Below are 72,089 nucleotides of genomic sequence, written 5' to 3' on the forward strand. Positions count from 1 at the left end.
TACTATGGAAAGTGAGACTAGGGCTGGAAAAAGACATGATGACAAAGCGACATGAATTTTTATGCTGTGGATGTTGTACTTTGGCCATCCAACCCCCTCCCTTACATAAGATGCACGCTTGGCTGCGGGCGTAGAAAACAAGGCCTGTCCCCATGCATTGAGCCTTCCCCTTCACTGGCTCTTAACCATGCAGTACACAACAGCAGCAGACAGTGAGCAATATTGAATTATTCAGGCACAGAGAACATTGCAGCAGCGGAGGGAAGAAGCTCGTGTTGCCTTTAGTCTGGGAAACAGAGCAAAGAGATTTTAAAAAGACAAAGTTGGTTATTTATGCAAATTCTAATCTAGTGCACTGTTTGTTGTGAAATTGTTTATTCTGCACGTGTGGACACCTGTGACACAAGGTAAATGAATGTTAAATGTTAGAAAGCACTTAGGCATAGAAAAAAGCGCATGTATGAAAGTGAGTGTTTATTGGTGAATGAGGTTAGTATAAAGCATTTTGAGTCCTCAAGCAGAGTAGAAAAGCTCTATATAGGAATCAGTTCAGTCCTTTTGTCCTGTAGCAGGCTATGTCTTCAAGGGTCTTTCATGTCATGAAATAGAGTATATACCAGTTTGACTGTAAGGATAAAATGTTAGCTTCCAGGCAAAACAAATGTTTAAATCTAATATTTCCCAATCTCATCTTGTTCCCTAGAAAGTATGTGGAAAGTAAGTCCACTGGGCAGTGCAGCAGTCAGTGGAAATATTAGATTTAAACTGGAGTTTCTCTCAGCAAAACATGTTATCCTTGTAGGAAAAGAGCAGACATCTGTGTGATCACAGAAAATATATTTAATTGTAGAATCTGCTGCAGGATAAAAGATTGAAAAGTGAACTTTCAAATGTTGAAAGAAAAACAGAGAATGCAGAAGTCACAAAATATTATAGTAAACACTGAAACTGGACTAATGGATTGACAAAATTATATGAATATTTTGTATTGTTTCTGCCCACATTGGTCTGAAAAAGTATCTTTTAATAATGCAAATGTTAATGCACCATTTTTTTATAATGACTTTTTTATGTGATTTTAACTGTAGTAACATGTCAAATGCAGATGTTTTAGCTTGTTTATGTACATAAAACATGACTTCACAAAAATAGCAAATCCACATAAGACAGGCAATCATTTTATTGAATCAAATTCTAACATTTTATAACAACGTCAGATACTGGATAAGTAAATATTGGATTTTTTTTGCTTGACCCACATACAGTTTTCATAGAGCTGTTAACTCTTTTTTCCCACTTTATTCATTTTTCTTTTCTTACCAGCCTCTAAATACTGTAGGGCCATGCTTATGTCCGTTTGCAGCTTCGGTGTCATCGCTTATTTTTGTGATTTGCACTTCATGTCAAACAAACAAATGATGGATGCGTAACATGAAGGGAGATTTTTTTGTGCACAGAAAAGTTAGATCCTTGTTTATTTATTTATTTATTTATTTATTTCAAAACAACAGCTAAACATTTTACCTTTCTTGGAAAAGTTAATACTTCTGAGTAATCATAAAAATATAGCTATTGGCAAAATCTGATGCAGGATAAAAAATATGTATTTTGCACATTATCATAAAAACTGTGTAAGGACCATGAGGTGTATGTGAGCAAACCATGGAGCTACATACAGCCTGCAAAGGTTACACAATACAACATATCAAAGCTGAGCAAATTCAGTAAATAGTGACCCTATTGTAGAAATAATATTTGCTAATAAGGTTGTCATAAAAGAAAACATACAGTTTCTGCTGCAGTCAAAGGTAAAAAAAAACAACAAACCCCCCACACTTTTTAAGATCTTTTAAGGCTGTTTACCTGCCAGTGCGTTGTTGTGTAATGATAATCTACTTTTATTGTTAACTTTAGCAAGATTCTGAATACAGACCATGATGTTTCCAAAGATAAGTTAACTTACATCACTGGCATGCTCACAGACACATTTCCTGCCTCCAGACTAACACGTAACCACATATCCCAGTCTAATGCACTTTATTACCAACCACGAGATTCTCATCCCCCTCAGATCTCATGCTTGACTTAAAAATATTTCACCAAACAAGATAATATGACTTTCTTCCACCTCTACTCACAGATCAAAATAGGCAGCAGACAATCCGACTTAGCTGCTGGCACAGACCACAAATTATGATGTATTTTTCAAGAACAGTGAGCAGTTTAGACCTGATATTCTGTCATAAAAGAATTCCAGTGTTTCACTTTGTCGGCTATTTTTATGGTGGCTAAACTAATCGGGTATAAACTTGAGGTTGTTCTCCTTTGAAAAGAAAAGCAAGCTTTGGAGTTCTGGAAGGAGGAAGTTAGTGAAGCTGTTTAGGCAAAATCAGATTTACTGTTTGATCAGCTGTGTGACTGCCTGTCTCAAAGGAGTGTGACACAATCTTTGAAAGAGAGGAGGCCATGTTCAACTCATGGCATACAATGAAGAATCAGTTGGTATGGATGTGTCTTTTTTATGGTTTATGTTAAATAACATTAGCTGTCTAGCTTGCTCTGTTTATGATGCATCTGTTAATCCTCCAAAGAATTTAAGCATCAGCTTTGTTTTAGGTATTGTAATCAAAGTTATGATTAAACAACAGTTTGTCTGATTTAAATAATATGGTAAGCTTCAGAGCAACCATAACATTTCATACTATGTTTTAATTTCCTGTGATTAATTATGTTGTGTGAAATATAAGTAAACAATATTTTTACTTTTATGGCACTGAGAATCTACGTGATCAGAACTGATAGCATTTTTTTTTTTTTTTAAAAAGTCTTCCCAGGAATTAACATCCAAGCAAATGCACTCCAAAGTCAGACTGTGCAGAGAAACTGCAAAAACTCAAGAGCAATAGACACCACAGGCGTTAGTTAGAGTGTTAAATTTAAAAGTTCACTACAGTACAGTTAGAAAAAGACTGAACAAGCATGTCTTGTTTGGAAGAGGTGCCAGGAGAAAGCCTCTTCTCAATAAAAAGAACATGGCAGCACAGCTTGCATTTGCAAAGTTGCATCTGAATAAACTGAAAAACATCCAGAACAATGTCCTTGGGACAGACAGGACCAAAGTGGAGATATCTGGAAAAACCACACACTGTCATGGTTTCTTCTCCCTTTTCCCTGCGTCTCTTTCTCTCTCACTCATTTTTTCTCCATGGCTTCTCTCTCTAGCCCCCTTTCTTTCGCTGCTTCTCTTTTTCTTACACTGAGGTGGAATGGTGGACTGGCTCTCCTCAATGGACAGCCTACGGGGAGAAGATCCTTCCTTCCTGGGCTCTCACCTTCACACCAGTTCTATAGTCATTCATCATGGGACCGGCTTATGCAGGTACTCCCCACCAGATCGTTAGCACCTTTGTGGATGGTAATTGTGTTTCACTGTGTCTTCATCTAGCCCTTGTGTTATGGACTTTTCAACCCTGTTTTCTTGTCTGTTCCATAGTAACCTGTCTGAAGTCCAAATTACTGCAGAGGTTCCATGAATTCCATGAAAACCCACTCATCAGCATTAAAATAATAAAATAAAAACTTAATAAACAATAAAATATAATACAATTGGAGCACCAGATAGAAATTTGAAAAAGAAAGAAAGTACAGAGATGAGCCACAATTTATGGACTGATTAGATGAAAATTAATTTAAATCCACTCATCTGAGCTTTCCAGTTTGCCTCTTCACCTGTAAGGAAAAATACTTACCTGTAACTCATCTGCATGCCTACCCTCGAATCCCTCTTCATCTTCATGGATTCCGGTCTGCCTGCCAGCTGCTCTTCTGAGTCACCTACTTTCCAACTTAGTCTTTATAGAACTGTAGTCTTTTAAGCCAATATATTCTATAAAATCATAAAAACCAAAAGTTGTTTCTGCATATAAAGAAATGTAATGTGAGCATTCTATAGTGAGTGTTGGTAGGCTGGGTTTATTACATTTGGGCAGAGCTAGGCCATTGTCTTTGCTCCCAGTCTCTTTGCAAACTTGAGCTGGCAGCTAGCTCCTAAGCCACCCCTCCTTTCTTTTTATTTTGCTCCCAAGAAGCCAGACTTTCTTCTAATACAATGAAGTGGCCTTGAGCAATAGTTCTCCTGTTTCTCCAGTTTTCTGAAGTTCTTTCAAAGTTTTTATTTGGATATTGGCTGCTTTTTCACTCATTTTCAGTCCAGTCTTTGTGTCTATAAATTTTCATAAATGAGAGTAGCTACAATAATGGGTACAAAGCATTTGTTCCAATTTCTTCTCGACTTTTGTGCCAACAAAGTGATTCCCAAATAGATAATTAGCTTAGCTTAGCTTAACTTATATCATATATCAGGATGCCATGCCTAACTTTCATGTATTTTACAGAAAAAGAGACGCTACTTTTATGTAGACTCGCTACTTACAGTGTAATTGTTTCTTCTTTCCTCTAAAATATATTAAGTTATACAGTACTAAAAATTATTTACAGAATAAATTTACTTACAGTATAAGTATTTATTTGCTTCCTGTAAAAACCAATGTAATTATATTTAATTAAAGGGAAATAATCTCTTGAACATAGTTGAAGGCACCTCAGCATGTCAAAATTAACATATTAGTTTAGCCCACGCCAATTGTTAAAAATGGAGCAAAGACTTAAGGCAGTCTGAGAGTGCTTTACTCTGGTCTGATATCACAGTTTTATCTATCCAGCACTGTGTTTCTGGATGAGTAATGACAGTCACAGTAGCACCAGAGGAAAAAAACAAAAAACAGGCACACAAGACAGATAACAACAATCAAACTGATACAATAAGAGATTTCCATTGTTCTCCTTCAGAGATGAGTCAGCCCATTATTGTTAACGCCACACAGAGGATGTTTGGTGGGTGCAAGGATATGTGTGCTTGTTGTCCAGGAAGTCACAAAGCTAAGCAATTAGAGGAGGATGTCTTTTTTAAATGAGGATATCCTGTACACACAATCCTGCTGTGATTGCAGTAACCACAACATCTTTCAGTTTGCTATTCTGTAAAGATGTAATGGATTTGACAGATACTGCCTTTAATGCTTGTTATTATATTAAGAATTAAAAATGGCACTTATTTAAAAAGAGTGAAAGAGCATAAGAACTGGGGAACTTGTTAAAAGTTTGTTTATGAGGTTTGTGCTCTGTCATTTAGGATTTTGTTTTGAGTCTTTCAAGATTGTCTTTGTGTGGTCTGTATACTTTTACCTTTACATTTTTTGTATCCATGTTGGCATTTGTGGGTTTGTTTTCTACTTGATTACATGTTACTACTACTGATTGATGTAGAATGTAGGCCATACTATGCAATCTATTAGTCAATCAGTGTATTTCCGGTGTGGTGGTTTAATAAAATATGTTTATCTGTTATGCCTCTATTTTACATCAAGCATATAATGTCTAAATGAAAACCTTTTTGATGGTCTTGAATGAGGATTTATTTGCTGAACCAGTTTTAGCATCCAGGCCTGCAGAGGGCCCTAACAATACAAAATGTGACATCATAAAGCATCACCGTGTGAAATCACACGTAGAAGACCAGTGAATTAAACATGTTGGATGAGTAACTTCTCACTAGTAGTAAGACTTTCAGTAGGAGATGTATTAGCAGTAGCTGTAGTGGTAGGAGTAGAGTGGTAGCAGTGGTGAGGAAGTATCTATCTATGCACTCCACTACCACCAATTAGCAGACGTTGGAGTAATTCAGATGTACAGTATGAGCCAAGCAAGTACCAACCAGAGCTGCTTACCTATAATTAAGGCACTGTGTGACTGCTGTTATTAAATATTCATCGATCCAGGTGGATGGGCACACTGTGTTGAGTCGCAAACACTGAGCAGCAAAACAAGTGCAGTTGCCATGGTTTCTGGTGTGTTCTCCAGCTGTTTTGTCCTAACAGTGCACCTGCTTCCTAATAGAGCTCTCTGGGAATTGCAGTTAATGTTGATAGAGCGCAAAACTTTTTTTTTTTCACAATCTTTTCATGTCTCGTCATATAACTCCAGTGAGCTTGAAAATAACCACCTTTTTAGGCAAGCCTTCTTTTAATTTATTTAAGTAGTATTCGGGATTATTTTTCCCACTTACTGATGTACATTGTTAAGTTTGTTATTTTCTTCTCTTTGGGTTTTAGTTGTGATGATTTTCATTTCCTGTTTTACTTTGATAGTCATTTGTCTCTAGTCTCATGTTTAGTTTTGCTTCCTCCCTCCTGTCTTGATTGTCATCACCAGCTGTTTCCAGCTGTTTCCAGCTGTTTCCGCTTCCCTTGTTAGTGGGCACTGTCTTCCTGTGTATATATTATCCTCTACTTCTCCCTTGTTGTGTTGTACTTTTCCTCTGTGTTTTCCCTGGGCTCCTTGTACTTTGGCTGTTATACCTCAGTTTTGTTTTTGTTTTTGTCTTTTGGGTTTTTGTTTGTTTGTTTGTTTGTTTGTTTGTTTGTTTGACTTTTCCAGACAAATAAATGTCTCACTTGTTGTTTTTGAACCTTGTTTTGCTGCATCTTGCATTCGGGTCCAAGCCTTCTGCACTCCACAAACATGACACTTACCCTTATAATTTCTATTTTCATTGATTTTCAGTCTTAAGAATGGCTTCTTCACAGATACCCTTCCACTGATGCCATTTATGATGAGGCTTTGGTAAACTGGCAACTGGCTTTGGTACCTTGTTGGAGCAAAAATACTATTTTAAGTCAGTCAAACTATGCTATCTTTGGCATTTCTCATAGATTTAAATAACAAAATGGGCAAATTTGTTTCTTGGGACAGGCTGCTAGTAATACTAGTTGTTTTTTTCTAATAAGTCGTCTGTTAACACTGTGCATCCCTTGAGTTATACCATTTTATGCTTAAATTATAAATTTATTATAAATATTTTAGAATGGAAATGCTTGAATATAAAGAACAGGGATTTTCAGACATCATGTCAATTCTTTTGGAGGTAGCTTGTCCCAGTGCAGCTGAAAGATGAGTCTTTATCTTGAAGTGTAAGGATGAAGACACACGTGCATATCCTACAAACAGACTCACGGAGATTAATAAGTAATGTTTTTCTTCTGAGTTGCATGTGATCAATGAACAGAAAGAACTCCTGAGAGTTGTCCTAGTGGGTTTTTCAGTCAAATGCTGCCCTCTGCTGGTCGGAAATCAAGCAGCAAAAAGGTCTTAACAAAAAACCTGCTTCTTAGTGAAAATTCAAGCACCAATTCAGGACGATAACTCCAACTATCAATATATAAAATAAAAACAAAATGTGTAAGATCAAATGTAATCATACACTCAAGCTTTTGAGGATGGCTATCAATCTGTTGTACATAAAACATGATTTTACTGCCACCTTTGATCTCAATTTCGACATTTTTTACCTCCTGATGTGAAGACTGCCCCACATATTTTCATACATATTGTCTCCAGATGGAATCACAGACTCATCATTCCTAATTTGAAGTTCATGGATTTCAAATGATGAAAACATAACTGGGCATAAAATCTGTGAAACCAAATTGTTGTTCGCTGCTTTTTTTGTAGCTAATTATATGAACTAACTAATTAGAAAAAGTGACATGTCGCATTTATGTGCATGCCAGATGGGCAGAATGTTGCATTTTTGTGGCTTTGGGAGTCAGGCTTATTTGTTTGAGTGATAACTTCCTTGGGTCTCGTTTCCTGCTAACAACCACTGCTCTGCTTCTTATCATTCTTATTATGAGAGATAACGGAGTCCCTACGCAACCCTGCAATAGCTTCTCGCACGAATTCTGCTTCTGATATGCATCTGTCAGCAGGAACACATTTGAGGTTTGCTCTGTTGCACCTTTTTCAACAGCTTTTTCGCCTGTTTTATAATTATACGGTTCTGAGTAGTTCTGCATGACCAAAGACTAAATTTTGGCTTGAAGTGAAGGTCTACAAGGAAATATTAATGACATACAAAAAACAAATATAAAACTCATATAAATTGTTATGCAGGAGATAATCTTACATTTCCCATGTGCACCAGTGGAGTAGACTAACTGGAGAGGTGGGAGGCCATGCAGGAGTGACGCATGGGTCTCCCTAGGCAGTGTGGGAAAGAAACTTATGGGTATCCATTTAACCTAGCAGGTCAAGAGTCAGATGTCTGTGAGATTGCCAAAGTGCACTGTCAAAACCTGCTTGTAAGGCCTAATTGTATTAAAGAATAAACAGGCACGGGCCTCCTCAGTAACATGTGTCTTAAAAATGTAAAAACTGATAAGGTAATACTTGTCCATATCCTCCTCTTTATTCATTTTTATTTTTTTAAAACAAGCCTCTGGTAAAACTGGCAAATGGATAATAGTTTGCTAATACTTTCACCACAGCAGCTTTATTAGACAATAATAATGTGTTTATGGCTTTTTGCACATCCGCCAAGAAGCCAAAAAAATCAATCATTAAAGCTTTGAACCTGCAATAACTTATTTTATTGGCCACTTGAAACAGTTGTAAACACAACAAAGATGCATATAAGCCTGACACACTCCCCTTTCTCTTGCTTCTATTTGCTCTGTTTTCTCTGATTTTGATCTCTATAGCAGCTGAATGCTGCTTTGTGTGGAATTGCTGGTGTCTAAATGTATCTGCATTTGCAGTAAGAGTGAACCAAAGCAGTAATGCTCGGCCGGATATCTAAACGATGGGCTTAAACTCCCCATAAAGCCCCGTTAAGCTGAGGAGAGCTGCAGATTCAGCTGAAAAGTCTTTTTATGTTTTTATTATTGTAAATCATCCCTTTGTCACTTGTCATCACTATAAAAAAAAGCATTTATTTAGAAAGTACGCTGGTAATAGTGGCTGTAGAATCTTCCAGTGTTTATTAAGCGAACATAGTGCAATATAACTCTGCTGTAAATCATCTCTGCCTCTATAATCTGTATGAAAACATGGCATCATTCCCTGGAAGATCTGTCCACAGGGAGTATCTCAGCCGCTGACCTCTGGCCTCTGTTACGGTTGTCTGAGCTTGCGCCTGACATGGACCTCCACATATCTCCTGGCTTGACTTGGTGGTCAGTACAGTACCAACTCACCACACAGCTGTGACAGGCAAGATACCGTGGGAATCTTCCCTGTGGTAAAACCCAGTAAGCACTACCACAAATTACTAGGTGTTTAGTCTTGTTGAGTCTAAGCAGAGCAGCAAAGGGTACAATAAGAAAACACAGTACGCTGCCAATCGCTTGGACTGTGTAATGGACTCAGCATGGGCTCTGTCTCCTGCCAGCACTCTCTAAGACCTTGAATTGAACTTACAGATATGCATTGTCCTTACCTTCTCTGAATTTGCATCAGAAGAAGACCGCAGACGTGTAAAACCTGACTGTTTCACATAGAAGAAATTCAAAGGTGTGTTAAATGCAGACATATTAAAAACCACAACAAGACCTTTTATTAAAAACTGAAGTCATACTGGGTTTTAATCGGAACATTTGGTTAATAAAAATTAATCCTGTTTTTTTTATCATTATTATTATCATTGTTTTTGTTATTTTCAAGAACAAAACCCAATCTAATGTTATTAGACACAGCTGTCTTCCAAAGGGTCATACATCACTTGCCAGAAAATTGCAGAGAACTTTTTTTAATATTATTTTTTTAGCATTTGCATTTATTAGATAGTGACAGTAGAGATAAAAAGAAAAGCAGAGAGAGGGGAAGACATGCAGCAAAAGACTACGGGTCAGACTCAAACCCAGGCCACTACTTTTGGGCCACGTGGCATATCAGTACCTGCTCACTCACTGAGTTACACAGGTGCTCAGTTTCTCAATTTTGTCTTGATTATCATGTGTTTTGACAAAGACATCACCCATGACCTATGTAAATAGTTGGTTCAATAAATGTGAACATTTTTCAAAAATGCACTTCTTTAATCCAAAGTCAAAGGGAAACATTTGTAGGTGTTTATGTGGGTTATTATGGATTAGATTTTTTGGTCTGGCCTGCTTCAGATCACACTGGGCCGGCTACCCATGAACTAAAACTAATTTCACACCCCTGATCTAATAAAATGAAATCATCAGCAGATTAGAGAAATAATGTAAAAGTGCACAGCGAGATATGGATTTAACGTGACTTGTATTTGACTTTAGTAAACAAGCTAATCTGTCCTGACAACTCAAAGCATCATTTGGTTGCTTCGAATTTTCTCACAGCCCTTCACACAGGGTCTCCAGGTTACCTACGTCACCAATCTGCAGACCTATTCACCCCTGCTTTCTGTCATCAGTGTTTTTTAAGGGGTCAGAGTTCACATCTTTCACTGGGACCTGTTTATCACAGAGGAGGTTGTGTGATCAAGGCAGAGGGGTAGAGTGCAAGGTGGGGGGAGGGAAGAAGGGCTTGTTTTCCAGTGGTCACGTCCAGGAAAGCTCCCAACCAGAGCCAGGCCCATGGGTGAGAGCACTTAAAAGAGGGCATGGTATAAAAAGAGTTGAGGTGCACGACATCGGAGAGAGCGAGAGAGAAGAAGAGACAGCTTTCACAAAACCAGGAAAACCAACTTTTATATACAGAACCGACATCAGTGGCCTGGATTTTCTTCCTGCCATCCGAGAAGTCGCCATGGCACTACTGATAAATCAGTGGATATATTTGGTTGCTCTATCACTGACAGTGACCACTAGCCATGCTTTGAGAAGGTAAAAAAAAAAGAAGAATCATTTACATGCCTACCTGATTTGCTTAAAGGATCTAACTCGCTGGATTTCTGCACTAGCATTATAGATAACATTCTGGAGAACTGTAATGACAGTAAACCATAAATTATATAAGGACATGAAAACAAATGTGTTTTATTGATTCATTACAAAAGCTAATGATTTCAGCATTTGGGTTCACATGTGTTTTTGTTCATCTATTTGGCTAGGTGCTGAGAGCAAAGCGGTCTGTACTTTGTTAAAGGTTCATACTGAGATGATCACCAGACATATTTAATAGATACATAGCACAGAAAATAAACTCCATGTACCTCTTTAACATGTCCTTAGCTATCGAGTTTCCTCTTTGCATTCATTCAGAATGTTTCCTCTTTCCCGCTTTGGTTTCAGAATTGCCCTGAAAAAGATGCCATCTATCAGAGAGACTCTGCAGGAGCTGGGGGTTTCTGTAGAGCAGGTGATGACTGAGCTGGCCCAGAAGAGCATAGCTGACACCAACAACGGAACTGTTCCCACGCCACTAACCAACTATTTGGATGTGAGAAACCTTAATGTGATCCATTGATTAGAGCTACAGATGATACAGGTGATAGAAAATGAAGCACTGAAACCACCTGTGTTTGCTATTTCAGTTCTGAAGATAGAAACAGACTTTAGCCTCTATGATTAAAGGTTTCATCTCTGCTCTTGGATGAGCATTGAGATGTCTTCACGACAACAGCAGATGGACTTGCCTTTGAATTAGCCTCTTGAAATATTCTCTTTTTATGAGTCAGACTTTCCACGTTTCTCTGTCATTGGCCTTAAAAGTGACATTTAACACGTGGGAAAACCTTTGAAAAACTATTCAAACAACAATGACGTGGGACATTTTTCCACTTCCAATAGACGCAGTACTTTGGAGAAATCAGTATTGGCTCTCCGGCCCAGATGTTCAATGTGGTGTTTGACACAGGCTCAGCCAACCTGTGGGTGCCCTCGCAAAGCTGCTCACCGTTCTCCACTGCCTGTTGTAAGTGCACATATTCAAACATTTTTTTCTGAACTTAGTGAACTTAATGAACTTAGAAGATGACAATATGCCAACATTAGTTTATGCTCACTGGCCAAATAAAAAAAATAGATGCAATATTTTAGGGAACATTGTTCATTAAAACTTCCCAGGTAAACATTCGCTGTTGGACTTAAATGCTTTTTCAACTTTCAGTTACTCACAACAGGTATGATGCTTCCAAATCCCGGACTTACATTGAGAATGGAACAGGATTTTCCATCCAGTATGCCTCTGGAAATGTCAGGGGATTCCTGAGCGAGGATGTGGTTGTGGTGAGTTTCAAGTCTGAAACCTACAAATTAAATGGGTTTGGTTTCTTTTTTAAACTTCCTCTTACACACTACACTTTAAACTTTTGACTAGCAGTGTTTTATTGCTGCAGGTTGGTGGTATCCCAGTAGTGCAAGTGTTTGCTGAAGCCACGGCTCTGTCTGCCATGCCCTTCATCTTTGCCAAGTTTGATGGAGTGCTGGGGATGGGATACCCCAACGCGGCCATTGATGGCATAACCCCAGTGTTCGATCGTATCATGTCTCAACAAGTCCTCAAAGAAGAAGTTTTCTCCATCTACTACAGCAGGTGGGTATAAGTAAATCAACTGAACTGACATTTTATATGAAAGGCTTTTGCGCGAGGAAAAAAATAATAATGACAATAATTTAGATGCTGAAGAAAATGTATCAAGCTGTCAACGATATTTATGCTGCAGTGAAAAAATGAACTTGCTGCCAAGTGTTGAATTGATCAATCAGAGAGAAAAACACTATAACTATAAATAATGTCTCGTCAGAACATCTGTTAGATTTTAGGATCACGTTTTTTCAATTTCTACTTGTTGAGCTGAAAAAGTTAGAATTAGAAGAAAAACCCAAACTTGAAGAAGATCATACGAGATGGATTTGGATCTGGGTAAGACACAAGGGTGTTGTGAGAAAATAGAGAAAAAAATTTATGTGTATTTTCTCATAGTTCTTTGTCATTTATTATACTTGGTTATATCCAGAATAAACCAGTTGAAAATATATTATGATGTTTTCTTTGACTGTGGGAAGCGCCATACGAAAGAATTAACTTAAGCTAAAGGAACATCCCATATTGAAATGAAATAGTGAAAAGATATAATAAATGTTTTGTGTTTTATATGTGTTGGATGTCTCATGAAACATGCATTAACCCATGTTTTACTCATGAAATTGGCCTCTTTTGCATTTTTTATGTAAGATTTAAGAAGTAGGTATAACTGAAATAAACATATTAAAAATTGAGGTGCCTTCACGATTAAGTTGTAACCGATCATTATTTACTGTCAGAGGGAATGGGATTTTTTCTTTTTATTTACAGAAGTTTGCAAAAATCTTGAGCCACTTCTCGTCACTCTACATTTTGCCAGGAAAGTGGTAAATATTTGCAGCATTTAATTGTAATGTAAGACATGTGAAAACCAGTGAGTTTGAAAGTTAATACTGGTATCACCTTTCTCCGTTAAAACAGCCCAAACTCTCTTAGGCAGGATTTTTCTAAGTAGTCTTCAGAAATAGTTCTTCCGGCTTCTTGAAGGATATTTAGTGCTCTTTGTTGCGGGGCATGGCCTGTGATGCTGTGCAGGTGAGATGAACTCACCTGCACGGTATCTACAATCACGCCTCGCCGGCATAAAAAGCGGTGCTTGTTGTCAGTAGTTGTTGTTGTTGTGTACGTGTGGCTGGCAGCTGGGAAGCTGCAGCCGGGAAGTGTTAGAACAGCAACCGTGTGATAAGTAATAAAATAAAGTATGGGGAGAAGCATGGAAATGTCATCAGGTCTGCCGTGGTTTGTTACACTCTTCTTTGGATGTTGGCTACCTTGGCTCCATTTTTGGTCAAAATATGATTTTTCTGCAATAGCGGTGTGCTTGGGATCAGTGTGATGCTGAATAATAAAGCCATTGCTAATTAATTTCCAGATGTTAGTGGAGCATACCTCAGTCTTTTCTCTGTGTTCCCCTTCTTGACAGCTGTGCAATGAGACAATTTCTGATGAGGTTTCAGGGATCAGATGAAGGGTCAGATCCATCTGTCAGATCCTGTGACAGGTCCTTGGTGTATTTTTTCTTAACGACATGACTTTCAGATCCTGTTTATCTGCTGTAGATGTTTTCTTCTTTTTGCTTGTTTTTGTTTATGGTTTTGTTTTGTTTTTTTTAGGTGTGGCACTTTTTCTTCTGTCCTCTACTTGTTCAGTTTTCTCACATTTTTTATGGACACGCAACACAATACGTTGAGATATTCCAAGTTTTTGGCTACTAGCTCTTTGAGAATCACCTTGTTGCTGAAAAAAAAATACTACTTTATGCCTGTCAGACCATTCTGTCTCTGACATTTTTCACAGATAATGAAATGGGAACACACTGTGCTTTTGCAAGAGGCTTAATAACATGCCCAAAGATTTGATTGTGATTTGGATGTGTTCTTTGTTCTGAGTTGTCGGTTATGTGTGTTCATCCCTTGAGTTAGATGCCATTTGTGTGCTTGAATGATTTATAGGTCAGTGTTAAATGGCTTAAAAAACAAACAAATAAAAAAGCAACACAAAAAAACATTCACCTGGACTGAAGCACTGGACTGAAAGTGAGTGAGAAAGAAGCACATGTCCAAAGAAAATTTTTTGAAAGATCTTCAGAAATCCTGGAACAATATTGCTCAATACCACTTTCAAAAGCTACAAGAAAGTCTGACTCCTTGGAAACAAAATATAAAGAAATGTGGAGTGGCTCAAGTCTTTTGCACAGTACTGTATTTTTAATATGTGATATAGCTCAGCAACCTGTGTGAACCAGCAAAATTACAATTTCTACTGTCAAAGAGAAAATGCACAGCTTTAAGGGTGTTTTGTTTATAATTTTCAGGGACCCAAAACGCTCCCCAGGTGGAGAGCTTGTCCTCGGTGGAACAGATCCAAACTTCTACACTGGAAGTTTTAATTATATGAACACCAGACAGACAGGCAAATGGGAACTTACCATGGAAGGGTATGATCTTTGTTTGCCATCATGTAATGTGTTTTCATGAGTACGAAGGTGCAGCCATTCAGAAAGTACATGTGTTTCCATTTCTACCTCCTCTTTCATTCTTTCAGTGTTTCTGTGGGGAGGGAGATGATGTTTTGCGCAGAGGGCTGCACAGCTGTGATCGACACGGGCTCCTCCTACATCACAGGCCCGGCCTCCTCTGTGTCCGTGCTGATGAAAACCATCGGAGCACAGCTGGATGAAAGTGGAGTAAGCTTTTACACACGCAACACAGTTTCCCACAAAAAAGCATGTTTGCAGAAATTCATGAGTTGTCACTAACTATTACTCTATGTTGTTTGTCAGTACAAAGTCAACTGTGATACTGTGAAGATGTTACCCAGTGTCACGTTCCACCTCGGTGGCCAGGAATACTCGCTCACACAGGAGGATTATATATTATGGGTGAGAGTGTTGATGGATGCTGAACCATATTAACATAAGCATGCATTGTTCAAACGTAAATCAGTTCATTTACCCAAGTACTACAGTCAAGTACAATGTTGTGGTACTTGCAATTTAGTGAAGTATTTCTATTTCTTTTAATACATTTTTACAGCACTACATGTATTTTAATTCTGCTGTTGTGAATTGTAATATTAAGCTTATAAAATATGAAAATTAGGGACCACACCAGTAATCCCTTTATGCAGATAATACTTTTGAGTACAATTTTAATAGTAGACATTTACTTCTAGCACTTTGTTTTGTGTGTTATTGTGTTATAATACATGTGTTCTTTGTGGCTCCAGCAATCACAAATCGAAGGGGAAGTCTGCACCGTTACCTTCAGGGGCTTGGATGTGCCGCCCCCTACAGGTCCCATATGGATTTTGGGAGCCAACTTCATTGCACGCTACTACACAGAGTTTGATCGCCGCAATAATCGGATAGGGTTTGCCACAGCAGTCTGACAGGAATTTAAATATTCACCACATTCTTCTGTTTTCTTGTTGTTTTCGCTGCTATCTCCCGATGTTTTTAATTTTAGTCCGGGTCTTCCCCTGCTTGGTTTTTACGTGAACACATGACCTGAATAAGTCATATTAAAGAAATTATAAGGGATGCATATTAAGGAATGTCATCCTCACATTTCTTGCATGCATGCATGCATTCCTATTCTATATTTGGGAACCAGTTGCACTAAACCCCTTCTGAATATGCATTCACCAACAAATACAATGTTTCTTTCTGTGTGACTTGCTTATTGTATTTGTCATACAGCCACAACCGAATTATATATACTTATATTGTTCTGACGAAATAATAAAATTGAAGTTTCAAGTTGAGTCCAAATTTGCTGCATTTTTTCCTTCTAGGTCTGGCTAATGCATTATATGAGCATGTGGAAGTCAAGGCTGAACTTGGAAACAGATTGCTGTAGCAGATTTAATCAACCACACCGCAGTCTTCACAGAAATATTTGTCATTGTCGCTTAATAATATAAAGATGCCTATTTTTAGGTGACAATTGGGTACACAATTAAACGTCAGCCATAGAGTATGTGCTAGAAAGTGTAATGTGAAACCTTGCTCTGTTTCATTCCAGTTATGTCGGCACAGTGTGACTTTCATTTACGCAACTAAAAGTTACAATAGGAGTGAAATCCGGCTGGCGTAATGTCAGTTAGTTTTCAAACTCAAATCATGCTTTTTCAAGTTTTTCAGCAGTGTATGATCCCTCTCTTTGGGAGTTGCCTTTTTCTGCAGCAAAACAAGTTACTCTGCTTCAGCTGTTTTTACCAGAGTAAATCTCATTTATAAAACGCTCTGAATGACAAAACCTTTGGAGAAAAAAACAAAACAAAATGCCGACCTTTAAGGTCGTTCAATGAGTGAATAAAAAAGGAAGGCATTTCTGCTTGCTTAGCAGACAGAGGACACGCAGATTAAAAAAAAAACATAGATAACAATCTAAAAATGTAGATTTGTCATGTGCTCGGGTCAGATCTTTTTGTTCCACTTTCTCTGAACTGGTTAAGGAAGTCCTCTCATACTACAGCAGAGCGACAGTGGAGTTGTCATGCTTCCTCGCCCCTCACATCCATGAATTGTCTGCTTTGGATTTTATCTGTTGATAGAGTGCAGAGAGGCGAGGGTTGATACTGGCACTCGATCAAGAGTCAAAAAACTGCAAAAATGTATCTTTTAGTGTGAGTCAACAACTATCTGAGCTGCAAACCTACTTAAACAACCAATGTTTTGTAAGATGCAGTCTATGCTAATCCTACCAAATATTTTTTAACCGTAAACTGTATAAAACTAAAAACTTAAATTAACATGCAGGCAGCAATGTTGCTTAAAGAGATCCCATGCTATGGCAATTTACTGTTACACAATGTTTTTTTGAACTTTCAAAATGAAGACAGGTCTTTGTTATTAGTAACATTAATAGTTTTGTCTAATGTGATACAATAAACATTTGAAAAACAGTTTATCACAAATTAAAATGAACACATTAAACTAAAAGACAGTAGTTTATATATCTGTACTTTTAAGCTTATTCAAGATCTTTTAAGACACATTTTCTTTCAAGAACTAACCAAGTCTCCCTAGCACGACGTTTAAAGCACATTAGTTGGGACATTAGTATTTAGTGCCATCTTATCATCTGCAGAAAAGCAAAACCATGAAATGTTAGACTCCGGTGGTTATGTGCAGAATTTGTAACCAACAGAGCTGGATAGCTGCTTCCCTTCATCTAATTGTGTACAATTAACCAATAAGCATTTTCAAAAGGTCAGAGAATCCTGTTATAGCTTAAATTAAGTGATGGGTGATTACACTTACACACTGGAATTTGTTTAAGATATCATCTTTTCTTTTCAGCAGTGGGAGTTTGTGTTCCAAAAGGGAATATCAGTTCAAAGTGAGCCTTTTAAACTTAAGAAATGTCTGCAGCTGGTGCAGTAATTATTGATGTAATATTAGAATTGACAATAACCCAACCCACCCTTGAAGTTTCATCCTGGTGTGCATTTAAGAAAAGAAAATAAATAAATATTTTACATATGGTATAACCTTTGTAATTCTACTGTTGTATTTTTTCATGCAGGATCCTCCATATTTTATATTTACCATACACCAAACAACTTCAACATAAAAACTATTGATGTTGACAATATGGATAGTGTTGTGCAATGTCTTGCTCCTTCCCAGCTAATGAAACGTTATTGCTGACCAGACCTGCCCTTTTCAGCCTCCTCCCTAGCATAACAATGCAGCCACACTGGAAAAAAAGATGCTTCTCACGAGCTGGGCAAAGAGGTTAGACGCTATGGCCAAGCTCCCCAGATCTGAGCTACTGCTATGTGCACCAGAACAAGCCCGATGCACTAAGCTCATATCTGCAAACTGAAGCATCTGCTGCCACCTCCCAGTATCTGGACACTACTACCCACAGGACACCACTATAGAGAACCAGTGTCCACGTTCCAACAGGTGAGACGTGTCTTTAGTCTTGGTTTTAGCATTTTGGCTAATCAGTGTTTGGTGTTTACATGGTTGGTCCCAGTTTGCTTAGCAACAAAAATTTCCCTGTGCTGCAAAAAGCAATGTACCCGTTAACACAAAGTGATTCAAGATAAGTACAAGAGGGAAGTCACTGAAATAGATTCAATATAATTTTATGAAAATAAATTAACAAAAACATTTGGTGGGTGGAAGAGGGAGGCCAAGTGAACACATGGTACAGCTTTTATAGGCTGGAAAGGAGTTCAATCTCTGACATCCACCCACCACTACAACAAATCAAAAAGTTGTTTCTTCATTACAACTCAAAAACCACACTGCCTGCAGTTGGAAAACAAACCACAGTCTGTTTTGCCAAAATTCCAGCAACCAAAACAAACTGGAGTTAATACATGAGCACTAAACTGAAGTAACATACCCAAAGGTTTCTCTAAAACAAGCTTCACTAGCCAACCAAAAAGAAAACCAATGGAAAATCTTGCATTAAAATCTAAAACACGGACTATGGGATTTACACTAACTGAAGTTCTTGAGCCCCATTTTTGGTCAGAACTACAGGCCAACCAAAAACTGGCAACCTTCTGGAAATGCTCTCTAGACAGTAGGGTTGCCAGAAAAAGAAAATATACTCATACAGACCATCAGATTAGACACTCATTTGCAACAGTATCAATACCAGTTGTGCTGTGTTCACCTCCTTTGGTTGAAAATCAAATTATTGTGAAACGCTTTTAGTGGTCTTTAATGGTCTTAAAATGTGTTCAGGATTTGCAAACTGATGATGATTTACTTCATAAATAATGACACACTGCTATTCCATATATAAACTGCCTTCATACTTTAAAAGTATCATTACTGGTATGAGCAATACTGCTCCTGTATTTATTTGGTATCAGTTTGCAGCATTGCAAAGCTCTACTTCACACAGCACTACTTCAGATAGGCAAGTGCAAAGCCCCTCCCCCCACTAGCAGCCAAACACAGGAACAGTAGTGCAAAAACACTAGCCAAGAATCTTAAAGAACCCCTGGGTTTTATGAAGAATTTCAAGAGGCCAATAAGGCTTCTTTTTCAACATTGAGCATTAAGCATTTATCATAAACATTAACCTGGCCAGTGCACATTAAAAATAGCCGTTAAACTCTTAGCAATTACCTTATGGCAGTTTTAGCCACATTAGCTGTCTGTTAAGCTATCATAAACATAGCAGCTAGAAAACAATAATAAAACTGTAGGAGCTGTTAATTTAACAGGATAACATAATTATTTATGTCTAAAATATTTTATGAAGCACCAGCATTATGGACAAGTCTTGGGGGTTCAGGCACATCATAAAAACATAACTAACTTAGTGAAATTAAGTTAGTAGAAAAGGTCAAAAAAACCCAATGCTGATTAGTTACTGCAGCCCAAGCAAGAAATAATTATTGAGATATTCCAAAATCAATTGTTTGTGCCAGAGAGGAAGCATTTAGGAACAATAACAACTCAGCTACGAAGTGGTAGATCAAGCAAACTGGCAGAGCAGCAGAGACTGCTGAGGTGCACATTGATTAAAAGTCGCCAGCCCTCTTCTAACTCAGTAACTTCTAAGGCTCAAACGTCCTCTGGGATTAACATCAGCTCAAAAACTGTGTGCTGGGAGCTTCATGGTACTCCTGTAGGTGTAATGTGAAGATACTCTAATCCATATGGTGTAGGTTTAAAGTATGAACTTTCTTAAAAATTGCAAATTGCACATAGATGACAGCATGGATGCACTCTTTTTTATTTTGTTTGTATTTTTTTATTTTATTTTATTTTTTGCAGAATAGTAAAGTGACTTGACCCAAACGTCCAACCCATCAAAGTTGTTTGCCTGTCAAGTTCAAATACTCTGGTGCCGACACTGGTGTTATGTTCCTCTTGAACTCCCAGACTGAATCTGAAAAAGAAACCTACCCTTTCAACTCCATTTGCTAAGCAACGCAATATGGTCCCAATTTGCTGGAAGCATAGAAAGTAAATAGGGCTGTAGTGGTTTACATTTGCACATAGCAGTGTTATTCTGTTCTTTTTTTTTTTTTTTTTAAATATGCACATCTTAATTTACTCATTTTTTCTCCTGTGATATTGAACATAGCATTAAATACTGAGTATTTCCTGGAGATTGGTATCACCTTTGAAATTCTAGTATCATGACAGCCCTACTCTAGAGACAATGCCATACAGTATTTTGAAATGAAAAACATCTATATCAGCCACTTAAGCCTACAAAGAGTAGCTCATGTAAAGCATAATGTAGCCATAATCATTTAAAAAAGCATACCAAAGAAAACTGGGACTTATACTGCATTCTTCCAGCATCAACCATAACTAAGTCAATAAGGATTAAAGTATCCACCCCCAGTGCCCAATAGTTCTGGGAACTGGCCCAGTTTTTCTTTTTTTTCAAACCCTTGACTTAAAATCTATAGATCGCTCCACAGAGGTCCTGTTTTGTCCCCTTGTACTCGTGCCTTGGCAATGCATGCTGGATTTTTTTCCAGTAAGTCAAAACAGCTTCAACCTTCAATTTGATTTTAATGTCCGGGAAGCAGATTAAATTTGAGTGAGGAAAATATAGCAAGTTGGCTGGTGGTGAGTGAAGACTGTCTGGCCTGCTGTGTTTTAATACACCACGGTTTAGATCATTACAGAAGAGGGCTGACAATGTAACCATGGGGTGTGAATTCACAATTGGCAAACCTGATTGGTCTGAGGACAGTGAATGAACCTTTATTGGGTAGGTCAAGTTATCTTAGTTTTAATATTTGTTAATTTAGTAAAAAAAAAAAAAAAAAAAATATATATATATATATATATATATATATATATATGTATATATACGTATGTGTGTATATATATATATATATATATATATATGTATATATATATATATTTTTTTTTTTTTACTACTTGCCTGTTGAGGCTTTGATGGACGTTTCTGCTGAGACTCTGGTTGTCTATAAGTGAGTGGCTTCCAGAGGGTTTTGTGTTTTTATTGTAATACATGTACTGATTTTCCAGAATTTTGCCTCTGGCATATGCTCTCCGTACATAATAATTATAAAACACTAAAACTGAAACTAACAAGATTTAGACTAAACATTTTTAAACAATAAAAATTAAACTGAAACAAGAAAATCTGAAAACTAACTGAAACTAATCTGAAAAGCTGAAAGTCAAAATTTAATAAAAATAAAAACTATTGAAAAAATACAAAACTATAATACTCTGGCTAGGACCACCTCCAAGACGATGGGGAGGGCGTCTCTTAATGTAAATGGTTTCTTTCCAATGCTGATTGAATTGTATAAAGTGATAGTACATTTCTCAGGCTGATAGCAGGAAGAGGAAGGCGTTTATGACATTAGATGTAAGAATGTGAGAAAAACGTAAAATCTTCCCGTGCCATTGAATTTCTAACCACTCTTTTTTTCTTCTCCCTTTCTTCTTCGTTTTCCCTTCAAAATAGAGCTCATAAAAGCATTTATGTGAATGTGCTTCTCCCTTGGGTTAGGTTCGGGCTTGGAAAAATGTGACGTTATTTTAAAAAGGAGTTTTGGATTCCTCAAGCAGCATGAAACATCACCTGCTTCCGACAACCTCTGCCCCAAATGATCGTCAGAAAATTCTCCTTGAGTGCTCAGAACATCTTGTTTTTCTTTGCTCGCTTTTGCTTGGTTGGGTCCACTCACTCACAGCCTGTATTTCCCGAGGAAAAACTATGATCACTTTTCAACCCGCTTCAAGCATTTCGACAAGAACAGATGTTAGTATGCACCTCAAGCTCACAGAATTTTCTTTCTCCGTTTAGTTTTAATATTTACATGTAATGTTTTAGTCAGATACGTTAAAATACAAAAAAATGAAATTGTTAAGAACCGCCAATTGATCTGTAGTCCCCAAAACATTGGTCTTCAGACTCAGGAATGTGTATCTTGTCCCACATAGTGAGGTGGGAGGTCTTTAAAAGGGCTGTCCATCAGCTGAAACAGTCTCAGTTTGAACTCACACTGTAGAGGGGGAACACATCAAGCAATGCTTTGAAGAACAGCGCCACATGACGAAGTGTCAAATTTACTTAATAACAGATTCCTTTCGGTGGAGTGGAGGTGAATTTTTGAAAAGGATCTCTTTGCTTCAATGTGTCTGACAGAGGAGTCTGGTGTTTTCCATTGTCAAACACGTACCAGATGACCATCCTTGTGTCCACGCTGATTCAGAGCAAAGCTAAGGTAGGTGAGAACATTTCTCTAATCAGAATTTTTTTAAAAACACCACTAGTACACTGAGCGCAATGCTTGCGTTAGTCTCTATATGAAGTTATCTGCTTGATCATGCAGTTTGCTGACCTACATAGAGATATCTTGGACACCATGGAGAAAATGAATCATGTGATAGATGACATTTACATCATGTGCTCCTGCATTTGCCAAGTACCAGTCCCATTAATAGTTTTATTTAATAACATTAATTTAATCATTAAGTATTTATGCTGGTTACTATTATTAGTATGGCATGTTAGTCTTTAATGTACCATCCCACTTTACTATAAAAGTAACTCTGTTACTATTATTCAGCATGTTGCTTTAAATTTACATCAAAGCATCAAACTTAAAATTTTCATGGCATGGAACTTATTTTTCCTCCTGGTCCTGGCAATAATTCTTTCCTGCCATGTGGACGGATTTAGTGCTTTGTTGTCCAGAAAACCGTATAAGAGTTAAACTCAACAGCTCAAAATTGTATTAGGAACAGAAAACTGAATATAAAAAGATTATTTCTTGTCTCTGCGGCTTTCAGAGAATTGTCTTTTGTGCCTTAATTCATCTCAGAAGTTGACTGGAGACAAATAAATCTTGTTTTATTGTTTCATTCACTTCCCTCTATCTTGACTATTTATTGCAAAAGCTGCATCAAACTTTAGGAGCCAAGTGAGTCAAAGAGGTACCTATGAAATGCCTTTCTGTGTAAACATTTAGCTTTTAGTGTGAAGAACATGTGCTTATCACCATGTTTTAATCCTTAGTGGAAGCATTAATTCCATCTGGAGCCCATTTGACTGTTACTGTTGCCAAAAGGTGCTTGGTAGCAGACATACATCAGCTACAGTCGGATCCTGTGCACATTGTTCTCCCTGCTTAGGCTTCCATGGTAGAGGGCAGTATTTGACCAAAAATTGAAGTTATCCACCCCCACGCCACAGTCCTCTGAGACCACACTTACTTAAACATCAGTCACTAGTAGTGTTGCAGCAAGGAATCACTATGCATTCCTCTCAAACTCAATCTGAAACCTGATATTTTATCTGAGCTGAGATCCAGATGACGGAGTAGAGCAGTTAAACACAAACACTGTGTTTTCTGGAAAGAAAGTATTGCTGTTACGTTTTGAATGTAGATATTTTGGGTGGAAAGAATTACTACTGTTAAATTTTTATAGCTCAATTAGGTGGAAATTCAACTTAGGTTTGCTTTGAACTTATTATTTTCTTGGAAATAATTTTAGATTAGCACAACTTGGGAGGGGTCACTGAATTGGACTGCTACAGGGTGAGGAGTACATGCATGTTGAAATGTTAAGGAAAGGCTGCCCAGAATGTTGTTGTGGTTTAGTTGTTATTTCGAGTGTTTTTTTTTTTTTTTTTCACACTGTCTACAAGGACTGTCTGCTTGAGTGGGGTTTTTTAGTCTACTGAGAGTACTTCTAATGGATTTGTGTTGTTCTCATGAATACACTATGCGGTTGTGTTAGTTGCAGGTAAAGTGTCTGTGTATGATAATGTTCCTGAGCTTCCCCCTGACTATGGCTGAGGTCCCTGGCCCATGCAGACACTCCATCACTAGGGAACACCTGCTGACAGTTAGGCAACTGGTAGGTGTTGAAACAACATTAAAGCAATCACCCTGCACGGCCCAGGCTGAGATGTTGCAATTGTTGTTTCCGCAGATGGATAACCAGTTAAGAAGTGGGTGTTCAATAAACTACACATTCATAGAACGGAGGAGTTTGGTGGGTAATATAACCTTATGCAACTGTTTTCCCCCAAACATCTTTGATTTAGGTTTTCCATTAACTGGTTTGTGCTTTTTGTGTTTATTACCTTGTGTTCTGATTTCCAACAGAGCAAATGTTGCTTTGTAAAAGCTGCATTACCCTGGATCCTGGAGCTCCTTACAACCCACTTCAAATACATTCGGGGTTCAGTAAATGATGGCTATGTTCAGTCCCTGAGGGCGCTCATCCTTAACATCTATTCTCAGAAATGTGTGCCTTGGATTAATGAAGAGATTGAGGTCAGCGTGAGTTTCTGAATGCTGAACTTGCAGCCTGTTTCTTTCATAATGTCATATGAAGATGACAAATCATATGAATAGTGTGAGCACACGAATCTGCAGTACCTTAAAGACATATGAAATACTTGTTTCTTGGAATCTGCTTTAGGATAAACCAGAGAGTTTTGAAGTGCTCTACAGAGGGTCTCCTTCGGATGCATTACAGAAGGTCTCAGAAGTCTTAATGGTTTACTGGGAGCTGGTGACGACGAACGATGCACCGGTTGACTGGAGGTGCCAGCATGAATACACAGAAACCTTTGGCTCTACCACAGAGTTATACACAGAGTTATACACAGAGTCAATCACACAACATTTTACAGGTGAGAATCTCAATTTTTTGGGTAGTTTGTGATGAAACACTCAGATGTCTGCGGCCACTGCAGAGATCACAGATCATGTGTCCTTTCCTACAGACAGTTATGACAGAGATTCTGTGCAGGCCTCTCAGAGAGAACCAGTCAGTGACCTGTACAAGCTGGGTTTCATCATCGCATCTATCGGTGGAGGACTGCTGTTCATTCTTACTCTCTACTGTCTCATCGCACACAAGGTATCAGAGCTTCTGTTTTTGTTTTACTTTGCAAAATCACATGTGCCCTTGTAAAGTTTAGCCAGGCATTCCAGTCATATTGCAAATGAGTAGGCTTTGGCAGTCAGCTCTGTTCTCCGGGGCACTCCTTTTTTGCAGAAGCACCAGCCCTCTCTCACTAATAAATACCGTGTAGGCTGGCACCTACTTTGCAGCAGCACATGCACAAAAATACGCAAATGCAAGCATTGCATTTATGGATTTGAGGGTATTCAGTGCAGTCACCTATTGCTTGAGAAGCTGAATGATTTAGAGTACACTGATTTTTAGCTGGCTGAGGCTTACAATCTATATTGACTTTATTCACAGACTCTAAGTCATGACTTTAACATAATGCTGGTTTTAATCTTCACTCATTCCTCCAAAATGCAACAAATGCATTTTGGAAAACACTGAATAGCTTATTAAAAACTCTCTCACACACACAAAGTTTAATAAGAAATCCAATAAAGCAAAGCAATGAAATGGCACGGTAAGAACACTGAAAACAATAATATGCTAATAAGACCTCTAACAGAACAGCGTTTAAGTCAAAAGAGATAAAACACTTTACAGTGAAGGTTTATTGTCACTCGGGTTACAAAAGCACAATAGTGTGAAATACATAGGCTTGTTTTCCCTAAGACTCCACATATTTTTCTGCATTTGGCCCAGAACTATAAATGTTTGGCCACCCATGCTCTATAGCTTTCTTGCAGTCGGCGTGTGTTTTGTTTTTACATTGATTCTGTGGGGAAATCAAACGTGGTCACATAGCACTCTGCTTCTTACAGGCAGCAGCAGCTGTCAAGAATGTATACTCAAGGGAAAACCGTGAATGGTTTAGCTCTTGAGGAGAGTCTAAAACTGGAATGATAGTTGACAAAGATGTTTTTGCTTAGCGTCATGTGTCATGTTAGACAGACTCAATTTTATTAATCCTTGCAGAGAATTTTACAGTCACATTAGACCTCCACAGTGATAGGATAAAGGCAAACAAATGGTATTAATTTAAGTAGCTCTTTCAAGTCCATATGTAATTCTTATCAGTACAATAATTGCTTTATTACTAAGAAGCTGATTTATCCGAGATCAATCAATCAGATTGATAAATCCAACATCAGATTTGATGTTTGATGTCTGATATTAAATCCAACATCAGACAGACACTAAGGTTTCTAGGCAGTGACACTGACCAGTAATTGCTAAACAAATAAGGAATGTGTACCAGAAATTACACTGAATGCTGCAGCTAATTCATTTAAAAGGAAAAAAAAGGACAAATAGATGAAAAGAGACCAGACAGCATGAGAAAGCATGTGGAACTGACTTCTGACTTCTCTTCCAGGAATTAATGATTTTGCATGGTTGTTTAGCTAATTACATGTGGTGATATGAGTACACGCAGCAGACTATTAGGGATCTTGCATGGCTGGCGGTGAGTGCAGAAACACTGACAACTGGTAACCTCAGTAAAGTGCTGGATGTGTTGAACAATTGTGGAACGCTATTTTTAGCCGACTAACCACATTTTGGAGCTTGGACCTTGTTCGGCTTTTTTTTTCTTTTTTGAACCTCTTTGATACATGGATGCAAGGGCTTTTTTCACCTTGAATTGTAGATTAGTGAATATAAATCACCATGCCAGGTGCTTATACTGTTTGTAGTGTAGGCTGTTTAATTACAGTATGCAGCTTTTCTATAATGTTTTACTGGGGGAAAAACTGTCAAGGCAAATTAAGTGAAAATAAAGTCAGATGTTCAAGCATTTTATAGGCTGTCATAGCTTTGTTGTAAAGAGTAATATAACCATGCTCTGTCCACTTTTTAGAAAGTATGGTAGTTCTGATGTAAAGCTTTACTTGATTCAAACCTCCAACTGCATAAATAAAGATCCAAACAGGAGACAAACATACAGCTGTTTTTAGCAACCAAAGCTAAACAAAATGTCTCTCAAAAAGACCTCTACCGTCAACCAAACAGTCTTCCTCAAGTTGATCAAAATCCAATGAAAATATGTTTGACTTCAAAAGATCATTTTGGCTACAATTCTGGTAAATATGATTTGTGACCTACCTTGTGCCACCACTCACCACTTGAGAACTAAGATCTACTTTAGCTTTGCTTTGTCTACAGGGATGAGACAGACAGTAACATAAACATTACATTCCCAAAGCCTTAAACCTGATAGATCACTGTAAAAAGACTATAAGTTACTCAGCTGAGGAGCATGGAGGCTGCAGTGGCGTTTTTTAATTTATTGCAGTAAGACTGGATCTGAAAATGTAATAATGGAAGTTTGGAAGGTGGAAAAGATATTGAATCACACATAGAAGCTTTGTGTAGCATTTGTATACTCAAATTCTTCTGCACAGTATCGTTCAACTTTATCACTTTAATGTAAAATATGTGAAAATACAGCTGTTGTATCTTTATGTGTATACAATCCTGTCAATTATCAGATTATTCACAATGCTGCATTATTGTTTGGGAGTCTCCTGTAGCCATTTTGCATAGAAAGTAACTTGGCGCAATAATTGAAACCCCACCCTTTTTCGTAATAACATTTGCTGATAAATAGCCATTTTTGCATAAGATACTTCGATAATATGACCTGGAAGTATACATCTGTTTTCCAGCAATGTGGTGCTAGTACCCTAACAAGGATTTGTTTTAAACACTTTCATGTCATGAATGTTTAGAAGCTAATGATAAAAGTATAGAGGGTGTCTCTCTCCAAGTGTTTGTGCTGTTTGCACAGGAGTGGAGACTGACAGGTTACAGCTCTGTCTTCCATTATACTTTTGGGAACCTCAAGTAAGACTGCATTTGGAGAACAATGTGCTCTCTTAGGATAATAGGGTACAAGACGTTTTTAAGATGTGATGGCGCATGATCAAAGATTTAAATAGGATTTCTGGATTTAAAAAGGGCTGACAAGAGGGTTCCTGATTTGAACCCTTAGTCAGCTGTGGCCTTTGTGGCCTTTCCATGTTCTCTTTGTACCTTTGTGTGGGCTAGTTTGGAATCCACCCACATTGCAATAACTGGTACCTAATAAAGAGAAGTTAATATTAGGGAAAAATATCAGCTAGTTTTAAGTAAGAATTTTGGATTAGCTAAAGGCTTTTCAGAGAACTTTGAGGACATTTGATTGATGATTAGAACAACCCAGCCCATAAGTAAAATGTGAAGTTTTCAGCTCTATTACTTCTTAATTTTTATATGATATAAATGAAAGAAGTCATTTATTTAATGTGTCTGTTTAGACACATTTTTAATCTGGTCTGGCTTTGCTGATTAACCTAACTGGGTATTATCGGCAGCAATTGATATGAATGCAGTTTTTTCTGTTAGTATTGCCTAACCCACATAGCAAAATTGCTATGGCCCAGATCTGGCCCACACAATGTGCTTACACATGAATGACGGCCCTTTGGTGGCCCAGATCTAGTTTGCCAGAGGTGGCCCACACATGGGCCAGGGCAAGGCCAGTTGCAGACACACTGCTGGCCCTGTGCTGGCCCAGAACAGTTTCAGCTCTGGCCCCAGATGTCAGCCTAATGTGTACCTTAATCAAGTCATGTAATAACAACATGTGCCAGAACATAATAGTGCAAAAGTAAGAAGCCGCAACTCTGTTCAGACAGTGAATGGATTGATTCTTATATAGCGTATTTGTACTTGCTCTATACAAGATGCCACATTCACCCAATCAAACACTTTCTGTAAAGCGAGTGTTTCCTAACTACATTCATACACATTCACATTTTCGACATGCAGACTGGAGAAACCAGGGATCAAACCGCTAACCTTCCGATTAGTAGGGGACCTGCTCTACCTCCTGAGCTACAGCCACCTAGTGGTAAGCATCAGTAAACCCTCACTAGGTTTTGGATAAAGTGCACACTCACAAACCTGTCAAAACTGCATTTGAAACGTTGGCTACCATAGCAGTATAGTATTGCAACATGGCATTTGGGTCTTCTAACTAAAATAATAAAATAGGAACATAAATAGTGCCATCATTGCCAGACCTGGGCCACATCTGGTTGACATACACCCTGCCATGACACCAGTCAGTCAGAAGTGCCAGACTCGGAATCAGAATCAGAATACTTTATTGACCACAGGGCATATTATTTTGGTTACAGTGCTCCAGTACAAACAGTAACTGATACCAGATCTGGGGAAGACCTGTTTTCTATGAATTGCCACACCTGGCCCACATCTGGTTGACATACATCCTGCCATGTCACCAGTCAGTCAGAAGTGCCAGGTTGATGCTGGGTCATACCTGTTTTCTATGAGCCTGGGCCACATAAACCAAACCACAATCGGGCCAGATGTGGCATGCCATCACATAGACAGTGTCATCTATGCCAGGCCTGGCCCATATCTGGATGACATACCACTTAACATGCCAGAAGTCAGCCAGCAGTGCCGCCTTGACACCAGATCCGGGGCAGACCTATCTGCTGCGTGGGAAGAATCCTGTAGAACTTCACGACTAACCTTTGAATGCAAAGCAGACTCCCCATTTGTATATACAAACTGTAATCTATCAGACAAATACCAACACAGCACATTCAGTATCTTCTAGTATTTGTAGGAAAAAGTTTGATCAACCATATTAAATGATGCACTGAAGTTAGGAAAGAGCCCAGACTTTTCCATTGCCTCAGCCCATCAGAATATCATTAGTAACCTTCGCTAGCATTTTTTCTGTGCTGTGATGAAAATCTGGTTAAAATACCAGGATCAAGTGCAGGCTTTTTCATTTGTAATGCAGTAATGATTTAAATACAACTACCTTAAAAGACTATTAAAAAATTGATCATATTTTATAGACACATATCTTTGGGTTTGCATAAGGAAGAATATGCAGTGTAAAATGCAGTGCTGCCTGTTGTCGTAACCACGTATGAAAAAGGGAGCAGCCAATAGTAGCTTCTTAATCAATGGTGTTGGGTCTAAGGGGACTGAAGTAAATATTTGGGTTATCCCATAGATATACATAGAAGAGTAGCAATCTATAACAAATAAAGTTCAGTGGTTTCTAAAGCTACTGTATGCAATGTTGCATATGCAACATCTGTGGGAGGGCTTTGAGTAACTTCATTTGTAAAGCAATTCATGAAAACATTATTTCTCAAAGTTTAAGGAGGTTTATGCCAAATTATGCCATCAACACCACAAAAAATGGGCACAATCAGTCAAACTAAAAGCAAAGAAGTTCAGTTGTAGACACAAAAAAGTTAGATGAATTCAGTAAAGGAAAGTTCAAAGACAGGTGCTTCAGTGCTTCCTTACTTGCCTTTTTTTGCATAGGAGCTCCTGGGCTATCCTTTACAAAAGAAAAGAGCATAAAAGCTGCCACAACTCAAAGCATTTGGGGCACTAAATGACACCTATCCCAGATGTCATTTGGTTGAGTTAAACCTTGGATTAACCAGTCTAGGACAGAAAAACAGATACAGCCAAGAATCACCTATTAACTGAACAAGTCTTTGGACTGTGGGAAAAAGCTGGAGTACCTAAAAAGGCACAGAGAGAGCATGCATACAGTAGTGCCAACCACTGCACCATGGTGCCACTTATAATACCAAGGTTCAGAAAGGGAAACATGAAATGTGGTATTTAACCATCAGGGAACATTTTGGCTGTTTTCTTTTTGCTTTGAACAAATATTTGTTGTCCGTTGAAAAGTGGGAGGCTGAACTTCTAATGTTCTTCTAATTACCAAATTTGACTGTCACAGTGGATCACAATGAAATATCTAAAAATATCCCCAGGACAGTCATCTTGGAATGTGCTCCACAACTGGAACAGAACTTCAGACCATACTTAGAAGGATGCCAAAAAGGAAGTGAGAGCTTATCTTCGCAACTGTTTTGCGTACTGACAGGAACCTTGGTGTGTTTCATTATTTGGGGTTGTTAATCAAAAACGTATCTTTTTCTGTTAGTCTTTACAGCCATCCTTCTAACAAGACCAGTTCAAGCAGTGGAACTGATTTTATCTCTTATCACGACTTGACATTGTAGTTTCCAGAAAAAAGCTCTGAACCCTTTGGAATTAGGAGAATTTCTGTGTTGACTACACACAAAAATGTGGTCTGATATTACTCATATTACCATCTTAAAGGTAAACTAATAATGAACAAACAGTTGTACTTTTCATGTCTTTATTGAACATAATGAGCAATCAAGCACAGTGAAGACTGAAAATACTCTGCTACAAACTGTTGAGCTTCAGTAACTTATAGAAACTTCTTTTCTCTGTCACATGGTGCTCGTAGTTGTTTAAAAGACTTAAGGCAACAGTGAATACATTTTTTTCTATTTCTCCTAAAAAGAAGCTGTTTAAATGTTCCCACATGGAATTGTTCCCTCAATGGCTGCAATGCCCTAAGGGAGCAAAGCAGCCCAAAACTACAACGGTGCCTCCACCATGTCTCACATCTGGGAGACATGGTGGAGGCTTTGTTGTGTACTGTAGTGCCTTTTAAAATAAAAAAAAAAATAGCACTGTGTATTTTTGACAGAAGTCCTATATTTGCTCACATAAGACATTTTGTCTTATTGTGAATTGATGAACATCCAGCTTTTCAGACACACTTCTCTAGCCTTACTTAGTGCATCTTCATAACATTTCTTCTAAGGTTCTGTGAAAGTTTCTATAATTGAGGCATGATTCACATTGCAATCCTTCTTGAAAAGAGTAGTGAACCATGAACAAGACTTTGCATGCCTCAAACAACCCACGCATCTCATCTTCTTGAAGAAGTTTTTGAATAAGTCACGTTTTACAAGCTGGCAATGTGAATGATTATGCAGTGTTTTCAATAAAGACAAGTCCAACTGTTTGTATTATGTGTTCAGATGTGTTGATGTGTAAAAAAATGTGCTTTTTTACCCAATACAGAAAACTTACATCCCTTATGGATCAAGATTACAAACAAACACAAGGTGAGAATATACAGATTAATTAAGCAAAAAGACTGACGTTGCCGTTTTTACTGAAATGACGCTAAAGCATGCTTCTGTGATCTTATTAAAGCACAGACCTGCCGGACATAGAAATTGGGGGACAGTAATGTGAGTATCCTACTGGCCTATAAAGCATTGCTAACAGTTAAGCATCTGGAGCTGTTTAAATGCATTAAACAAATGTATTATGTGCAGCAGTACAACGGCACATACGTCTTTACATTTTTGTGTATTTTCACTATTGTTCTCTCTCCCCAGGCAGTCACTGCAGCAGCAGACAGAGCACTTGTGAACCTGAGATTTTATGTCAGTATATGTGTAATGTATCATGCACACCTTTTGGATAAGAAGCTTTGCTTTATCTGAGACCAAAGATGGAACTTATTGTTAATAATGTGGTATGTATATTATGTTAATGCATTTTCTATTGCAGATAACTTTTTAAGTTCACTAAAAAAAGTGTTTTTTACAGTAGTTATGTATGTTGAAGTATGTGTTTCTATTTGCTACAAGTTAACATCATGTTTTTAATGTTATTTGCCAAACATTTCCAAGAGTTATTTATTATCGTCACTTTATTCAATCACTGTATTGGTAATAAAAGTTAACCATCGATAACCAGCTGAAACTTTATTCAGCTCTCCACCTGTCCAGTTCATAACTGAACACAGTACATTCACATTTAAAGAGCGGGTCATGTTCTCATTAAAGGATTTATAGCCACTTCATAGTGTCCACTGTTGTACATTTTGTGTTGGAATTTTTTTTTCTCTTGCAAAAACTTGCAAAGTTTATCAATCTAAAAAGTCTTTACATAGTTGCTCTTTTGTTAAGAGAATTCGATTTATGTGATTGTTTTTTTTAAGTATTTCAAAACTGTACAAACAGTTTCAATATGACTTCTGTACAGTAATGTGTTGTTGGTTACGAGAATAGTTAGGAAATTATTACAATAGATGCATATCACTGCTGTGAAGGAAATGTGTTTTATTACATATGGAGGTGACAGATTTTAGTGGGAATAATAACACAATTTATTGATACGCACGCATTACAATCATTACTGCATGGTAATGACAAATAACTGGTTATAATACTAAGAAAATAGAAAGGCTTTGTGCACATGCGTTTCTCTAATGCTGTCAGTTGCTTGTATTCACTTGTATTTACTCCATGATGGTCAGGCCAAATGTTTTATTTGTGTTAATAAATACTTTAACGGTTTTCAGAAGAACTGGACAATTCCCCAAAAAGTGAAACATTTGCATGTGGCTTTGAGAGGACCAAATCAGTAAATCATGTCAAAGGATGTGCATGTGCATGTGTGCTGGCCTCTGTTTTGTTTTCAATGAATTTTTGAAGAAAACAGAGAGGGAAAACACAGCTCTTCGACCCATCGTCTGCAGGACCAACTGCAACCTGCAATACAACCTAATCTATAACACACTTAATTTCACATGCTACCGCTTATCAGAGTGCAAACCACCGTTGCATGGCAGTGATCCATTCTTTATCCCAAGACACTGCACCATTACAAAACAAGTAAAGCATTTCTCTAATTCAATTTAGTGCTTTTCTGCAAGGGATTAAAGGCAGCTGTGGAAGATGAAAAGGCAAGTTGTCTTCAACAATAAATATGTGGGAACTGCTTAAGATCAGTTAGAAGAAGTGGAGAGACCTTTTGACAGTCCTCTTTCCCAGTGCGTCTGCTTCTTACCTTCAAATTAGAGGAAACCAAATTAACTTGTTGTCAAAAACTCTGACGAGTTACGTGGCCCAATAAGGTCTTGAAAAGTCACTGTGTGAAATGAAGTAAACAATTAGATAACAGTGAGACATAACAGTCACGGCTCATTTGAAGTAGAATACATATTTAATTAGAGACACACTTAACCAGACAATTTCACATGTTAAATGTGAACAGGGAGAAAATCAAAATTGTTCTATGGACTGAATAACCAGAAGACAAAGTGTAAATGCTTTACTCAGTGTCCATCACTGATTATAATTTTAAAATGTTCACAAAAACATATTGATGATAATTACTGCTGCTTGGCCTGCTGTTTTTTCCACCAGGTACCACATGATGGAGGCACAAATCCAATGACTGGCAGTTTCATATTATTCATATTATATATTATATTCCTGTTATACCTGAGCACTATTATTACTAACCATTTTACCAGACAACTGGAACCAATTAATTAGTTGAGCGGATGTAACTCATTAGACCAGCACTCTTCACTCTTTGTCATCCACATGTCTGCCACCCGGATATGTGATTGTATAACTATGGTATTTCCTTTTGGCTAAGTTTTATCATTTCAGTAATGCTAACAGTTTTCATAACAGGTTAAACAAACATTATTCAATCATGTTTTAATGGAGAGGAGAGTGAGTAATATAAGGTAAATACAATGAAGCATAATAGCATGGCATGTGTTACAGATAGAGACATTTCGGAAACCTCTACACATCAATGAAAGCAACAAGCCGCAAACAGTAGGCGGCTTCAGCAGGAATGTCTTTGGCACTGATCTCATTAGCATCGAGACGGAGCATCTTCAGCCTGGAGAAGTTTGACATGTCAACAGCACTGCAGAAACTGCTCAGGGAGAACTCTGAAAGAGGAAATGGGCGAGAAAATAGGTTACTCTCGTCTTTTGAGATGTGAAGCAAAAAATGATGTCTTGATGATGTCTGTTCACCACAAGTGTTACCAAACCAAGCTCATTGCTACATATACCTATGCATATTAGTCCATGCAAACTCCAAAATGTATGACTGTGTCAGAAGGGGCAGATCTTCTCTAAACTTTTCTTTAAATGGAGTCAGTCAAGAGTTATTTTCCGGAGTTTGCCAAAGAAAAAAAACCCACATTGTTTTCTGTTGAGAGCTCTAGTGTGAGAATATCTGGTGTTTCGTAAAGTTTGTACCATGACTGAGAGAGAGTTCGTGGAAAATCCCTGCTTCAAGGGAATAATTTAAATAACTGGTAAACAGTTTGAAAGTCTTGCTTTTGCTGTCATCTAGTGGTTGAAATTTTCCGATCCCGAACATTACATGCAGACTTTACATCACTCTTATTTAAAGAATGGAAAAAAAATTAAATTTTAGGAAGTTGATATGCCAAATAAACATATTTGTGGATATATACATACAAGCTGGATGACCGTTTGAATGAAGTTGAGTAATATAGCTATGAAGCATACAGGATAACTAGCATGTCTCTTTATCAACCAAGCAATGGGAGATGATTACACCACTGGAGGCATCCTGGAGCATAACAAATTGACTAGCAAACCATATGTGGACAAAGCATAGTCCCTAGATTTCTGTATTATCACTCGCTTTATATGCATGAGTGACATTGTGTGTCTCACTGAGTAAAACCACTAAACTACTGGAGACCTCTGAGTCTTACATAAAGACAGCCTGCAACATTCAGGAAATAAGTTCTGTACTGAGGGTGTATGTAATCACATTACTCTTCTTTGCTTATTTTTAACCTTTTTGTCTTTCTGTGCCCATAAAATATCTCAAAGCATTATCTAATTTAAAGTAATAGAAGTCCTCATACCTTTAATCTTATTGCCTTGCAAGTAAAGGTTCTCCAGGTTCATACTGACAACAGGGATCTTTTCCAGTTTATTGAAGGACAGGTCAAGCTCGACCAATGTGCTGATATTGAAGACACTGGAAGGAAGTCCTTTATCAGTCAGCTTGTTATGAGCCAAGCGGACAAACTGCAGTTTGGGATACATGGTGAGAAAGTCTGCTGGAATGCTTTCTATATTATTAAATTCCAGGTATAGCTGTTGCACCATCACAGGGAGGTTGCCAGGGATTTTCCTTAGCTTGTTTTTCCTGATATCCAGCATTGTCAGAGACTTGAACCCCTTGAACACACCTCCAACGTCTTCTATGTCATTTGCTTGGAGATGAAGGGTGGTGAGGTTGGCCATCCCCTCGAATGAGCTGGAGAGGAGTTTTGATATCTTGTTGTGCCCAAGTCGCAGGTCTGTGATTGAAGTGGGCAAGTTAGGAGGCACATGTGTTAGGTCATTGTGATCCAAGAGGAGCCGATCCAAGTTCTTGAGCTTGCTGAAGACGTTCTTGCCGATTTTGTCTGAGCTGAGCTTGTTGTGAAATAACACAATCCAGACCAGGTTGGTAGCGTTGTCAAACACCCCATCCTGGATGCCTGTGATCTGGTTATGCTGCAGGTAGACATACTTTATATGCGAGGGAACATAGGGAACATGCTGAAGGTTGCGGCTATGACAGTACATGGCTGTGGGGTAGGCTGAGGGGCAGTTACACTCCAGGGGGCAATCCGCATCCTCAGCCTGCAAGCCAGCGTGCCATTGCCGCCTGCGCAGGTGGGACAGCCACTGGATCTGGCTGTAGTGTTGGCCAATACCCAAATCCACTATTCCTATTGTGAGGAGGAGCACCAATGTCCACATGATCACTCTGAAAAACCCAGGAAAAACAGGGAGAAATTATGTAGTTGAAAAGGTAATAGTAAGTCCTAACAACACTGATCGTTGTGGAAATGATTGGCAACTAACACTGACTTACGCTGCTGTATTAACTTCAGACAGATCTCATTCTTTCTGCTCCACTTTTTAAATGTAAGGTAGGTGCAGTATACCTACCAGTTGGCCGATCTGAGACGATGCTTCCTCCCTTGCTCACGCTGCCTGTGTGTTTCTCAGAATAAGTGGAAAATGTTGTCGGTATACAGTAAGTCCCCTCTCTCTGAGGCTGTAGCCCCTGTAGCCCCAGCCACTCTGTCTCATTAGTGCACATATATTTTCCACCATCTACACATCAACATATCACCTCCAGACATGCAAATATCAATACCATGTGTGAACTAGTATGGACATCTGCTTTTTAATAGCCTTGTTTTCCTTTACTGCGTCACGCCTTATCATTAGTACAGCCATGCAGTCTGGCTTGATGTTTACTATTGTGGTGTGGTGGTCATGGAAAAATTGGGGTGGAGGTTATGGTATGGAATTGCACTATTGCTAGCCTTGATAATTAAATTAGTGCCATTATTTCTTGGAAATACTGGAAGAGTTAAGTATAATTTCAAGAACAGTTTTTAAATGGCAGCATGTTTTTGTCTAATATATACTATGCAGTATGTTTCAACAAAGTATGCCAAATCCTGTCATTTTTCTACTATCATCCGCCTTAAACATTTTTATTTCTTTCTCTGCCTACAAGTACTACTTTTCTCAATTACAGTATTCAAGTGGTGAAGAAAGATAACATGTGTTTTTGCTGGCATCTGCAGACAGAAGTGCATCATTATCAGCCAGAGGATAGATTTCAGAATACGCCTTTCCATTCATGTCCTCCTCCAAATTGGATGCAGAGTTTCAGGGATTATGTGTGTGTGTGTCTTTCTCAGTCTTCTTTCTAGGCCCCTCTGAGAAAGTGAGAGACAATGTGCTGATTTAAGATGGAAGTGGTTCAAGACGTAACATACCTTAACCAAACTCTTAGATGTTAGATGAAAGATGAAGGAACCTGAGGATAACAGATGGGAAGCGTTCCAGGAAAGACTTGGAAGACTTTTTCCCTTTTTTCTTAAACAACAAGACGCTCTATCCCTAAAGAACTCGTTTTCTAAACTATCAAACTAAGTAGCTAGATTTTCTAAGACCCAATGATCAAATATCATTCTGCTAAAATTGCAAAATCAATTAAAAATGGCTATGCTTCGTCACAAATCACCTCCAAAGTAGAAATTTGGTGGAAGAAATTAAAATCTTTCCAGTAGAACCATGTCCGTGTGAAAACTTTGGCCTTGATCAATCATTGTCACACAAAGTCCAGATTTCACTTTAATCTTCTTTATACAACCCAGATTTTTAGATAGTATGAGATAAACAGCTTTGTTTTTTCTGTGTGCATCTTTGAGTACACCACAAAGAAAGTTTGAATTAAAACAGGATTTGAATAAAAACCGAAGGTATTTTCTTATAATGTGAACGTCGTGTTTAATCCAAAACATCTGAATCAGTGTTAACCATGGCTTACACTCATGAGTACATCACACCACACAATAAATGTTCAGCAGACCCATTCTCTGCTTCGTGACCTGACAACAACAGGTAAATATGATATTTCTTATTGTAAATTAATTTCAGTACTGAATACAAATAGTAGGAAGTAAGCATGCTTATTTGAAAATTTCTGAATGAGAATTCTTAAAAGAGATAGAGAAAGAAAGAGTAGGCGAAGACCGCAGAACAGTGTTTTTAATTTTCAAGTAGACATATGGACACAGTAATTTTTATACTGAGGGCAGTAAACTGTTGAATGTGGGGGAAGTTCATGTCATTAAGTTTAACCCTAACATAAAATGCTATGGTTCTAACATGAGCATGCTACCATTCCAAACAGTTTAGAGATGCAAGTTGGTTAGCCACCATAACAGTGACTTTGCAGCTATTTTGTTAAATCATGACCAGTGGTGCAGTGGTTGGCATTGTTGCCTACAGCAAGATAGTTCTAGGTCTGCCTGGCTGGGGCCTTTTGCACCCACAAACTCCAAACTCCACACATCTCCATAATAATAGTACAAACTCCAAAAATGTGGACTTTTCCATCCCTGGATGCGTGAAGCCCGGAAAGCTTGCTAGCAAAGGTTCCACTCTACATCAGTGAAGTTCTGGTAGTGTATTTCTCTGCAAGTTTAATCTTATAATGGTGATTAAAACAATCCTTAAACTAAGGTTTGCAAAACACCCAATCTCCTCTCCACAAACTAAGAATAGGGCTTTACATCTGACTTTAATAAATAAATACTTTTAAGTGTTATGTCTAATTTAAAAACTTTTTTAATCTTTCAGGTCTTTCAGTTTCAATGTATTTACAGTGAAAACTCCATTCACAGTGCTTATATAAATTCAAAAATAAATGTATAAAATCTGCATTTGACTTCAGAATATAAACAACAAGTTTTTTTGTGATTTCCCACAAAACTGCAAAAATAAAACAGTAAACTATTCTCTGATGGGAAGCTGATCAAACTGGCTGAAAATTTGAACCTTATTTCTCAATGACATAACAAGGGTAATCAGAGGCAACCAACAGGCAGGAAGTGGCCCAGGGGCCATTCAGTGCTGTGTCTAATTTAAGTCCTACCTTCAATATAAACAGAACATAGCATGGACGTCATGGACATCCTTAAGAAAAACTAGGACAGAGCAAAGTTATAATTGCTTTGTCTTTTTATTGGCTCCAGTATTAGTTTTACTTTTTTTTAAATCATTTTAATGTGAATAATATTTTTGTAAAGAGCTAAATATAAGAAGTTCTGTATAGATATTAATGTTGTCTGAGGTTAATTGGATTGGTACATTTGGCCAAATTAATGAGAACTAAAGCACTTTTTCTCTATATTATTTTTGTTAGTGCACAATATTGTTTAAGTTGTCTTTTTTAATAATTTATTTTAGTTACCCATGGTTTAATTCTTTTACAAGTTGCTTTACTTTAGTTTTTGTTAAATGCAATAGCCTGGGGCAGGGGCATGTTTCCCACTGTGTTGCATTTCCTCTTCTTTTAACAACACTCTTAACAACGCTGTTGGGAACTGAGGAGAGCCACTGCTGTAGTTTCAAAAACATTCTTTGCTTGATATAAGATTCAGCTGCTCAAAAGTTTAAGGCCTACTATGTCATATTACTCATTTCATCATGCACCGAGTGTTTTCAGTGAGTGAGAAGTCTGGGTTGCAGGCATGTAAGCTAAGCACCTGGAGTCTTTTACAATGGAGCCATGCTGTTGTAGTACGTGCAGAATGTGGTTTGGCATCGTGTTCCTGAAATAAGCGCAGTCTTCCCTGAAAAATATGTCAGAATACCATCACAGATGTTTGCTTTTGAACTATCCAATATAACAATCATTCCCTCTCATCTTTACCCTGCATAGTGCTGTATCCATGATTTTAAAAAAATACAAAAAATCAAATTTTAATTGGTCAAACCACAGGACCGTTTTCTACTTTGCCTCATTCCATCATAAATGAGCTTGGGCCCAGAGAAGGCGCCAACATTTCTGGATCTTGTTTATATATTTTTTTTCTTTGCTTGGTAGAATTTTAACTTGCATTTGTGGATACTGCCACAAACTATATTTACTGGCAAAGCTTTTCAGAAGTTTATTGTGTCTGTTTTTAATGCAGAGTTCTTTCTCCTGAGGGCCTGTAGATCACGTCCATTCACAACTGGGTTTTGGCCAGGCCATATTTTGTAACAAAGTTAGTTTAAAAAGTAAAGAATTCGTGGAATTCGCTAAGAGAAATACTATTTTAAAATTGCCTAATTATTGGCCTTTGGAGTCTTTCATAAAGCTGGGAAACCCTCCCATGTTGACATGTGAAATGCTCAAAAACACTTTCTTCTCTCCCATCATATGACTGACTTATTTCAATTAACCTAATTAGTTCCACAAGGTGTGACCTTTGAGTAATGTATTTACTGCACATTAGTGCAGTAAACAAATTAACATTATGGGGAAAATCATTCACAAGTGGATACCATTACTAAAAATCAACTTTTGAATTTACTCAGAAGTTTGTTTGTTTGTTTGTTTGTTTTTGTAATATATAATTTGGTAACTGGGTATGTGGTACAATATTAAGTAATACTATTTCATTTTTACATTCCTCACTGTTTACCAAATTCTCACGTATGCCCCTCCGAATTCTTGTTGTTTGTGGTGGCTCAGGATTTAGAGCAGGATGTCAACTGTTCATTGTGTCAGTGGCAAAATCCCCCAGCTCCTGCATCCAAGTGTCCTTGTGCAAGACACACCTCAAATATCCATCTGGGTTTATGTGTGCGCAAGACTTTAAAATATTTCTGTGGATGCAATTTGCAGTGTAAAAAGCACAGTAGAATAAAACAGGACTAAATAAATTGTAGACTATTTATGGACAGCGCAGAACACAGAACATCTGGATAAAAAATTAAATTTACAAGTTCCCACAGTAGATCAGCTGACACTAGTGACATCACAGGTGGGAGTCTTCTTAGGGTTTAGAGTTAAATAACTAACCTCATTAACTTGATTCACCAATATAATGTCTCTTACCCAATTTCTGGGATCCATCAATTGAATAAGTGATTAAAAAAAAATTAGGTTTGTGCAAGCATGAAAGAGCTGAGTGAAGAGTAAACGAGCCTTCATGCATCACATACATGACATTCTTTCAATCACACAGGAATAAATTGACACCAGATGCAAACCTAGTTGTACGCACACAGATATCAAAGGAGTACAAGAGGAATTCCTCAATGTGCAGTGCACTGTGCAGCTGCACCTGTGAGTGGCCACTGGAGCAACCAATAACATATATGTCAATGCAATTACCTTGATTTACTTTACTACAGTTTAAAGCATTAAAAATCAAAATTCAAAAGGAAAGTATTTTTCCCTGCAAATTTTGGTGCTTTTATCCACTGTTGGATATTTTTTAAGCTCTCTGTTGCGCTAACAACTTTTCCACTCCTCACCTTACCAAATTCTTTCAATTGTGTTCTGGCATCAAATTCAAAATGAGAATTTTTACTTTCAATAGTTAAAAATTTTAAATTTAAATAGGCCTTAGTCTCATTAATTGACATAAATAATGTTTTTATTTACATTTTACAAGACAAAAAATTTAATATAAAATACTACAAGTAAGCTGGAAGCCACTGACTTTAATACACAACATGAAAAAAAACCTCAGAGGAAAACAGAAATGAATTTATAGCAAAAAAGAGAGTGTATAATAGTGATGTCAAGCATTTCCTACCATATTCCAGCACTGTTATCTTTATCTAAAGGTTTACTGTTGTTTACCTTCATCTACTACTTCCAATTTCTGCTATGGAGAAAAATAATCTAGAAACTTGAACAGCTTAGTTAGTACCAAATCATTAGCAGTTATTATTTTCCCATAATCAGAGAAAGCGAGCATGATTAAAGCTATATACTGTACCACCGCTAGGAAACAAAAAAATCCTTACAGTAAAAAACATTTTTTCTAGAACAGCTAATAATTTCATATATATAGAACATACAGTAATGTTACATAGTAAAAGGATGAATAATAATAAAGCTTAATGGATTTTTACCACAAAGCGCAGCTAATTTCGAGTTTCATCGTTTCAAAGACAAAATAATAATGTTGTTACAAAAGAACGAACGTTTATATTAAACTATTAGACTATAGACTCATACTATAATTTACCTTCCTTAGAGTTAATGAAAACATTTGTTTCTAATACATGTTATTTAGGTAATGGTTGAAAAAATTATTCAGCCTGGATGCTACATGGCTGTGTATTTAGTTTTTATTCTTCTCTTTAATAGTATTAGGACTGGTTGAGTCTTAATTCGTTTCAATCTTTCACTCACTTCTTGCTGGAGTACCATCATTCACTTTCAAATGCAACCAGTTAAAATAGTACACACCATGCATGAATTCAGATTTCATTGTTAAGTGTTTGGAAATGATTTTCCTAAATAAAAAGCAATAAATGTACTGGAAAACATCAGCATTAAAGATGTAGTACTAAATATATACACATGAGTGCCAACACTTACCTTTACCTTCACCCAGGCATCCTGCTCCTAGACCTGAACTAGTCTGAACATGCGTTTGAGGGACCTCCACTGACTCCTGCAGGAAACAAAATATTGAATAACTGTTCTCCAGATCTCAAAGACATCTTTTTAAAGCAGCAGTGACATAAACAGATTCAGGCTTACATTAATCCAGGGATGGTTTATGGACTCATTGATGCTAATTGTCTGGGTGGGCTCAGTTTTCATATGGATGCAACAAGAAATAATCATCATTCAGTGTCCACATGTGTCTCCAACATCGTGCGCCATGTCTGTTTAAGACACAGAGCAACTGCAAATGCGTGTCAGTTTTAGCTTCTACATATTATCGATCGAGGTGAACATCAATATTGTCATATGAGTATGATCTGCATTGCTTTACTTGGTTTTTTTGTTTGTTTGTTTTTTAAACTGAGGCTACAGAACGGATCATGTGTTTGCACTGGAAAAAGGAAGAAGAAAAAAATTAAATCAAGTAAGTAATTCACTGAAGTACGAACTACTCGTTTAAATTTCCAGTCTGCCTTCTTCTCACATTGCTCAGGCACATCAGAGTACTCATATTGCTTATTACAGATCCATCTTTGCATTCCTGTGGCAAAAAAGGGAAACGCGTGTCTGTAAGAAGACAGGGAAAAAAATCCCTGATGACAAGATGGATCTTATTAGAAGCATCCAGAAAAGCTGCAATGCAAAGGCACGTTACTCCATAATAGCAACAATAAAATCACTAAAAATACACAAAGTGACACCCAGACCCCATATTTCACAGGAAATGTTGTACTCCACTGTACCAAGAAGGTCTGTAGCCAGCACACACAGTTTTAATTGGACTATTACTTGGCTTGTGCTTGACATTTAATGACTGCAGCAGGAGGTCATTAAAGCAGCATATGAGGGATTTGAAGAAGTTACAAAATGTAATCTCTAATAACCACAGCAAACCCTCTACAGACTGTTAAAGCCCTTCAGCAAAAACAGTTGACAAGTCTAGCTCAAGTTTTGGGGTTTCGTTAAAAAACAAATTCAAAGTGGGGATTATTTACAAGTCATGCTGTGTCAAGAAAGTAGAAGCAGCTTGTTTAATGTCATTTCACAAAACAATGCCTTGCAGCCACAAATATGTGTATAAGTGAGAATATCCTGGCTGTTTTTGCTTACACGTTACTATGACTAATATCAAAAGGTCTAATCTCTGAGGAAGTCACTCGATTTATTGTGACATTTATCAAAACAGAAGTACATGTTCACAGATGTAATCAGCCCACAGAGATTACTCAGGAGTGCCGACTAGATGCGTCACGGTTGGTAAAAATGTTTGATATAAGCCACACATTTGACGCTGAATCTAAATCCATTTGTCCGAATGGAAAGATCCTTCAGCTCTTGTAACCATTTTCAAAATTACATGTACTTTAGTCTTACTCTCAATACGAGGTGTAAAAGATGACGCTGCCAGTAAAATGAAAAACAGCTTGACGAGGACATCTGGTCTTTTGGAGGCCTACAGCAGGTTTTTTTGGTGGTTGAAAGAGGAAGAAACCGCAATCACGCATCTGGGTGACAGAATTCAGATAATGAGAAATAATTTAAACATACACTGCTCAATTTTTCCTAAACAAGATGCCTTTTATAAAATCATACTTTTGATGTGCTTCCATACAACAGCGGGAAATAAAGAATTGGCACACAAAAAATCATACATGCAAAACATTCGGCGAAAAACTTTTGTTTGTTTGACACTAAAGGGTCTGCAATCCGTCTTCTTCAGCGACCATTCACTGTATGTAAACTTACGCTGAGGCTACATATGCAAACAATTGAGTGTTCATTAAATGCAGATGTCTGGAAGACTTTACTTTCATAACCCTCTTCCATGTTTTTTGATTATATTACCTAACCTTAACTGAGACTTTGACATGCACAGTATAATAAATTATCATTTAAACAGCACAGCAATTCAATTAATTGTTTTTTAATTTAATAATAATGATTTAATATTGAAAGTTTTTCTCAACAGAAAAAAGAACTGTAGTTAGAGTCCATTCATAACAAAGGTCCTTACATATACAGCCCCATTCTGGGCCCTTGCACATCAGTGATTTCACTAAGGACATCAAACAGAGAGAAAACACTGTATTAAATTTCTGTGACAAATTGATCAGACAGTGTTGATGACGATCAGCAGTGAAGAGAGACATGTTTCCAGCTTTCTGTCTCTAGCAGAAGATCCAGCAATGTCTAATAGCTCACTAGTATAAAATAGGAGGGGAGCTATCAACAGTTGCCTGGTTATTGCACTGATTTTTTTTTTCACATTTGTTGACTGCAGTAATTACAGTGACTAGCTGGTTGCCCAGAGGTTGAGTACTTTTGTGGTGATTTCACAGATGTCCTGGTGGGACACAACAATGACGGTCTGGCTCACACTGACTACAGTCATCCTCAAATTTACAAATACTTGCCATCTAATTTTTAAATGCAAACAGATTGCCAAGACATTGCAATCAGTCTGCGCTGCCGACATCTCGGGCCTCACTGAGAGAAATTAAAAAGGAACATGGATTAATACAGAAATATTAAAATTAAACATCAGATTCAGGAGACTTTAATGAAAAAAAAAAACCTAATGTAACTCATTTCACGGTGCCCTGTTGAGTTGAAAACTTTTTACACAGTGCGAATTGCAAACTAGACAAAAAAGGATGGGCTTTCTCTAAGTAAATAATCAGATGGTTGGTTTTTTTTACCACACAAGTGGCTATTACATTACAACCACAGGGAGAACATACAAACTGAACACAGCTAGGCCCCAGACAGGATTCAAACCCTGGACCTTCTTGCTGTGCAGCAACGGTGCTAACCACAACACCACCATGGTATCTTTTGGTTGATTAAGAAGATTCAGATTTCAGCTATGATGATTTTTTACGGCATGTGTGTCAGAACATGCCGCAATTTACTGATATGCTTCCTATAATAAAGGTCACCCAGGTCTTGGGTGTTTGCATAGAAGAAGCACCTGAAAGGGGGTTTTCAGTGCACCACCAGCTCTTTGCAACCGCCAAAGGTCAGCGAATACACACTTTTCTCTAGCAACTACTGATTACCAGAGGATTACTGACCACACGCTAGGCCTGTGCAACTGGGAAAAATTAGTCTCAAATGTGAATGGGATGGCTGTGTACCGTGGGCATAAGCTTTAAATTATGCTTCCTTTTCACTGTTAACCTTCTGGCAAGTCTTCCTAAGCTAACAGGGAGGGGGCAGGGGATCGTGTTACCTGCTCTTGGGTCCGGGGAAACTATTGCATTCAGTGATTTTTTTGTCCACAGTGCAGAGCTGTGGCATAAGAATAATAATAGCTAAACATCTCTGAGACGTAATATTAAATGATCCAAGAAATCTGCTAGCATCACAATAACAGTATAGTGTGACAACAGGGTATGACATCATATTCTGATAACAGGAAGTGACACAACTGTGTCATATGTCAGAATTCTAAATCACAGACACAGCATCCATTAAAATGCTTCATCCAACAGGCCACATTCCTAAGATATTAAATTATTACTGAAATTTTAAAAAATAAAATAAAATAAATTAAAAAGCAGTAACAGCAGCGCATACTTTTACGTGTTTGTTTTCTCTTTGGCTGGGTGGGTGATGATAAGATTATGGCTAATAATATAAACAGAGGGACATTTTTCTGGCTGATTCAATCTCAAATCAAACTAATGAAACTGAGCCGTTATCGATTCCACCTGTGTTCTCCGTACTTTTAAAGTAGGGAATTTATAGTCAAAATGTCTATAAATCAAAAACTCCAATAGCTGGAAAACATTCCACATTTGCAACACAGTCAGGATCATAAAATGACATCACAACATCAATCTTATCACGTTCAGCTTTCTTTTAAAACATGAGGTGACCACAGATATTAGGTATTCACCATTCCTATTATATTGTACAAAGCTCTCTTTCTCTTCTTTTTATCACTTTCTGCCCCAAAGTGTTCTGGAAAGTTCAGTATTTATCTCCACTTGTGTGCACAGAAAGCATCTGGGTTCAGCACCACATGGATCAGCTGATAAAAGCCACAACTCCCAGCATAAAGCTTCAGCCAGTGAAAGGTAAACAGTAATGAAGTAAAACCTACTTCTGTTTACATATGCAATCGCTGTTCAAGACCAAACATTAATTATTTCGCTTAATTGCATGTCTGTTTATTTAAGAAACACACTACTGAAACACAATGATGAGAAATCTCCTGCCCTGGTATATTATATCATAAACATCCAAGATGGTTAAAATATGGGGAAATTGCTATATCCTCCAGTTGAACACCAACTCCCAGCCCACTGGACTGCCCCCCAGCCTATAAAACAGTAACAGATATTGAAAATTATGCCATTTAAATACAGTTAAGTCCAGAAGTAATCAGACAATTAAATTTGTTTTGTAAATTTGCTTTTGCACACCACCACAGTAGATTTTAAATCAAACAATCAAGGTGTGATTGAAGTACAGACTTTCAGCTTTAATTCGGCAGGTTTAACAAAAGTACTGCATTAACTGCTTAGTTTTATATAGTCCTCCATTTTCAGGGGCTCACAAGTAATTGGACAACTCACTGAAAAGTTGTATTTTGGCCAAGTGAGCCCATTCCCTTTTTAATACAAGAGATTTTGAACTGATTTCAAGTGTTACATCTGCATTTTGTGCCTTTCGTGCCTTTCATCAACTGCCAACCTGAAGTCCAAGAAGATGATAATGCAGTTGAATAGGGCCATAATTAGGCCATCAGAGAAAAAACTAAAACTTTAGGTTTGCCCAAATCAACAGTCTTCTGTGCAGAGGCCAGTTCAGCAACACCAAAGAGCCTGGAAAACCATAGAAGACACTTAAAGAGGATAATCACAGAATTATGTCACCTGATCTCAACCCAGTAAAGCATGTTTTCAGTTACTTGAGCTAAAACTGAAGACAGAAACACCCACAAACGGACAGGAGCTGAAACTTGCTATAATAAAAGCTTTAAATCACCTAAAATTGTGTTAATTTTTGTAATTACTTTACTTACCATCTGCTAGCTAGTGGCCTGGTCAAAACACAGAGAGCTGCACTCTAAAAGATCTTTAAATATAGTAAACATACCTTGTGTGCCACAGACTGCTCCCAAACACGAGGGTGCAAATAATACCTCTAAAACACTTAAGTTGGCTTTATTAAACGTTAGATCTTTAGCTGGGAAAACAAATGATTTAATCACTGAGCACAGCCTTGATTTTATGTTTCTAACTGAAACTTGGTTGGACCAAAGTAACAGTGGAGCTGTTCTCATCGAGACAACCCCTCCTAACTACAGTTTTATCAGTGAGGCCAGGGTGAGCAGGAGAGGAGGAGGGGTTGCTGTCTTATTTAATGAATCATTTCAATGTAAGCAGCTATCTCCTGGAAGTTTTCAGTCTTTTGAATATGTGGCTTTACAGCTGAAGGCCCCATCCAAAGTTGTGTTTCTTTTTTTTTTTCTTTTTTTTTTTTTTTAAACCTGTCCCGTTTGGTTCTTTTGCCATCAGAATTATTGTCTACAAGGGACAGGGGAAAAGAAAAGGGAGAAAGAAAGAGGGGGGAAAAAACAAAACAAAACAAAACAAAAAAAAAACAGCGGAGAAGAGGGACGGGGATAAAGGGCAAAAAACAAAAACCAACAAAATAAGCAGACAAAAAATACATATATCGATCACCTGGATCACCTGTTGGGAAAGAAAAAAGAAAACAAGCAGAAGAAAACGAGAGTAATAGAATAAACAACATCACAATGATATATGGGAATATAACACTAAATACTTAATATTAAACATTATTGTGCAGCACGTAAGATCAACAGCGCACAGTGTGCTTTGAGGTAGGAGCCAAAATGGGTGTAGTTTGTGTGTGTGATCACCTGTGTGTACACCTGTGAGCATGAGCGCGCTTGTATTTAAAAGGTTCCTTAATGTAATGATCTGCTAGAGGGTGTGGGGGGCCACAGTCCCATCCTCCAGGGCATGAAGCAGGTATGGAGGAGATCAAAACTCCAGACATCCAGAGGCCCCCAGAACACAAGAGACCAAGGAAGACCAACAGAGGGGCAGCCGCGCCACTGTCCCAGAAAGAGCTGAGGAGAGTCCCAGATGAGGGATCACTCAGCAGCCGCGGAGCAGAAGCCAGGGGGGGTTGCAGTGACGTGCCCGTGAGCTCCGCCGGCAGCCAGCTGTGCCTGAGTGACCGAGCCCCAGGCCGAGAGGCCGAGGGCACCCCACCCCCGAAGTGGCCCGAGCGAGCCCCAGGTTCCAGGCCCGGATAAGCAGCCACCAAGGAGTGAGCCGGTGTGTACCCGGACGCCCACCCCCGGACACAAAGAACCACCAACGCATCGATGTCTGAGGGCGTCTGCCACCGGCAGGGGAAGTGGTGGGGGGAGATAGGCCTCCAAACCTTGGAGGGCCTGAGATGTCCCCAGAGAGGTGGCGTCTGATACCCAACCTGACATATAGACACAGACATACAGGCACACTCAAATACAAACATCCATTCCCACCCTCATGCTCTCATAGGCAATTACTCCACACTCAACCAACGTGGAGACAGACATAAAGAGACGCTGTACACACAATCACACTCCCCAAGCGTACTCTAAGAACCGGGTCTAGGTACCCTTGCCCCTGGAGGGGGAAACTGCACCCAGACCCAGGTGGTGTTACCCTTTTCCCTGCAGTGGGGAGAAGCAGACTGCCCCGACTCCGCAGCAGCAGGGAGGCCCCACACACCAGACCCCAGTCGGACGGCCAACTCCTCCTCCTAGCCCCCCCGCTCCAGCAGGCCGCAGAGACCGGGGGTGTGAGAAGACTCCAAACCTCCCTCTACCCGCTCATATGTAGTGTTGATGTATATGTGTTCTAAGGTGCAATTAAAACCCAGGAGGGCATGGAGCTACCTGCCAGAGAGCAGCAGGTAAGCGCATAGCCCCTCCTGATAGAATAGAATAGAATAGAATAGAATAGAATAATCCTTTAATTGTCCCACAAGGGGAAATTTGGTTGTAACAGCAGCAAAAAGACACATATACAAACAAACAGTACACAGGACACAGAACAGAAACATACACAATTTTTCTTAAATATTTACATTAAGGACAATGGTTACTATATACAGAGTATTGTACAGTTATTAAATTAAATAAAAATAACTACAGATAAGAGGCAAACCAGGTTGTAGTGGAACTCGGTTAATTAACTTATTGCAGTTACAGTGCTGATGTAAACATCTATGTTTGTTGGGAGCAGTTCTGATTGTACAGTCTGACAGCTGCAGGGAGGAAGGACCTGCGGAAACGCTCCTTCATGCATCTAGGATGCAGCAGTCTGTCACTGAAGGAGCTCTGCAGTTCAGCAACATTTACATTCATGGGGTGGGAGACTCTGTCCATCAGAGATGTTATTTTGGCCAGAGTCCTTCTGTCTCCCACCACCTGCACTGGGTCCAGGGTGCATCCCAGAACAGAGCTGGCCTTCCTGATGAGTTTATCCAACCTCTTCCTTTCAGCTGCCGACAAACCGCTGCTCCAACATACCACACTGTAAAAAATGACAGATGCCACCACAGAGTCATAGAAGGTCTTTAAAAGCGCTCCCTGGACTCCAAATGACCTCAGCCGCCTCAGCAGGTAGAGTCTGCTCTGACCCTTCCTGTAAAGAGCATCAGTGTTGTGGCTCCAGTCCAGTTTATTATTCAGGTGAACACCCAGGTACCTATACGAGTCCACTATCTCAATGTCCACTCCCTGGATGTTCACCGGTGTCAGTGTGGTGGGTCTGCGTCTCCGGAAGTCCACCACCAACTCCTTGGTTTTCCCGGCGTTGATCAGCAGCTGGTTCTGCTGACACCAGTCCACAAAGTCCAGAGTCCACTGTCTGTACTCTGAGTCGTCCTCACCTGTGATGATGCCGACTATGGCAGAGTCGTCAGAGAACTTCTGTAGGTGGCAGCGTGGGGAGTTGATGGAGAAGTCTGCAGTGTAAAGGGTGAAGAGGAACGGTGCCAACACAGTTCCCTGTGGGGCCCCCGTACTGCAGACCAGCGTGTCAGAGACACAGCCCTGTGACCTCACATACTGTGGACGTTCTGTGAGGTAGTCCAGTATCCACTGGGACATGTGGTGGTCCACTCCCGATAGCTCCAGCTTGTCCCTCAGAAGTCGTGGCTGGATGGTGTTGAAAGCACTGGAGAAATCAAAGAACATGATCCTCACAGTGCTTCCAGGCTTCTCCAGGTGAGTCAGAGCTCGGTGCAGGAGGTAGATGATGGCGTCCTCCACCCCAATGCCAGGCTGGTAAGCAAACTGCAGCGGATCCAATGAAGACCTCACCAGGGGGCGCAGATGGTTTAGAACCAACCTCTCGAGGGTCTTCATCAGATGCGATGTGAGGGCTACCGGCCTGTAGCTGCTGAGGTCCTTGGGATGGGAGGTCTTTGGTACCGGTACCACACAGGAGGTCTTCCACAGCTGTGGTACTTTCCCCAGTGACAGGCTCAGGTTGAACAGATAACCTAAGATGCCACACAGTTCATCTGCGCAGCACCTCAGGAGCCTGGAGCTGATGCCATCTGGACCTGCAGCCTTCCGCACCTTGATCTTGCGAAGCTCGTTCCTCACTTGAAGTGCTGAGATGGAGAGAGGGGGTTTTGGGGGAGGGGTGTGTATGTTGGAGTCCACAGAAGCCGGGGGTGGGTGTAATGACTGGGAGCTGGGAGGTGTGAAACTGAGAGGTGTGAAGTCCTGAGATGAAGGACAGGCAGTCCCTGAAGATGAAGGAGATTGCAGCAGGGGGGACGATGCTGTGGGAGGGGTGGGTGGTTGATCAAACCTATTAAAATATTTATTTAGGTCATTCACCCACCCCAAGTCTCCTGCAGCCTGGGGGGTTGGTTTTTGTCCTGAGATTGTCTTCAGGCTGTTCCAAACCCCTCTGATGTTGTCCTGTTGCAGCTGCTCTTCCATCTTCCTCCTGTAGTTTTCCTTCCCCTGCCTTATCTTCCATTTCAGCTTCTTCTGAACAACTCTCAGCTCCTGTTTGTCTCCAGCTCTAAAGACTCTCTTCTTCTCCTTGAGGAGAGCCTTAATTTCAGGATTTATCCATGGCTTGTTGTTAGAAAAACACCGTACCTTTTTGATGGGTACGGTGTTGTCCACACAGAAGTTCATGTAATCCGTAATGCAGTCTGTGATGCTGTTGAGGTCATCCTCCAGGGGGCTGCAGAGGTTGTCCCACACAGTAGAACGGAAACAGTCCCTCAGGGCCTCTTCAGTCTCTGCCGACCATTTCCCTCCCATTTCCCGACCATTAGCCCTCAATGTCTACGTGTATTTAAAATTGAGAGGTGGGCAACGACGCCAGGGGTGCGGTGTGCACCCTGATGGTAATTTGGAGTCCGTGTAAGAGGTCACGGTAGGGAGAGGTAAGTGACGGAAGTGACGGACAAGGTAAGCGACTCATGTTGTAACTGACGTCAGACGCCGGAGATTTTGGCGGAAAATTAAAGCGAATGGTAGTTTAGATTTGAATAAATTCCTTTAAGCTTCAGCATAACCAAATACACTTATCAATTGTCTTATAACTAACAACATTTGTCTAAATCATCTCCAACACCCTGGAGAACAACGGGGAGAGTTTAGAGGCTCTCCAAGATTACATTGATCAGTACTTCCAGGATCTCGTGATGAAGAAGGCTCAGAGTGCAGCTTCCCCGGCCAAACCTGAGACGCCGTCGTCGAAAAGACTTCGCCCGGCAGATTCCCCCGGCACAACATCGCCAGCCGGCAAAGATATTGTCGACATACTGGAGTCAATCGACCAACGACTGTCCAGTTTCGATGCAAGGCTGTCCTTGGTGGAGATTCTTCACCGGGAATTTAAATCCTTGCGAGAGTCCCTGGAGTTCAGCCAGGTCACCCAGGTCTTGGGTGCTGAAAATGCCACGCTAAGGGAGTCGGTGAAATGTCTCACAGACAATGTTACTCAGCTAAATAGAGAAAATAAAAAAATAAAAGAAACAGTTATAGATCTACAAGCTCGTAGCATGCGTGATAATCTGGTATTTTCTGGTATTCCAGAAGCCGCTGGAGAGGACGCGGAGACCACGGTAAAAAGCTTCATCAAAACCCACCTGAAGCTGCCCGAGGACACGGTGAAGAACATCGTCTTTGATAGGGTGCATCGCCTCGGCCCCGGGAGACCACGTCCTATCGTGGCCAAATTCGGCCACTACAAACAAAAGGAACAGGTGAAAAGCCGCGGCAGGGAATTGAAAGGAACGGACTTCAGCGTGAACGACCAGTTCCCCAAAGAGATCCTGGAACGACGCAGGGTCCTCTTCCCAATCCGACGCAGCTTTATCCAGAAGGGCTCCCGCGCTGTCATCGCTGTGGACCGGCTGTACGTGGACGGACAGCTCCACCGCGACCCCGACATCACTCCGTGGCTGTATTAACTTCACACCAGATAAGAATCCGCTACACCCTTTCCCCACCCACTCACACTAACTTGCATTAACATCTGTTTAACTTACTAGTATCAAATCACATGTTAGGTGTGATTTCATAGCAGAATTAACACCGTCACTCTCCGTCAATGGTTTGATCGGAATGTTTCCGGATTTATTTTTTTTTTCTTCTCGTTTTTTGTTCTCTTTTTTCCCCCTCTTGTTTTTATGCTGCTCACCCTTGTCCTTGGTTTCTTTCTTTCTTTTTTCTTTCTTTCACTGCTTTGATCACCTGCTTCCACACTCATCCACAAACAACATCCTTTATTTGGACACATACGCACAGCACGATCACGCACAGCCATGCGCTCAACGGCAGCACATTTACATCAGACAGCGCACACAGTCGTATAGGATACACACACTTAAACCAAGCATACTCATATTAGTAAATATGCACACACATAGTCAGACTCAGGGAGCATCTCACCACACATTTTTTCTCTCTCCCCCTCTTTTTATTTACGAACAAGTGATGTATTCTCTCCACCTGTCTAAGCGACACACACAGCGCACACCCCTAGTTATACACAGACATCTATGGGTGCACTAAGATTCGTTACATGGAATGTAAATGGAGCTGGCTCCAGAGAAAAGAGGTTAAAAATATTTAACCAACTCAAAAAACTACAGGCAGATGTTGTCCTTTTACAAGAGACCCACAGACCTCTTAGAGGTTCGAATGAACTTAAAACACCTGAGTTTCCTAATGTGTTCTCAGCTTGTTATAATTCTAGACAAAGGGGAGTAGCAATTTTAATCCATAAAAAAATTAATTTCACAGTACTCGATACAGTTATAGATCCAGAGGGCAGATTCTTAATCATTAAACTATCTATACTTGATAAAAAGCTATGTATTGTAAGTGTATATGGTCCAAATGTTGATGATCCCTCATTCTTTCACGGTTTTTTCAGTGCACTCTCTGAACACTTAGATGGCACACTTGTTCTTGGAGGCGACCTCAACCTTGGACTAAATGAAGAAATGGATAGGCTCAATACAGCAGGAACTCAGCGTAATTGGCAGTCCATAAATATAATCAAACAGTATATGAGCGACTTTGGTCTTTGCGATGCATGGCGCTCCCTTCACCCCACCAGTAAGGAATATACTTTTTTCTCACATGTCCATCACTCCTACTCTCGTCTGGATTATTTTTTGGTCAGCAGCTCACTGCTGAGGGACATTTCAGACACTGAGATTCACCCTATAGCTGTCAGCGATCATGCTCCTGTATCTTTAACACTAATGCACAAGAATAATACTACGCCTAGTAAAAACTGGAGATTTAATACATCACTGCTTAAAGATGAAGACTTTATTAAATATTTTAAAAAAGAGTGGACTTCATATTTAGACTTTAATGACACTCCCGGAACATCAGCTTCTGTTCTATGGGAACCAGGGAAAGCTGTGATGAGAGGTAAAATAATTTCTTTCTCATCACATAAAAAGAAAAAAGAAAACAAAATTATCCAGGAATTAGAAAAAACCATCAAATCACTAGAAGAAGCCTATATGTCCGACCAAGATCAGGAAACATTGAACAAAATACGCAAAACAAAACTAGAATTAAATGAGATAATTGATAAAAAAACAAAATTCTTAGTACAAAGACTACGCTTACAAAATTATGAACATGGTAATAAATCCGGTCAATTTCTAGCAAACCAGCTAAAAATAAATAAAGAAAAAACAACTCTATGTGCTGTTCAAGACTCATCTGGGAATACAGTATATGACCCGAAACAAATAAACAACATCTTCAGGGATTTCTATAAAACGTTGTATTCACCACAAATAAACCCATCTAAAAAGGAAATTGATCAGTTTTTAGACAACATAACTCTCCCAAAATTATTAGACTCTCAAGCAATGGCATTGGATTCGCCACTGACACCAGGTGAACTCCAGGAAGCCCTGATAAGTATGCCCAATAATAAGGCTCCAGGTCCAGACGGCTTTCCTGCAGAATTCTACAAAGAATTCTGGACGATTTTAGCCCCAATTTTTTACAGAACGCTGTTGGAAATCAAAGAAAATGGCAGACTCCCATCAAATATGAATTCTGCAAACATCAATCTCCTGCTAAAACCAGGCAAAGACCCTGTATATCCCTCAAGCTATCGTCCAATATCCCTTATAAATGTAGACCTTAAAATAATCTGCAAAGCTCTCTTGAAGAGACTAGAGAAAATAACCCCCCTCTTAATTCATCCTGACCAAACTGGTTTCATAAAAGGTAGGCACTCATCAACAAATACACGTAGATTACTTAATTTGATAGACTACTCATACAGTAAAAACCTTGAAACTACAATATTTTCTTTAGATGCAGAAAAAGCGTTTGACAGAGTTAACTGGAAATTTCTATTTGCAACTTTACACAAATTTGGTTTTGGATCTTCTTTCATCAGCTGGTTAAAAATATTATATAATTCCCCAACAGCTTGTGTCAGAACAAATGACCAGACATCCTCCAGCTTCTGTCTCCTGAGGGGCACCAGGCAGGGATGCCCACTCTCCCCTTCACTGTTTGCAATTTTTATTGAACCACCAGCAGCAGCAATTAGACAGAATTCAGTAATTAAGGGCATAAAATGCAAGAACGTGGAACATAAAATCAGCCTTTATGCAGATGATGTGCTACTCTTTCTCCAAAATTCACAAACCAATATCTCTGGGGTGATTGAATTGATAAACTCTTTTGCAAGAATATCAGATTACTCAATTAACTGGTCAAAATCTACAGTCCTTCCGATTAATTGCTCCTTCCATAATTCCTCTTCTACTCCACTGCAATCGGGAAATATAAAATATTTAGGTATTAATGTTTCTCCCAAGCTTGCAGATCTAACTAAATTAAACTATATCCCACTTTTAAAGAAAGTAGAAGGCGATCTGGCTAGGTGGAAATGTCTACCCATATCACTCATGGGAAGGGTTGCCGCTATAAAAATGATGGTCTTACCAAAAATAAATTATTTATTCTCAATGATCCCAACTAAACCGCCACAAGATTGGTTCAGATCTCTAGATTCATATATGTCCAAATTCCTTTGGAAAAATAAGCCCCCACGTATAAGCTTAAAAACACTACAAAAGACCAAGGATAAAGGAGGATTAGAACTACCTAACTTTCAGCACTACTTCTTAGCCAACAGGCTCCAATTTATCTCAGGATGGCTAAAACATACCCTCTTAGATGAACCTTGGCTAGATGTAGAACAAGCACTTTGCAATAATCTAGAGATTTCAGATCTACCATTTATCAGCTCAAACATTCAACGACATGAATGCTTCAAAAGCGTCAACATTAGCTCCTCTCTGACAGCATGGTGGGAGTTTCTGAAGTTGACAGAGTCTTCATTAATCCCATGCAAACGTACACCTATCTGGAACAACCCTGACATATTACAAAACAATAATATGATAAACTTTTCAGATTGGAGTGGTAAAGGAATCAAATATTTAGAACATATACTAGAAGGAACAGAATTTATTTCATTTGACAGACTAGTTACACAATATGGGATCAACAAGAAAAGATTTTTAGAATATCAACAAATTAAATCCATAGTAAAAAAGAAATTTAAACCGGGTCAAGTTGAACTACAAACACCAAGTGTGGTACAATTTCTTACTCTTAAAACCCCCAAATTACTATCCAAAATATACAGAATGCTTTCTAAAATAGATGAATCAATATCACTTCCTATTGCAAAATGGGAAGCGGATTTATCAGTTAACTTAGACCAAAACTTTTGGTCTCAGATTTGCTTAAAAACCTTTCATCTAATTAGAAATCCCAGTCTTCAATTAATTCAATACAAAATACTACATAGAGTGCACTATACAGGTCATCGGATGTTCAAGATGGGCTTTACGTCTACCAACAACTGCTCACACTGCCAAACCAATTCACCGGACAATTATATCCACGCTCTTTGGTTCTGTCCACCAGTTCAGAAGTTTTGGCGTGAGATATGTGAAGACTTATCGAAGTGTCTGAAATGTAACATTCCAACTTCCCCTTTAGTGTGTTTGTTGGGCAGCTTAGATAATGTCACTTCAGAAAAGAATATAGCCCACATGGTTTTCACTGCCCTATGCATAGCCAAGAAAACAGTCCTCATGAACTGGAAAAATAAAAATAATCTTAATTCTAACCAGTATAGAAATTATCTATTAGATTACATTAGTCTTGATACAGCCTCTGCCACCACATCAGATCAATTGCTCTGGGCTCCTTTGATCAGCTCCATCACCTAGTGGGGGTGGGGGGTCATAGTTTGGTCCCACCTTCACTGTTGTGATTGGTGTGGGGGTAGGGACAGGCTTAGGGCGTCGGGGGGTTCCCCAGGAGCATCTTCCTTGGGGGGCTCAACCCGGGGTAGCGGTCATGGCCAATTAAGGGCTCTGTTGGCTCTTAGGTGACGGTTTCCTCGTGGCTGCGTGCAGCGGGGCTAGGGGAGGGTCTGTGCTGACGGACGTGGGTTACTGACCTGGTAGCCTGGCTGCCCCTGGGTGGGTCCGGGACAGGCGTGAGGTTCTGGGGGCGCTCCGTCTCTGGGCTGGGGCCCTGGCCGGGCCTCGGGGGCTCGGGTCCTGGTTGGTGTGTTGCTGGGGTTGTGGGCGGGTGGGTATATGGGGGCCCAGTCCTGGCGCAGGGCGCCGCCGGTGCATCGAGCCACCTGGGGGACTCTTCAACTGGTGGGGGAGGTTGTCACATCTTGCAGGAGCTTTCCTCTCCTCAGGAATTCTCTCTGCAGGAGGGGGAGATATAGGAGAGGTGGAGGAAGATCTCAGCCTGGGCGTCTATTGTCTTGTGTAGTCTGGAAGATGAGTGGATGATGGGGTGGGTGCAGTTTTCTCTGTAGTGGGGTCGGGTGGGCTGTCCCGGGCTCTGTGGGGCCGGGCGGCGCTGCTGCACTGGGCCCTGGTCCGGATGGGCCTGGGCCCCCTTTCCCTGGCGGGTTGCAGAGCATGGGGGTGCCTACTGGGGTCAGCGGGGGAGCTGGCCCCAGGGAGGGGTAAGTGACCCCTCCCTTTCTTCCCTCCCCATCTCCAGCTGCCTCCCTCTTCCCGCTCCACCACAACACCCACACATGCAGGGCCTTGGGGTAGGGGTGTGTCACCAGGGTGCAGAGGAGGTATCCCCCCCCTCTGTCCCCTTCTGGCTGCCTCTGCCTCAATTTTATCTCACAACTTAGACATTCACATTACTCACTCTCATAACACATACATATAGGATCTTGGGGGTGGGCTCACAACACGGACTCCAAAGTTGTGTTTCTTAATGTTTACAGGCCTCCCAAATACTGCACAGACTTTTTTAATGACCTCAGTGAACTGCTGTCTGTGATCTGTGTTGATTTCGACTGTGTAATTATTGTTGGGGATTTTAACATCCATGTGGACAACCCTCAGGACAAAGGGACTAAAGACCTGAGTAACACTCTGGGCAACTTTGGGCTGACTCAGCATGTAACAGAGGCCACACATAATAGAAGACACACTCTTGACCTACTGATCTCCAAGGGCCTGAGCATTTCAAAGGTTACTGTGTCTGATGTGGGCCTGTCTGATCATTACTGTGTTTTCTTTGAAAGTAAAATCTCAGCACACACAAATATATCAACAGCAGTGATCACAAAACGGTGTATAACTGAATACAGTAGTGAGATCTTTAACCAGGTCTTCCCATTAACACCTGACCTGCCCAGAGGTTCAGTCAATGAGCTCGTCAATAGCTTCAATGCTAAAATGTTAAATGTTATGGACACTATTGCTCCCATTAAGGTAAAGGTTATCTCTGGAAGGAAAAAGTCTCCATGGAGAAACTCCACACTGGTGAAAAATGAAAAAAGAGAGTGTAGGAAAGCTGAGCGCAGATGGAGAAAAACAAACCTCCAGGTTCATTATGACATCTATAAAGAGAAACTTCACAATTATAATTTACAAACTAGAAAGCGAAAATTTCAGAAGAAATTTTAAGTGTGCCTATGCCGCTGGTAAACAGTGTAGTTTGCCATTCATACAGCTACAGAGAGCAAAACTCAGCAGAGCAGCCATTCTCCACCATGAACTATGGTAAAAACAAACACCGCTCGCACCTCACAGATGACAGCTTACAATTTTGGGTAAAGATGAAGTGACTTTGTACAGCCCCGATTTGCAGACGCTGTGCACATAGTTTCATGAGCAGAAGTCCCATTGTACCACGTAGTGCTGGGCGATATGGAAAAAATATTTATCACGATATGAATTATTTTATATCACGATAACGATATATATCACGATATACCACCTGACCTGTGGTCATCTGGAAAGTATGCAGTCTTTAAACAGCGAGTGGAGAGGGTGCAGTCTTTGTTTTGAATTACTGTAAAGCATGTCGCAAATCCGGGTGCACGTAAAGCAGCACCATGTTGCAAAACCACAAGACAGAGTTTCTTTGCGAAAAATATCATTTTTTAATACTTTATTTTCTCTTGTTAAGAGTATGTATAGTGAGAAGACAACACTAATATATTTGCACAGGCTATTTAACCCTTTAAGACCTACCATAGAACCAAGTCCGCCAGAGCTTATCTTTACATTTATTTATTTTGAGTGTCTTCTTAGTTTTATTTTTGAGACACACAATTTTTTATATACTACAGGAAAAATAAAAATAAATAAATGCAAATTTGCAAAAACACAGCATGTGCATCAAAATAAACTATTTACAACAGTGTAATTTGACTTCTAAGCGTCCCAGAAACGATACAGAAGAACATAAAGTCAAACATAGGCTTTGAAGCTAAAAAACTACATTTTCCGCGAAAATGACGTCACTTCCGGTTTCGGGCAGGTAATGGCGGACATGCGAGAGTTCGCGCTGACTTGTATACAAACTAGGAAGTGTTATGAACAGCTGATTGGATCGGCAAAGCCTGTTTCTGGAATATTATGTTTTTGTTGCTGCAAGTCTGGAATATTATGTTTTTGTTGCTGGAAGTGCTTTTTATGCAATTTTTGCAAAGCTATATGTGGAAGGAAACCGTGACCGAGGACAAGCTAATGGAATAAGATGTAAGTACAACTCTTACGGTTTCATATGCAAAAAAACCCATTATTGCGCTACCTTACGTGGTTACAGTTCTACAGGGATTTAAAAATAGTTAGGCAAAACGGAGTGTGCCTGCTCCGACCGGTTGTAAAGGGTTAATGATATATTTTATGTAATAATTTGTAAAATTCGGGCTAGAAACGATAGAAACGATAGAAGACAAATGGCACGATAGACACTTTTCTATCGTCCACACGATATATATCGTCATATCGCCCAGCACTAGTACCACGGCAGACCCGACAATGTTTGCATGAACACGCTTTGAAGCATTACGTTATGGACCACTTTTCACACATAGTTGGTGTACCCACACAGCCGGCTGTAGCTTTTCAACTCACAGCCTGACACACACCCAAAAAACAGCCGAGAGAGCACAGACTACGCCAGAGAGGCGTGATTGCAGATGCCGCTCAGGTGGGTCCACCTCCCCTGCAGCGGCACTGCAGACCACGCCCCGCCACACACATCAATCACGTAAAATAAATATTTATGCACTTTTGCATTCACTTTTTGTTTTTTGTTATTTTTACACAGTGTTCTGAATGATTAACAATGGTCTACAGCCAATCTTGTGTATTATTATACAAACTTTGGTTGTAAGATGCCCTACCTGGCCCCCTGGCAAAAGCTTTGCTAGATCCGCCCCTGCACAGTTACCAGCTGTCAGCTAAATAAAAAAGGAGCTTGGTGTTTATTTCTCTCAGAAACAGTTCATAACTTCCCTTCAACTCATTCATGTCACCTAAAAAAAAGGTAAACCTGTTTCTCCATCACCAGTTCAGCTCTGATGATTCGGTAAGGTCATCTCCTGGTTTCCACCAGCCGCTTCTACAGCTGTGGCTCCAGCAAACATCAGCTGATACTAGAAATTAAAATCAAATGAATTCTAACAACAGCTGATCAAGCTTAAACGTGCTGCTGTTGTTTAGCGCGATAAACAAACAAGAGAGAAAAGCCGATCATTGATCAGTTTCATGACTGAAGTTTGAACAGGCGAGAGAATGACAGGGGAGGCTGTCATAAAGTTCAACATCAGTAACTTAGCGCGCACACAGCTGTATAGAAACTCCGTCGTGCTAGCTAGCACGCAGTACAAGTTATTATAACTGATTGTAAAAAGTCAGCACAACGAAAATAAACTACACCTAAACTCGGTTTATATCTGACCCAAATAGAGTGCAGTTCATAACTTCTTACCTGAAATTCAGTTCACCTCACGCTCTGACCGGCAGCCGCCTGCTTCTCCTGCCTTCGGTTTCCCGGTCGCCTCGCCGCCTCGTTCCCTGCATGCTCTGTCTGACACACACCGGTGGATAGCTGCCCTCGGTTGTAGCTCCGCGTCAGCGACCACCAAACAACTCAGTTATTTTTTCCACATCGACCAGCATCTGGACAATCCACCGCCTTTCACTGTTTGTACCGTTACTAAAAAAAAACCCTCATCGGCTCATAAAAACGAAAAATAAGTCCAGCTATGACCCTGAGTCAAAAAGACAGCCAGTTAGCTAGCTAGCTGTCTAGCTCTTTGCAGGCACCGAAACCATCAGAGCTAATATGGGATGTCTTGGTAACACGAGCACATATTTGAAGTTTACATCTGGCCAATCCACCACCTTTCACTGTTTATACCGTTACTAAAATGAATAAATAAATAAATCATTTATTTATTTAAAATAAGTCCAGCTGTGATCACGAGACTTTACGAAGGACCGGGTGTGAAACCAGAGTAAGCCGCTCTCACTGTCATCCAGGCCGGCTGTAGCTTGTTAGCAAAGCCGCGCTAGCCACACTAGCCAGCTAGCCTCAAGCAGAAACGACATCGTCAGAACATTGTCGCTAATATGGGATGTTTTGACAAAATGAGCAGATATTTGAAGTTTACACACCTATATTCTCGCCTGAAAATATCTTAAAAGTTTATTTTGTGACCTAGAAACAGTATTAAGAGGAAAATAAAAACTAAGTGATGGCCGCCATTGTTTGACTCGGCAGAGGCGTGCTATGAATTGTGGGATATTGAGTTTTCCACCAAGCATTACCGTAACTTTTGAATGATTTGCGCAACCTTAAAAATTCCAATGGCTCCTGAAAGCAGCGACGCTGTGCGCACCGTTGATATTGTCATCATTACGGTAATCCAAATAAGGGTAGACAGGCCGTACTACTCCCGGCATACCACTAGAGAGAGCCAACACACCACAAATGAAGTTTGAAATTTGTATCAGTGGGACCAAAAGATGGAGCCAACACACCACAAATGAAGTCTGTTTCTATGGCGCCAAAAGAAGAATCTTTCTAAATTTGCACTAAAATATTAATATTTAAAAAACTATAAAAGTCATAAACACCAAAAGTGTATACCATACTAGTCCAGCTCCAGCCGCACAAAATGATCTAACATATGTAACCCTATTGTCAAAACTGTTTGGCAGAGAAGCGCGGGAAAATTTTCACTAAAATATTAATATTTAAAAAACTATAATAGTCATAAACACCAAAAGTCATAGCACACCATTCCTGATCCAGCCGCACAAAATGAGGTAACATATATGAAGCTTGTCTCAAAACTGCGAGGCGAGATTCGCTGCAAAATTTCAGGCGGAAACTGAAGAATAACTAGAAAAATTTGCATTTCCTGCGAAAATGCTGTGTGGATGCCTTAACGCTGAAGCTCTCTGCTGAAAAGATGAAAAGTTGCAAAAAGTTGTATGGTGGTGGAAAAAAAAATGCCGCCCTGAGCAAGATTCGAACCTGGCCTTCCTGCTCTTGAGGCGACTATCCATTTCCCTGAGCCAAAGTCATTCTTACAAAGAAGAGGTGGAGAGACGGACAATTCTGCTGAAATGAGCAGAAGCTGCTGAGAATTGTGCTGATAAGAGGTGAAAAGGCTGAAAATTTTGCATAAAAGAGGTGAATCAGCAGAATTTCTGCAGAAAAGAGGCAAAGAAGCAGAAACTTGCGCTGAAAAGAGATGAATCAGCAGAGCTTCTGCTGAAAAGAGTTTTTTTTTCTGAAAACAGCCAAAAAAGCTGGAATTTGTGCTGAAAAGGGGTGAAGAAGCTAAAGTATACCAAATCAAAGTATTTGTGCCAAAACATAGTGTTTCTGCCATATTGTGGTACTACTACATTACAACATGAATACGGATTAAAGATGAAAGAAACTGGCAACAAATTCCTCCACTACAAACCAGTCTGATACCACTTCTTTGCAGTGTTCACGTTTACTAAGGCACTACCCAAAAGGCGCCACAAGAGGGCACTCCAACACAACAGATGACCTATGTACACTGATGCACTTAGTAACAGTCAGCCTCCTTGAATTGGCAGAAATACTGTGTCTTAAATATTATGGTTCTGCCCCAAAACCATGATTTGGAACAAATACCATGATTTTTCAAAAATACCCTGATTTAGCAGAAATACTATGATTGAGTAGAAGTACTAAGATGTAGTAGAAGTACATTGATTTAGCACAAATACTATTATGGAGGAGTAATACTTTAACATGGGAGAAATATTGATATACACACACACATTCACAGAGAGCAAAGTGTACAGGGCTGTTAAAAGTCTGGGCTTGGTATATCTAGGTCAGCTAAATTGGCTGCACCTGCTGTAATCAGCACTTACACACAATTTAGCACAACTACTGAGATTTGGGTGAAATACTATGATTTAAAAGAAATACTACGACTTCATCCAAATACAGTGTTTTGGTTCAAATAATATGATTTGCAAAAAATACTATGATTTGGCACAAGTACAATGATTTAGTACAAATACTACGATTTCGCTCAAATACTATGAAATTGCAGTAATACTATGATTTTGAAGGAATACTATGATTTGGTAGAAATACTATGCCTTAGTAGTAATACTACAACCTAACAGATGTACTTTGATTTTGCAGACATAGTGTGTTTTTGCACAAATACTACAATTTTGCTCAAATACTATGAAATTGCAGTAATACTATGATTTTGAAGGAATACTATGATTAGGTAGAAATACTATGCCTTAGTAGTAATACTATAACACAACAGACATACTGTGATTTTGCAGACATAGTGTGTTTTTCCACAAATACTACGATTTTGCTCAAATACTATGAAATTGCAGTAATACTATGATTTTGAAGGAATACTATGATTTGGTAGAAATACTATGCCTTAGTAGAAATACTATAACATAGCAGTTATAATGTGATTTTGCAGACATAGTGTGTTTTTGCACGAATACTACGATTTTGCTCAAATACTATGAAATTGCAGTAATACTATGATTTTGAAGGCATACTATGATTTGGTAGAAATACTATGCCTAAGTAGTAATACTATAACATAGCAGATATAATGTGATTTCTGCAGACACAGTATGTTTTTGCATGAATACTATGATTTCGCTCAAATACTATGAAATTGCAGTAATACTATGATTTTGAAGGAATACTATGATTTGGTCGAAATACTATGCCTAAGTAGTAATACTATAACATAGGAGATATGATTTGATTTCTGCAGACATAGTATGTTTTTGCACGAATACTATGATTTCGCTCAAATACTATGAAATTGCAGTAATACTATGATTTTGAAGGAATACTATGATTTGGTAGAAATACTATGCCTTAGTACTAGTAAGTTTGTTTTTGCACAAATACTACAATTTCGCAGAAATACTATGTTTGGGCACAAATACTATGATTTGCCATAAATACTATGATTTGGCACATATACTTTAATCAGCAGATATACTATAACATAACAGAAATTCTACAACTTAGTAGTAATACTATAACATAACAGAATTTTCAATTAGGCACAAATATCATGATCTGGCACAAATACCATGATTTGGCAAAAAAAATACCATGATTTGGCACAAATACAATGATATGGCAGAAATACTATGATTGGGTACAAATACTGTGATTTGGCACAAGTACTATGACTTAGTACAAATACTATGATTTGACACAAATACTATGATTTAGCAGAAATACTATGTTTTAACATAAATAATATCTTTTGACAGAAATTTCTGCTAAAAGGTACTATTTCTGCTTTTTAGCAGAAATACTGCAATTTTGCATAAATACTATGATTTGGGATAAATACTATGATTTGGCAGACATACTATATTCAGCACATATACTATAACATAACAGAAATACTTCCACCTACTAGTAATACTATACCATATCAGAAATGTCATGATTTGACACAAAAACCATGATTTGGCACAAATACCATGATTTGGCAAAAATAATATGATTACCCAGAATTACTATGATTGAGCAGAAGTACTAAGATGTAGTAGAAGTACTTTGATTTAGCAGAAATACTATTATGGAGGAGTAATACTTTAACATGGGAGAAATATTGATACACACACACACATACACAGAGCCTAAAGGGAGCAGTGGCTGTTAAGAGTCTGGGCTTGGTATATCTAGGTCAGTTAAATTGGCTGCACCTGCTGTAATCAGCACTTACACACACAGACACAGAGAGAGCTATGGGTTTTCTTCAGTGTATTTCTCACATTCAGGATTCCCCTCGAACAAATGGCTATAATTTCCTAACCGTAGGGGATAGAATGCTCATTCTGACACCGTTTTGTTCAGAAGAGAGGGGGGAATCTGCAGGTCTTCTTAATTCAGAGATAAAATATATATTATTGAAGATATATGACTTGTAATACACTGTAACTGAGTAGATGCAAAGCAAAACTGCCTTGACTTGCCATCAAACAACGTTTTGTAACTCTAAATCTATAACGAGCATCAAAATCATTCTTTCACCGTAAGAAACAGCAGGCTTTGGTGAACAGTCATGAAAATTTTCAGGTCTCTGTGGAAATCCATCAAAAAGATATGATGAGAGAAAAAAGTGCCTCATTTCCAGAGTTTGAAATCTGAAGAGATCTGAGCAAGGCACAAATTTCCTACCCTCAAACAAATGTAATTCATGGCCAAACGGTAATAGGTGAGAAAAAAATTCTTGAATTGTGAGCATCAGCAGAGTCTGAAGGTATATTGGCACAAGCCTCATGTCTCCACTTTGTTTCATTAAGGAGATATGACAATTTAAAAATGCCTCTCATTAGAGAAATCCAGCGCTGATTTTGAACAAACTCTCCATTGACTGTCTATGGAGATTTTTAAGGCTTTGTGTTGCTCTGAGGAGATTTGCAAAACATCTGTAGGTCCCACAACAATGATAGTGACATTTTCTGAAAGCCAGCAAAAATACCTACGTTTTGATGTATAAATTGTGGGGGTTGAGTGGAAATTGGGCAAGTAGCATGAAGTTGTTCGGACAAGTGGGGAAAATTCAGAAAGTTTCACTGTCCACTCTGAGTTAATTGCATAGCAACCATAACAACGCATGTATTTTCTGAAAAATCACAATTTTGCAACTGAAAACGTAAAGAGGTATAAAATTTAAACGGTAGAAGATCTGAAAAAGTTGAATCATACAGGAATAGCCCAATAATCTGAGAACATTTTAAAGTTTGAATGGAGTTTCTAGGTGAAAGTATGAGGAAGTAGTTAAGTTTCAAAAACAAGCAAGTTTTAGCAGAATTTCTGAAGATTTCCATTCATTTCAATGGGACAAATTAAAGGAAAAAAGTGTAATATTTTAAAAAGTATAATAGTAATAAACACCAAAAGTCATAGCACCCATAAGCAGAAAGAGCAGAACAGTATAGAGTTTGAACGGAGAAAATTGGCTGAAAACTGAGGGAGTAGTTAAAGTCCAAAAAACGTACGGAAGCAACTAGTAACTAGAAAAATAAAGAATAAAGAGAAACAGGAACTCAATAGTGTGGAAGCCCTTTGAGGGCATCCACACAATAAAGAGAAACAGGAACTCAATAGTGTGGAAGCCCTTTGAGGGCATCCACACAAATAGTGGAATAAAGAATAAAGAGAAACAGGAACTCAATAGTGTGGAAGCCCTTTTAGGGCATCCACACAACTAGAAAAATTTGCATTTCCTGCGAAAATGCTGTGTGGATGCCTTAACGCTGAAGTTGCCTGCTGAAAAAGCTGAAAAAGTTGAAAACTTGCAAAAAGTTATATGGCGGTGAAGAAACTGAAAATTCTGCTGAAAACAGGTGAAGAAGCAGAAAATGTTTGCTGAAAAGTGGTGAAAAGCCAAAAACTTCTACTGAAAGGGGTAAAGACAGAGAAATTTTTGCTGAAGAAAAACATTGCCCTAAGCAGGATTCGAACCTGACCCTCCAGGTCTTAAGGCAGCAACTCATCTCACTGAGCCAAAGTCATTCTGACAAAGAAAAGGTGGAGAGACTGACAATTCTGCTTAAATGAGCAGAAGCTGCTGAGAATTGTGCTGATAAGAGGTGAAAAGGCTGAAAATTTTGCAGAAAAGAGGTGAAACAGCAGAATTTCAGCTGAAAAGAGGTAAAGAAGCAGAAAGTTGCGCTGAAAAGAGATGAATCAGCAGAATTTCTGCTCAAAAGAGTTTTTTCTGAAAACAGCTGAGATTTGTGATGATAATAGGGGAAAAGGCTGAAAATTTTGCAGAAGAGGTGAATAAACAGAATTTGGGCTGAAAAGGGGTGAAAATTCTGCTGAAAAGAGTTCAATCAGCACAATTTCTGCTGAAAAGAGTTCTGCAGAACTCTTTTCAGAATTCTGCTTAAAAGAGGTTTTTGCTGAAAACAGCTGAAAAAGCTGGGATTTGTGTTGAAAAGTGGTGAAAAAACTGAAAATTGTGCTGAAAAGGGGTGAAAAAGCTTAAATTTGTGTTGAAAAGAGTTAAAAAAGTTTAACTGTTAACTGAAAGAAATGTTGCCACAAGCGGGATTTGAACCCGGGCCTCCCAGTCTGAGAACGGCTGCTCATCTCACTGAGCTAAAACACAGGTATTCGCGGCAAAGAAAATCAGTGAGGCCACTGATAATATGGCAGAAATGGGCAAAAAATATTGCAAAAAAAATTCAATATCTCAAAAAGTATAGAGGTTATGAGCACCAAAAGTCATAGCCGGCATTAGCAGAAAGAGCAGAATTTTTTAAAGTTTGAATGGCGAAAATCGGCTGAAAACTGAAGGAGTAGTTAAGTGCCAAAAAGTGTACGGAAGCAACTAGAATAATATAGTGGAATAAAGAATAAAGAGAAACAGGAACTCAATAGTGTGGAAGCCCTTTAGGGCATCCACACAACTAGAGGAATAATAAAGAATAAAGAGAAACAGGAAAACAATAGTGTGGAAGCCCTTTAGGGCATCCACACAATAAAGAGAAACAGGAAAACAATAGTGTGGAAGCCCTTTAGGGCATCCACACAATAAAGAGAAACAGGAAAACAATAGTGTGGAAGCCCTTTAGGGCATCCACACAATTTGCATTTCCTGCGAAAATGCTGTGTGGATGCCTTAACGCTGAAGCTGTCTGCTGAAAAGCTGAAAAAGATGAAAAGTTGCAAAAAGTTGTATGGTGGTGAAGCAAAAATGTTACCCAGAGCAGGATTTGAACCTGGCCCTCCTGGTCTCAAGGTAGCTATTCATCTCACTGAGCTAAACTCATACTCACAAAGAAGAGGTGGAGAGAACGACAATTCTGCTGAAATGCGCAGAATCTGCTGAGAATTGTGCTGATAAGAGGTGAAAAGGCTAAAATTTTTGCAGAAAAGAGGTGAATCAGCAGAATTTCTGCTTAAAAGAGGTAAAGAAACAGAACGTTGCGCTGAAAAGAAATGAATCAGCAGAATTTCTGCTCAAAAGTGTTTTTTCTGAAAACACTTGAGATCTGTGCTAATAACAGGTGAAAAGGCTGAAAATTTTGCAGAAGAAGTGAATAAGCAGAATTTGGGCTGAAAAGAGGTGAAAATTCTGCTGAAAAGAGTTCAATCAGCAGAATTTCTGCTGATAAAAGGTGAATGAGCAGAATTCTGCTGAAAAGAGTTTTTTGCTGAAAACAGCTGAAAAAGCTGGGATTTTGTGCTGAAAAGTGGTGAAAAAACTGAAAATTTTGCTGAAAAGGGGTGAAAAAGCTGAAATTGAGTTAAAAAAAAGTTTAACTGTTAACTGAAAGAAATGTTGCCATAAGCGGGATTTGAACCCGGGCCTCCCAGTCTGAGAACAGATGCTCATCTCACTGAGCTAAAACACAGCTCAGCCCGGCGAGCAGAAACAAGTGACCACATTGATAATGTGTTCCATTCATTTCAATGGGCAAAAATATTCCATAAAAAGCTTAATATTTTAAAAAGTATAATACTTAAAAGTACAAAAAGTCATAGCAGGAATGAGCAGAAACAGCAGAATCCAGTGGAATTTGAATGGTGAAAATTGCACAAAAACTGTGGAAGTAGTTAAGCGGCAAAGAACGGAGCAACTTGAAGAATAAAGTATAAAGAATAAAGAGAAACAGGAACTCAATAGTGTGGAAGCCCTTTTAGGGCATCCACACAATAATAATAACTAGAAAGCGAAAATTTCAGAAGAAATTTTAAGTGTGCCTATGCCGCTGGTAAACAGTGTAGTTTGCCATTCATACAGCTACAGAGAGCAAAACTCAGCAGAGCAGCCATTCTCCACCATGAACTATGGTAAAAACAAACACCGCTCGCACCTCACAGATGACAGCTTACAATTTTGGGTAAAGATGAAGTGACTTTGTACAGCCCCGATTTGCAGACGCTGTGCACATAGTTTCATGAGCAGAAGTCCCATTGTACCACGGCAGACCCGACAATGTTTGCATGAACACGCTTTGAAGCATTACGTTATGGACCACTTTTCACACATGGTTGGTGTACCCACACAGCCGGCTGTAGCTTTTCAACACACAGCCTGACACACACCCAAAAAACAGCCGAGAGAGCACAGACTACGCCAGAGAGGCGTGATTGCAGATGCCGCTCAGGTGGGTCCACCTCCCCTGCAGCGGCACTGCAGACCACGCCCCGCCACACACATCAATCACGTAAAATAAATATTTATGCACTTTTGCATTCACTTTTTGTTTTTTGTTATTTTTACACAGTGTTCTGAATGATTAACAATGGTCTACAGCCAATCTTGTGTATTATTATACAAACTTTGGTTGTAAGATGCCCTACCTGGCCCCCTGGCAAAAGCTTTGCTAGATCCGCCCCTGCACAGTTACCAGCTGTCAGCTAAATAAAAAAGGAGCTTGGTGTTTATTTCTCTCAGAAACAGTTCATAACTTCCCTTCAACTCATTCATGTCACCTAAAAAAAAGGTAAACCTGTTTCTCCATCACCAGTTCAGCTCTGATGATTCGGTAAGGTCATCTCCTGGTTTCCACCAAACTACACCTAAACTCGGTTTATATCTGACCCAAATAGAGTGCAGTTCATAACTTCTTACCTGAAATTCAGTTCACCTCACGCTCTGACCGGCAGCCGCCTGCTTCTCCTGCCTTCGGTTTCCCTGATCCACGATCTACCACCGGTTGATCGGCGGTCGCCTCGCCGCCTCGTTCCCTGCATGCTCTGTCTGACACACACCGGTGGATAGCTGCCCTCGGTTGTAGCTCCGCGTCAGCGACCACCAAACAACTCAGTTATTTTTTCCACATCGACCAGCATCTGGACAATCCACCGCCTTTCACTGTTTGTACCGTTACTAAAAAAAAACCCTCATCGGCTCATAAAAACGAAAAATAAGTCCAGCTATGACCCTGAGTCAAAAAGACAGCCAGTTAGCTAGCTAGCTGTCTAGCTCTTTGCAGGCACCGAAACCATCAGAGCTAATATGGGATGTCTTGGTAACACGAGCACATATTTGAAGTTTACATCTGGCCAATCCACCACCTTTCACTGTTTATACCGTTACTAAAATGAATAAATAAATAAATCATTTATTTATTTAAAATAAGTCCAGCTGTGACCACGAGACTTTACGAAGGACCGGGTGTGAAACCAGAGTAAGCCGCTCTCACTGTCATCCAGGCCGGCTGTAGCTTGTTAGCAAAGCCGCGCTAGCCACACTAGCCAGCTAGCCTCAAGCAGAAACGACATCGTCAGAACATTGTCGCTAATATGGGATGTTTTGACAAAATGAGCAGATATTTGAAGTTTACACACCTATATTCTCGCCTGAAAATATCTTAAAAGTTTATTTTGTGACCTAGAAACAGTATTAAGAGGAAAATAAAAACTAAGTGATGGCCACCATTGTTTGACTCGGCAGAGGCGTGCTATGAATTGTGGGATATTGAGTTTTCCACCAAGCATTACCGTAACTATTGAATGATTTGCGCAACCTTAAAAATTCCAATGGCTCCTGAAAGCAGCGACGCTGTGCGCACCGTTGATATTGTCATCATTACGGTAATCCAAATAAGGGTAGACAGGCCGTACTACTCCCGGCATACCACTAGAGAGTAGTGCTGGGCGATATGGAAAAAATATTTATCACGATATGAATTATTTTATATCACGATAACGATATATATCACGATATACCACCTGACCTGTGGTCATCTGGAAAGTATGCAGTCTTTAAACAGCGAGTGGAGAGGGTGCA

The 72,089-nt window shown here is 39.2% G+C and overlaps 3 protein-coding genes across 8 annotated transcripts; 2 read left to right on the forward strand and 1 right to left on the reverse strand.

Annotated features, from left to right (window-relative positions):
• Positions 1-315: 315 nt before the first annotated feature.
• ren (renin) lies at positions 316-15,938 on the forward strand. 2 transcript variants are annotated; one of them, XM_063464197.1, is made up of 10 exons: positions 316-407; positions 3,223-3,379; positions 11,112-11,259; positions 11,610-11,733; positions 11,929-12,047; positions 12,158-12,354; positions 14,660-14,782; positions 14,890-15,031; positions 15,128-15,226; positions 15,574-15,938. In XM_063464197.1, exons 2-10 carry the CDS (start codon positions 3,267-3,269, stop codon positions 15,733-15,735), a joined length of 1,227 nt encoding a protein of 408 aa, XP_063320267.1. In that variant the 5' UTR covers positions 316-407; positions 3,223-3,266; the 3' UTR covers positions 15,736-15,938. The 2 variants fall into 2 exon arrangements, with proteins under 2 accessions (XP_063320267.1, XP_063320268.1); XM_063464198.1 differs by lacking the exons at positions 316-407; positions 3,223-3,379 and adding an exon at positions 10,610-10,703.
• A 6,402-nt stretch (positions 15,939-22,340) lies between these two features.
• Positions 22,341-32,926, forward strand: csf1b (colony stimulating factor 1b (macrophage)). 5 transcript variants are annotated; one of them, XM_063464619.1, is made up of 9 exons: positions 22,341-22,551; positions 24,071-24,190; positions 24,266-24,328; positions 24,442-24,612; positions 24,761-24,974; positions 25,068-25,204; positions 32,150-32,193; positions 32,290-32,322; positions 32,473-32,926. In XM_063464619.1, the coding sequence occupies exons 1-9, from the start codon at positions 22,510-22,512 to the stop codon at positions 32,504-32,506; spliced, it is 858 nt and encodes a 285-aa protein (XP_063320689.1). In that variant the 5' UTR covers positions 22,341-22,509; the 3' UTR covers positions 32,507-32,926. The 5 variants fall into 5 exon arrangements, with proteins under 5 accessions (XP_063320689.1, XP_063320688.1, XP_063320691.1 ...); XM_063464618.1 differs by having other exon boundaries at positions 32,477-32,926; XM_063464621.1 differs by having other exon boundaries at positions 32,285-32,322; positions 32,473-32,582.
• A 1,757-nt stretch (positions 32,927-34,683) lies between these two features.
• fmodb (fibromodulin b) lies at positions 34,684-42,853 on the reverse strand. The gene is made up of 3 exons (XM_063465269.1): positions 42,838-42,853; positions 35,795-36,690; positions 34,684-34,835 (listed from the first exon to the last, which is right to left on the reverse strand). The coding sequence occupies exons 2-3, from the start codon at positions 36,681-36,683 to the stop codon at positions 34,684-34,686; spliced, it is 1,041 nt and encodes a 346-aa protein (XP_063321339.1). The 5' UTR covers positions 36,684-36,690; positions 42,838-42,853.
• Between the last annotated feature and the right edge of the window lie 29,236 nt (positions 42,854-72,089).

Source organism: Pelmatolapia mariae, linkage group LG20 (genome assembly GCF_036321145.2).
Source record: "Pelmatolapia mariae isolate MD_Pm_ZW linkage group LG20, Pm_UMD_F_2, whole genome shotgun sequence".
NCBI classification, from domain to species: Eukaryota; Metazoa; Chordata; class Actinopteri; order Cichliformes; family Cichlidae; genus Pelmatolapia; species Pelmatolapia mariae.

Coding starts and splice junctions, on each gene's coding strand:
- ren (XM_063464197.1), top strand. CDS start 3,267: ATGGTGGACTGGCTCTCCTCAATGGACAGCCTACGGGGAGAAGATCCT. Junction 11,260..11,609: donor CACTAACCAACTATTTGGAT/GTGAGAAACCTT, acceptor CACTTCCAATAG/ACGCAGTACTTTGGAGAAAT. Junction 12,355..14,659: donor TTCTCCATCTACTACAGCAG/GTGGGTATAAGT, acceptor TATAATTTTCAG/GGACCCAAAACGCTCCCCAG.
- csf1b (XM_063464618.1), top strand. CDS start 22,510: ATGACCATCCTTGTGTCCACGCTGATTCAGAGCAAAGCTAAG. Junction 32,194..32,289: donor AGATTACAAACAAACACAAG/GTGAGAATATAC, acceptor ATTAAAGCACAG/ACCTGCCGGACATAGAAATT. Junction 32,323..32,476: donor AGAAATTGGGGGACAGTAAT/GTGAGTATCCTA, acceptor CTCCCCAGGCAG/TCACTGCAGCAGCAGACAGA.
- fmodb (XM_063465269.1), bottom strand. CDS start 36,683: ATGTGGACATTGGTGCTCCTCCTCACAATAGGAATAGTGGATTTGGGT. Junction 34,836..35,794: donor GCAAGGCAATAAGATTAAAG/GTATGAGGACTT, acceptor TTCCTCTTTCAG/AGTTCTCCCTGAGCAGTTTC.